Below are 71,901 nucleotides of genomic sequence, written 5' to 3' on the forward strand. Positions count from 1 at the left end.
CTGAACTCATTACCTGTCTATTATTTGAGGAACCATCAGGACTTGGTTCCCCTTCAGAGTCCTCATTATCTTCATTTTCTTCTCTAGGCACTTCATCATTATCATCTGGTGGAGTATTTGGTAGACCTAGATCTGCTTGCACTTCATCCGTGGGACCAGTATACTGGTTCCCCGTGAAATCCATCAATCCAATCACTTCATCAGGTTGTACCTGCGCAATCTCAGAAGACATGTTAAATTCATCAAAAATGACATGGACACTCTCCTCAACACAAAGAGTCCTTTTATTGAAGACTCTATATGCTTTGCTGTGAGAAGAGTATCCAAGAAAGATTCCCTCATCACTTCTAGGATCAAACTTATCAAGTTGATTCTTCCCATTATTATGCACATAACATTTACATCCAAAGACACGAAAGTATGTGATGTTGGGCTTTCGACCTTTAAGAAGTTCATAGGGAGTCTTATTTAACTTTGGTCTAATGAGACCTCTATTCAATATATAGCAAGCAGTGTCAACAGCTTCTCCCCAAAAACTCTTTGGGAGACCACTCTCAATGAGCATCGTCCTCGCCATCTCCTCAAGAGTTCTATTCTTCCTTTCTACAACACCATTTTGTTGAGGTGTTCTAGGGGCTGAGAAGTTGTGATTAACTCCATGTTCCCTACAATAATCAATAAAGTTAGCATTATCAAATTCAGTACCATGGTCTGATCTTACCGAGACCAGCTTGTGGGTGAGCTGGTTCTCCACTTGTTTCACCAATGTTACCCATTCTTCAAACGTTTCATCCTTTGTGTGTAACATCATTACCCAAGTGTACCTAGAATAATAATCAACCATAACACAGACATATCTATGACCTCTTCGACTTTGTACTCTCATGGGACCACACAAGTCAATATGTACAAGTTCGAAGGGTCTGCTGGTACTCATAATAGTTTTAGGCTTAAAAGAAATTTTGACCTGTTTCCCCCTTACACATTCAGAACAAACTTTATCAGCTTCATACTTAATGTTAGGAAGGCCTACAACTAAGTCACGTATTTTAAGTTTGTTTAGAAGTGTTAGGCTAGCATGTCCAAACCTCTTATGCCAAATCCATTGATTATTGTCAGAAACAGCTCTCAAACAGATGGACTTGTCTTGAGGGATTTTATCTAAGAAGGTGATGTAAACATCATGCTTCCTGGTTCCCTCACATACAAGTTCTCCTGTTTGTGAGTTAACTATGTGACATAGGTTGGCTTGAAACTCAACTCTATTACCTTTGTCACATAATTGAGAAATACTCAAGAGATTATGTTGCAAGCCTTCAACATAATAAACATCATCTATTGCGTTAGAAAGTGTCTTACCAACCTTACCTAAACCAGTGATGGTTCCCTTGCTGTTATCCCCAAAGGTGACACTTCCTCCATCAAAGGCCACTAGTGAAAGGAATTGATCTTTATCCCCGGACATGTGTCTTGAGCAACCACTGTCCAAATACCAATAGGTGTCTCCCTTCACTCTAGCCTGCAAGAGCAAATCAAACATTAGATTTAGGAACCCAAACATACTTGGGTCCCTTTTCAACAATATTAACAACTTGTTGATCCTTTCTTCTCCAAACACACTTTGCACCCTTGCTGTTCTTATTAGCACTAATTTTCTTAGCTGGACATTCATGTATCTTATGTCCATTTTTACCACAATGAAAACACACATGCATCTCTTTAGTCATGACATACTTGCCTCGTTGATATTCTTTGATCCAGGTGGTTTCTCTGGGAGACCAGTTAGTCCTGGTTCTCTGTCTAGTATAACCGAGACCAACTTTTCCTCTGTTTCCTCTTGATGAAGTCAGGTAATTTAAGGATTTTTGAGCATTCAATAATTTGTCCACATGTCTATGACTATCATTAAGTTCTTTTTCTCTGGTTTCAAGTGTCTTAGTCAACAATTCGTTTTTCTCTTTAAGAAAATCAAAGTTACTTTTTAAAGCTTCGAATTGTAGATTAAGCTTTGAAACCATACGGTCAATAGACATGTCAACAACCACTGGTTGCTTGTCCTTTTTCAGTTGATTGATTTCCGCATGCAAATCACAAATATTACTTTCATACTTATCAATCATATTACTGACATCTACACTGGTACCTGTAGGGGAAACAGTGAACTGTGCAGCTTTAAGTGAAGCAATTTCCTTGTGAGAATTTTCCAGGTTGTAAGCCAATGTTTCAAAGGCCTTCAACAAGGAAGTTCTAGTACATGAATTTGCTTTACTTATAGCTACTGAAAAATCAAGAGTATCACTAGTGGTTGATAAGTCTCTAGGGAACCAGGAGGTCAGATCCTCTTCACCATCAATTGGTTCAAACGATCTTTCCTTTTCTAGTTCCACTTTACACTTGTCCAATTCAACCTCTAGTTCTTCTACTTGATTTTTTAGTTCATAACAGACTCCTTCTAGATGATCACAGCTAGCAATAGCAATATTACATTCACCACTTTTTTCTTTTAATTCTCTTTTGCAAATTATGTATGTTTCACTTAATTTATAGCATTCATCTAGTAAGGAATCAATACAAGCAAGCATATTTTCTCTATCATATTCATGCATATCTTCTCTAATTTGCTCTAAGCTTACCTTGCGTTCATGTAGTACATCCTTCTTTGCCATAAAGCATTTGTTGAATGTACTGGTTCCCCCTCTGGTTCCTGGACCAGTGTTGTTTTCCTTGATGTTTGTAAAGGCAGTTAGGCAAACATCTGAGTTGGGTGATCCTTCTTCTTCATCTGACCCTGAGTCAGAGTCTCCCCACATGGAAGCTATCATGGCATTCTTGTATGCTTGTTTATCTCCGGATTTAGACTGTTTGTCATTCCACTTAGGACAATCTCGAATAAGATGTCCTTTTTCTCCACACTTGAAACATCCTGTAGAAGAAGAATTAGAGTTAGATTTTTTATAGTTTTTAAAATGCTTACCTTTGAAATTCTTTCTTTGATCTCGAAGAGATCTCTCAAATCTTTTTGCAATCATGCTAATTTCATCTTCATCATCTTCTACTGTTCCCTTAAGCGCCATGCCTCTTGCTGGTTCCTTCTCAGACTTAGAGTCAATCAGCATCTCATGAGTCATAAGGGAACCAATCAGCTGTTCCAGAGACAAGGTAGACAGATCCTTTGCTTCGTATACTGCTCTTACCTTGGCTGTCCATGCATCTGTTAAACTACGCAATAATTTTCTCACAAGATCCTCGTCAGATAAATTTTTACCAAGAGATCTAAGATCATTTACAATAGTCATAAACCTACGAAAGCAATCATTGATTTTTTCATTTTTATTCATGGCAAACAATTCATATTTAGACATGATTAAATCAATTTTAGACAGTTTTACCTCACTGGTTCCCTCAAACGCAAGTTCAAGGGTGTCCCATATCTCCTTAGCACTACTGCAGCCAGATATACGATTTGTTTCGGTCTCACCTATTGCTTGTTGTAGTATTGACATTGCCTTAGCATTCTTCTCCAGCAACTTGTGATCAGCAGTGACCAATTCGCTATCTTTCTTGGGAACCTGGTTCCCCTCAACATCTGTCTTGAGAATGATATTAGGACCATTTTTAACTACGAGCCAGCATTCATAATCAATACCCATAATAACATTCTGGATCCTGTTCTTCCACCAAGCATAATTATTTCCATTAAACTTGGGTGACTTGTTGTCATAACCGATTGCACTTAATTCTTGAGTACTCATTCTTAACTCCTCTAGATGTTACTCTTTCGAGAAGCTTAGGCTCTGATACCAATTGAAGGTTCAATGGGCACTCAAGAGGGGGGGGTGAATTGAGTGTTAAGTAATCGTTAGCGATTTTTGCTTCTTTTCGGATTATGTGTAAGGAACCAGTTGTGCTGGTTCCCTTATGCAGCGGAATAAAACAAAGCAATAAAGAACACAACAAATTTAACGAGGTTCAGCCAACTCAGGCCTACGTCCTCCTATCCTAAGTCCTTTATTAATCTACTCCGAAAAACAAAGACAAAGAACACTCTACTGTTTCCCTACTCCGGGAACCAGTCTACCCCACACTCTACTCCGAGTGTGCTCTCGACTTACACTCGTAAGCCCAATGTGTTTGAACTCACAAACACTCACCCAGCCTTTAACCCCTTTGTTAAAGACTCAATACAAGAATCAAGAACTCTCCTTTGATCTCACTTCTACGAAGCTAATTAAGAGAAAATGTTTTTTGTACTAGAATGCTCTTGTATATGACTTGATGAATGGGATTAGTGCTTAAGTATATGCTCTCAAATAATTGCTCTTTTTAATTTCTGGAGAGGCACACAAAATATGTGAAATAAGATGAGTTTATATAAGCTTAGATTCCTAAAACCTAGTTTCCTTAAATCACACAATCTTAGAGAATAAGATATATTGTAATTTTAGGAAAGTATTTATCTTATTTGATTTAATCACAAAGATAGAATCAATTAAGATAAATACTCCTAGTTTTTAGGTAACCAAGAATATTTCATCTTATTTCCAGCTGTACAAAATATTTTCAAAATAATCTTTTCGAAAAAATCTTTTTGTAAAATCTTTTTCCAAAACGGCAGCTCGAATATTTCGTACAGTGAACCTGGTTCCCCAACCTGGTTCCCTGAATTGAAACATGTTATGAAACCTGTTCCAACTTTGTACCAGATTTCATATCATACTTCAATATACTTTTAAGCACTTATATAACCCAAACATGCAAGCATACTACGGAGCATATTACATGAAAACCTAGATAACATATTAAAGCATAAATCGTCTTTTCTTCATGTAATCTTCAAGACTTGAATCTTCCTTGAATACTTCTATTATGAGCAAACAATCTTTCTTCGAAATATCTTCGAAAGGCTTCTATGCTCCAAGTCTTGGAATCAACTCAACTACTGCACATGTAACATGGTTAATGCACAATAAAGAGTATGTGACTGCTTTTCCGCATAGCAGTCAAGGAAACGGTTCATACTGGTTCCCCACCAGTACATAGCACATTTATCATCTAACTGTTTCCTGTATATAGATAAGTTAGTTCAATAGATAACTCATATAATCAATAACTTATCTAGGAAAACAGTGTTCTATTTTAGTTGGTTCCCCCAACTGTATTGAACACTTTCAAAGACCTGTTTCCCTTAGCTGTTTGTCATCATTCAAAACTATCAATCAAAACCTAAGGGACTCAACAATATACAACTCAAACAAAAAAAAGTATTCTATTATTTTGTTTTATTTATCATGTGCACAATGAGCACTGTGCATCAACTAATTTGCAAAATTTCGTTATCAAAAGGAAGAGGGTTATGTATGAAACAACAACGTTCATCATTGGAAGCTATAGACGAGGTGATAATACAAAAGAGATCAATATATACAATATAATGAACAATCTTCTTATTATACTGGCTAATTTCAATTTACATGTAACAAGATTGTATGTAGCTAATATATTGTAAACGTTACTGTGTTATATACTTTGTTCACTTTTAGTTGCAACAATCTGACTAAAAGTGTTAAGGTTGCATCATGGTCTCGAGTTTTGTAAACTAATAACCTGCTTCTTGTAGCTTAGCATGCGTATGATCTCAAAATTAATGTGCGTGCACGGATGTACGTTAATCTACTGTTCTACTGTTCTAATTCTCCCATGCTATAGTGAGAGTGAGACATTTCTAAATTTCTATGAAAATTGGGCAAGAAAAGTATTCCTTTTGAACTCCAATAATTGATCGATACTTCATGTTCAAGATTAATAAATACTTGTTTGGGTGCCAAAATGGTTTCCTATTTTGGGCCCTTAATGTCAATTGGGCCATCAAGCCCAATAGTCATAAGTCAAGTTTCTAAATCCACATAATTAGTCCAAAGGCATGTCAAAGTCCATAGAAGAGGCCCATGTACTCACGACTTGACACATGTCCGACTGTCCGAGGGCCCCACATTATTTACTACCCCATGATATAAATAGCCCCAAATTCAACCATAATAAAATATCTACTACCTCCGTTAACAGTTATTTGCAACAAAGGGGGATAACACGGACTTCTAGGCAAAAGTTTTTAAACATGATTATTGAAATATAAGGGCATGTAATTAAGCACTAATCCAATTAAAAAAAACCCACAAGTAATCAGAACCACTAAACAACCAAACCCAGAACCTAAAATCACCACCACCACCACCACCGAACCCACTGAAAACTAGAACCCATCGAAAACCACCAACACCCATGAACCCATTGGAAACCACCATTAAAACCCACTAAAAACTACCAAAACTCACCGGAAACCACCAAAACGCACCAAATAACACTAACCCACCAAATCCCAGCGAAAACCACCAAAACCCACCGAAAACAACCCACTACACGAAAAGAGAAAATTGGCAACGGTTCAAACCCCCCCCCCAAAGGCAACGGTTTTGAACCGTTGGGTATTAGAGGGTTGCCAAATCCCAAAATAATTGGTAACGGTTCAAAACCGTTGCCAACTCAATGGCGCCTTTTTTTTAATTAAATTTAATGCAGTTGGCACCGGTTAACCGGTGTCATTGACTTGTTTATTTTTTTTTTTACACTTCAAAATCAGCAGAAACATACACAATAATCGTTATTCTAAAAAAAAAGAAAAAACACCAGAATCGTATCAGCAGTAATCACTAATGAACAACAATGAACACCATAATATACATGAATATATTATATTAAATAAATTGTTATTTTACAATTTATAAAAAAATTATATAAATAAAAACGTAACAATGAACAACAAAACACCAAATCCTTGAATCTTGAATCCTTCGTCTATGAGCAATCGCTGTAGTTGTAATACTACCTGCATCAATTAAATTAAAACCCCAAAAATCAGTAAAAATTTCGAACCAATAACCTGGAAACTAATAAACCCAGAACTTTAAACAAAGAAAAAACCATCAAAAATCTAGAACCTAATAAACCCAGAAAAAACTAACAAAAAAACTAGAAACAAAAAACCCAAAAAAACCAAAGGAATTCGAACCTACAAAACCCAAAAAATTCGAAAAAAATCCGAACCCAGAAACCCAGAAATTCAAACCCAAAAAAACCCAAAAAATTCAATAAACTAAGAAACAGAGAAAAAATCGAGAAAAAAAAAAAACAGGAACCCAATTCGAACCTAGAAAAACCCAAAAAAATCGAAAAAATTCGAACCCAGACATTTAAACAGAAAAAACCAAAAAAATTCAGGAAACTAAGAAACCGAGAAAAAACAAAAAAAACCAGGTATTCGAACCTAGAAAAACCCCAAAAAAACGAAAAAATTTCGAACCCAGAAATTAAAACACGGAAAAAAACCAAAAAAATTCAAGAAAATACCTTGCTTAGTAGCTATAATTGAAGAAGAAAGTGCGAATATCTGAGAAACAAGAAGAAAGAGTGATTTGAGAGATTAGAGAGATATGAGGTGCATGCGGATTTTGGAGATAATTAAGCTAAGGGAGATGAGAGAGAAGGAGCTTTGAATGAATTGGAAAGAGAATGAATTTGAGAGAGAGATAGAGGGGCTGAGGGAAAGAATAAAAGGAGCCCGATTTTTTTTATTAACTGGCAACGGTTAACCGTTGCCAACTCTAATCCTTTTAATTTTTTTTTTAAATAATCAGTTGGCAACGGTTAACCGGTGCCAACTCTAACCCTTTTATTTTTTTTTCTTTTAAAAAAAAAATAATCATTTGGCAACGGTTAACCGTTGCCAACTCTGAAATTTTAATTGGCGCTCATTTTAGTTGGCACCGGTTTTCATGAACCGCTGCCATAGGGGGGTTGCCTATTTAGTTTTTTCTACTAGTGACCACCAAAACCCCGAAAGCCCCAATTAAACCACCACCACCACGAATTGAATTAATTACAATTAAACCACCACCACCACGAAACCGAACACCACACCACCCACTACCCTACGAAACCCAACACCACGCCACCTACCACTCTTGGAAATCAACCACCACAAAACCTAGACCTAAACCCATACCCACAACCATCGACACCTAGATCCACCCTCGAAACCCACAAAACCTAGACCACCATCCATGAAACTCGTGCCGCCCACAACCACCACACCCACGAAACCCACGGGAGACTACCTCCGGATCTGGACAGAAGATGGGGAAGATGAAGTAGGAGTGAAATTTTGATGATGAAGGAGGAAAGAGAAATTTGATGAACAAGATGAATGTTGAGATATTTGATTTTTTTTTTTGAAGATCTGGTTTTTTTTTTTTTTATTGTTTTTATTTTTTTTAAGATTAGATGAGCTAAGAGGGTTATAATAGAGTATGGTTAGTAAAATGATCAAGGGAGTAAGTTGGTTAAGTGAGGGTAGTTTGGTCATTTCATACAAAAAAACTTACTAAAAGAGGAAAAAAAACATTTGTTGCAAATAATAGGTAGCATCCGTTTATGGCAAATGTTACAAATAACTGTTAACGGAGGAAGTAATTTATTAACGTCAGCCCTCAAGCACTATTTCTTGCACAAGCTCTATTACTCTCTCCATTAAAGTAATTTAGTACTGACTTAGGCATCGGAGAGAAGATCCTCGGACACCTTTGAGGCTAGTTTACATGCTCTTCTTCTGCAGGAAATCCTTGGTCCGAGTTCATGGCCCAAGTAGTTGTTAACTGATATGATACTAAAAGCAATAAAACAGTAAACTTATTTCTTGAAGCGTGAACCAGAAAACAGTAGCCTTGTCGTGGTGAACCACTGACCTAAAAGACGATTCCGCGCTACCTCCTGGTGCAGTAGACAAGAAGCGGTCGTCCTCCAGGATAAGCACGGCGCCGGAGTTTATGTGCACTCACAAACCCGATTGGAATTCAGAATACTTGCCCAGAAATATAAGAACAGTGTTTAGTTATTTTTAAGAGAGAAGAGAGAGGAATGTTTTCTGTGTCTTTTGCTGAAGTGGGACTGGGTTTATATAGGCAGCAAGGAGGAAGATGGCCAGCAACGACCAACAAGAAAAAAGGAAGAAACGACCATATGATTAAGGCCAAAAATCAAGCAAAACGGCTGACCAAAAAAACTATCCAGATTCACCTGGTCAGTCAAAAACTACAATCAATGAGTGTAACGGTTTAGCCGTAATCAAGGACCCACGCCCGCGCATCGCATTTCCCAAATAAAATTCCTCCAAAAATAAAAAGACCCATGCCCGCACATCGCATTCCCCAAGTACGGAGCGCGCGCGCATGTGTGTGTGGTACAACACCCACCTCCAAGTCACTCAATTAAGAAGTACCAACATAGTACAATATAAATAAGGAGAAAACCTTTCTCTCCACCAATGTGGAATTTTTCCCTTTTCATTTGTGACTCTCACTTTCTCTTGTTTTCGTTCCTTCATTCAACATTCTTATTTTTATATCAAGAACTTTCAACAGTAGTGTCTTCAACTCATTCGACGAAGGATCGATTAAGGTCCACAATGTCGATCTTACCCGAAACAATACTTAATGATATTTTGTGTTAGACAATTATCGACGAACGAATCATTCTCCTCGAACAAATCACTTTTGCTAGTCTTACATTATACTACTATATCTTAATATTGTAAAGATAATCAATTGACTGCTTTTTATATATCTTACATTATTCTTTTCTAATTTTTTATATTATCATCTTAAATCTCCATGACTTCATCTATTACGCACAAGCAACTTTGCCTAGATTTTATGTACATTATTATTACACTATAAATAACACGATAAATCCCTCTAAGAAATAAATCAAACAAGTAATATATAACTTATCTAAGAATCTCAAAAAAATAACATAAGAAATGGCAGGTGTTGTTAGGAAGATTAAGTTAGGTTCTCAAGGTTTAGAAGTTTCAGCTCAAGGTCTAGGATGTATGGGGATGTCTGCTTTTTATGGACCTCCAAAGCCCGAGGAAGAAATGATTGAAGTTATCCACCATGCTATCAACTCCGGCATTACCTTCCTTGATACTTCCGACGTGTATGGACCACATACAAATGAGATTCTCCTTGGCAAGGTAAGTACTAGTAGGCATAAATTAATCTTGTATTATGTGATTGTAGACTACCTTAAATAATCTTGTGGATTGAGCAGGCATTAAAAGAAGAATGGAGAGAAAAAGTGGAATTGGCTACGAAATTTGGCCTTAACAACGTTGGTGATCCAATTCATACAAAGATAGAAGTTCGAGGTGATCCCGCATATGTAAGGGCTGCCTGTGAAGGAAGCTTGAAGCGGCTTGGTGTTGATTGTATCGACCTCTATTATCAACATCGTGTTGATACCAGTGTTCCTATTGAAATCACGGTTAGTTCAATTGCACTACGTGCTATGTTAGCATTTCATAATATGAGGCCTATATGTACACATAATTTTCGAGGTTGATGTGTTCATGTATACTAACTCGATCATTGTAAAAGGTATTTTACTTTCTTATCATTTCTTCATAAATAATTTCAGATGGGAGAACTAAAAAAGTTAGTTGAAGAAGGTAAAATTAAGTACATCGGTTTGTCTGAGGTAACTGCTTCGACTATCAGAAGAGCGCATGCAGTCCACCCGATTACAGCAATTCAGCTGGAATGGTCATTGTGGACTAGAGATGTGGAAGAAGAAATTATTCCTACTTGCAGGTGAGAATTTGTCATAATTTTCCCTTAAAAAATGAAATGCCCTTAATATTTTGAAATCTAACTTAATCTTAACATTACTATATAGAGAACTTGGGATTGGAATTGTATGTTTCAGTCCTCTAGGAAGAGGCTTTCTCTCTTCAGGGCCTAATATGGTTGATAGCCTTTCGAAGGAGGACTCCCGGCTGCAGGTATGATCGCGTAATTCCATGTTAATTTCATTAGTCGTTCTAACTTCATATGAATTTCCATCTAAAATGTAATTTTATTATGTCTGTTAGATGCAATTTTGCACAAGATAGTCCTGCAGACCTGCAGCACATTTGCTCTTCTCCTGTATCGCGTAATATTTAGCAGTATATCAGTTTGTACGTTGATCTGTTTTATTATATCCTCTGTTTCAGTTATATCCAAGATTCCACCCAGAAAATCTTGAGCATAACAAACACATCTTTGAACGGGTTACTGATATGGCGGCGAAAAAAGGATGTACCCCTGCACAACTAGCACTTGCTTGGATTCATCACCAGGGAGATGATGTGTGTCCAATCCCCGGAACCACTAAGATTGAGAACCTCAAACAGAACATTGGCGCGTTGTCTGTGAAGCTAAGCCCTGAGGATATGGCTGAGCTCGAACACCTTGCCTCTGAGGATAGTGTTAAGGGTGATCGATATGTAGCTGGGATTGCTACTTGGAAGACGTATGATACTCCACCTTTGTCTTCATGGAAATTGGAAAACTGAAAAAATTGAAGATGGTGCATATTGTGCTTGGATTGATTGAGACTTCAGAGTGTTGCTTTGGTTTTAATTAAATTCCTTTTTAATGTGTTGTGTGCCGATTTTATTTTACACAATTGTGTATCGAATTTGTGTAATGTTAAGAGCGATATTTGTAAGCGAGTTAGAATATATAAATGACAAATATGTTAGTCAGTTGATAATACGATTATTTATTAAAATTATTGAATCTTTTGTTTTAAAAAATATGTTACCTAAGAGATGGTATATATGTGGTAAACTGGTAACCCACGCCAACTCTTTTAAGTTGTGACCTTAACAAAGAGTAATTGATTTTCAGGAAAATTTCACTGGTTGATTTATTATTCTGCTACTGAACATTTATTTTGTTTTTATTTTATACTAAGACTGACTGATAAATATAAAATTATAAAACTAGTTCTATGCTATAATATATTGATACTCCTTAGTCCAAACCTAGTGAGATGTATCAAATTTTCAATGCAGGGGACATTTTTCTTTGAATTGCAATAACTGATTACTTTATACAAGTATGTTCAAGAATATATTATTAATGATTGATAATTTTTTTTGTTAATTAATTTATTACTCGTATCAACTAATCATTCTTCTCTCAAGCTTTTTTTACATGTTTGTAGGGGTGTTTGCAGTGCTGCTTAGTGCGGTATGGATTCTAAATCGCACCAAACCGCAACATTGCGGTTTGTAATTTTTTTCAAATCGCACCAAACCGCACCGCAAAATGCGATTTGGTGCAGTGCGATTTGCGGTTTAACCATACTTTTTTAAATAGTATTTTTTAAAACAAAACTTTTATTTTATTTTGTAATTATTAATTTATAATTCAAATATTAAACTCTTATTTTAACCTGTAATTAACTAATAGTCAAAGATTAGCTCATATATTTTAGTTCTTTTATTTTTTTTTAATAAAATTATGGTATAAAGACCGCAAATCGCATTAAAGTGCGGTTTGCGGTACAGTTAGGTCTAAATTTTTTTGAAACCGCACTAAATCGCAAACCGTAGTTTGGTCATTTTCAAAAACCGCATTGTAATTTTCAAACCGCAAACCGCACCAAAGTTTTGGTTTGCGGTTTAATGCGGTCTAAATCGCACTCTATACAACCCTACAGACGAGTGAATTACAAATGTGGGTACTAAACTATCCCATTTGTTGCAGATTGCGCATTCACCTTTCACTTGTTGTAGTTAGGGTACTAAACTTTGTACTCCCACGTATGTCGTTCCTCAACCACCATTGAAATTCGCCATCATCTCAGCGAATCATTGCAAAAAGAATTTCTAATTCTCAGCCCACTTCCTTCTCTTTTCCATCTCCTCTTTCGGCTTTAATTCGTTTTTTTTTCTTTTTTTTTTTTCTGGCTCTTCAACTTATCACCTCAATTAATCAACAATTGAATAGATCTTCAAATTCGGCGGCTTACAGGTCCATTAATTTGAAATTTTTACTAGGTTTACTGATTTTTTTTTTTTGTTTTTTGTTTTTTGCATTTTGCATTTTGCATTTTGATTTATTTTATATAATTTTATTTTATTTTTTGGCTAATTAAACCGGTTATAACAGGTAAAGTGGCCGAAATATTCTTTTCGACATATACTCTGCTATAGTTTAGTACCCATTTTGCTACTTTTGAAAGGTGAGTACCTCATTTGCAACAAGTTTGATAGTTTAGTACTAGGTTTGTAGTTCACTCCATGTTTGATTGACAATTATCAGCACCGTTCCCACTTCCCATTGAAGTCACGGTGTGTCCATTTAGTCCAATGAACATGTATTTTGTTCTTTTATCCTTAACTTTACATTTTCATGAATCATAGTTGCTGCTATACTAAGATTGTCTCCCTTCCAAAAAAAAAAAAAAAACTAAGATTGTCTGATTTTTTAGTGATACTTTTTTCTGTTAATTAATTTATTATTATCAACTAATCATTCTCCTTTCAAGCTTCTTTGTACATGTTTGACTGACCATTTCAACGAATAAATTAACTTTTGCTTACTATAGGTGAAAATATACTTGTATATACCAAATTAAATCACCAAATTTGACATCTCAACCATGGTAAATTGATTACATTGTAAAGTTAATTAATTAATTGTTATTGTCTTCTTTTTTTCCTTACATTATAATTAATTATTTCAATGACATCATGTATTACGCACAACTTTCCCTAGATGTGTTCTTGTATATTTTTACAACCACCTACTAATTGATGAATTTTATAAATATCGTGGATTAACCCTTTCTAGAATTAAAACAAGAAATTCAAACTCGAAAAACAATAAGAAATGGAAGGTGTAGTTAGGAGGATAAAGTTAGGTTCTCAGGGTTTGGAAGTTTCAGCACAAGGTCTAGGATGTTTGGGAATGTGTTTTTATTTTAGACCTCGAAACTCCGATGAAGACATGATTGAAGTTATCCACCATGCTATCAACTCTGGCATCACCTTCCTTGATACTTCTGATACGTATGGACCTCATACCAACGAGATTCTCCTAGGCAAGGTATGTACTCGTACGTAGTTGCATAAGTACTTGTTTTTTATATGATATACTTATTTAATTTATTAAACATAAAATGAGAGTTTGTGTTAGCTTAATATAGTGTATTGATTGAGCAGGCACTAAAAGGAGAATGGAGAGAAAAAGTGGAATTGGCCACAAAATTTGGCATCAACAGCGCTGTTGGTGCAGACATGGAGATTCGGGGTGATCCTGCATATGTAAGGGCTGCCTGTGAAGGAAGCTTGAAGCGGCTTGATGTTGATTGTATTGATCTCTATTATCAACACCGTGTTGATACCAATGTTCCCATTGAAATCACGGTTAGTTACTTCATTTATATTAGATACTCAATCTCCTCCCTTTCATACTATAAGGCATACATAGTTTTCGAGGTTAAACATATATAGGCCATTAGGCCATACCTTATCCGAACTTAATTGATGTATATTGATGTGATCACTTGGTTAAACAAGAGCTAATTTGTTTTTCTTATGTTTTTGTCACATATAATTTCAGATGAGAGAGCTAAAGAAATTGGTTGAAGAGGGCAAAATCAAATACATTGGTTTATCTGAGGCATCTGCTTCGACTATCAGAAGAGCGCATGCAGTCCACCCGATTACAGCAGTTCAGTTGGAATGGTCGCTTTGGAGCAGAGATGTGGAGGAAGAAATAGTTCCTACCTGCAGGTGAGACCACGAGACTTTTCAGATAGTAACATTCTTAAAAATTTGAGTGTTCTAACATTGTTGTTACATTAACTTAGGGAACTTGGGATCGGAATTGTATCATACAGTCCTCTAGGAAGGGGCTTTCTCTCTTCAGGGCCTAAGATGGTAGATAACCTTTCAAAAAATAAGGATTACTGGCAGCAGGTATATATGAACGCATAATTTCATGTGACCAACTTGTGAATAATCGTTCTAACTTCTAACATCAAATGAATTTTCCATGTAAAATGTAACTGTATTAAGCCTGTTAGATGTATAACTTTGCATAGATAATAGTCCTGCAGCATGTTTATTATTCTTCTCCTGTATCGCGTAGTGTTTAGGTATGTATCAGTTTTGGTATATCAACTAGCCTGTTAGGATGTGACTACATGCTGATCTGCTTATTTATCATTTCTTTCAGTTATTTCCAAGATTCCATCCTGAAAATCTTGAGCATAACAAGCATATCTTTGATCGGGTTACTGAAATTGCGACCAAAAAAGGATGTACCCCTGCACAACTAGCACTGGCTTGGGTCCATCACCAAGGAGACGATGTGTGTCCAATCCCGGGAACCACTAAGATTGAGAACCTGAAACAGAACATTGGCGCGCTATCAGTGAAACTAACACCCGAGGATATGATTGAGCTAGAGCACCTTGCCTCTGAGGATAGTGTTAAGGGTGATCGATATGAAACTGGAATGGCTACTTGGAACACCTGTGATACTCCACCTTTATCCTCATGGAAATTGGAGAACTAAAAAAAGATGGAACATCCTGTGCTTAGGTGCTCATTTTGCTTGAATTGAGACTTGAGAGTGATGAATTTTTTATTTTTCTTAGTTTTAATTCCAACTAAGAGTGTAAATAAAAGTTAAGACAATATTACCTTTTCCGTTTTCATGTTCTTTGAACTTAATTAGGCGAGCTTTATTTTGATCTTTCAATCCATCTCGAAGATAAATTTTATCTTGTTTCATCCCATAGTTTATAGTTTTTGTATATTTCATGAATGACTTGTTTATGTGTTAATCTAGTGAAATATAAAAACAACAAATTCTCAGAGATAACCTTTGTGCTTTCGACAATATGAATACTGAATATATCAAAATCAAATGTAAGAGTGTAAGAATCAAATCCATACTTTAAATACAGAGCTATAACTTTGAAGTGAACTGTTTAATTCTAGAATATTTAATTTCAATGATAAGCTAAATAATTTAAATTAAGATCATGAATAATATTCAATTAGAACATTAAAAACTAATTACTTAATATCAAAATGTCAAATAAGCTTTGAAATGAACAACACAAGCTTTTGTCAATGAAATTAAATAAATTTGTTAGCATATAAACGATAACAGTGCAAATGAGTCGTTAAGATAGCACCAACTTTTGCAGTTGATGGAACATTTGTCATAAATGTTTATTTTTAGTAGCCATAATGACACCAATTATGAAAAATTCTACAATATCATTCTTTAAAAATGACACCACAATTTGCTAATGTGGCGAAATCTGGTTGGCCTGTATTTAGTATTTTTATTTTTATTTTGCATAATTTTTAATGTCCATAATGTATTAAAATGGTATTTTTATGTATTCTTTTTGATACATGTATTTTTTTTAAGAAATACATAATTATATATTATGAAAATCTATTTTTATAATATTAATTAATTTTTGAATTTATAATTATAATTAAAAATCAAAAAAATTAAAATTGTTCATATTGTTCATCAATCATGTCATAGATTAGCCCCCCATTCCTAAAATTAATGTTAGTTGCTGATAAATTTGTAAATCCAGACTAAAATTAGGATAAAAATTCGAATGATTTTAGGTTTTTGTTCATAAAAAAATCTCAACAACAATCTATGTGGACTCAAATTAGCAAAGGACGAATTCCACTTCCAATGGTTCGAAGATATGATTTATGTGGACTCAAATTGTGCAATTTTGTCAAAGAACAAGGAGTAACAAGGTAAGTTTGTAGAAGATGAAGTGGTCGCATTTATTTTTTGTTCACAACCTCTGTTTGATCCGATAAATTTAATTAAGTTTTCTCGAACTTGTTTGTGGGTTAGGTAATGACCTAACTAAATACAAGTAATTACCTAACTAAATACAGGTAATTACCTAACCACAAACAATTAAAATAAATCGCAGATCTCGATTCTAGATCAAACAGGTTTGCGAAAATAAAAAATCGAACTCTAAATCGCAGAGCACACCCTCGTTATCCATTGATCGTTAAAAACACTTGAAAGGTTTGTGTCTTAGATCATCATAATACACGCTCCTAAGGCTATTTTCATCCTCAAAACTATTAAACAACTTGATTTTAACATAAATCAAAATTATCAATCGAACCCTAAAACAAAATTTGTATACAGATCATGGAAGCATATTCGAAACCTAATAAATCTGTTCTTAGGACGGAATTTTGGTCTGAGTTCCGAGTTGATTATACAAGATTTTGGGGTGGTTATTAATTAAGATCATAAATGATGAACAATGATGATTTTATTTTATTTTATTTTTATTTTCTAAATTTTAATTATAATTTAATTTCGAAAATGATTTTAAAAAGAAAAAAAAATAGATTTTAAAAAACTATAATTACATATTCTTTTTAAAAAAATACATGTATTTACAATGATACATACATGTATAGTACATTTAGGCTTTTAAAAATAAATAAAAAATTGACCAATTATAACATGACACATCATCATGTTATGGTGTCATTTTTTGAAAAATGACATAGTAAACCTCCCCTACCAACTATGTCTATATTTAGAGTCATCGATGTCATTTATGACATCTGTTACACCCATTGTAAAAGATAGTGTTATTTTGACTACCTTCAGTCATATTAGTGTTGTTGAGATTTAAATTTTACCTAATATTATGAGTTAGTGTAAATATTGTACTTATATTTATTAAGGAGTATATCATATTACTCTGTTTCATTATGTTCTTAGTTCTTACTTCATTTTTAATCCACTTTTTTTTTTTCATCATTACCTCTCTTACCCCCACTATGTTCATTCTTTCTTTCACTCATTATTCTTACTACTCATACAAGTAATATTTTGTTTTCAAAAAGTACAAGTAATATTTTTTTATACCACCTACCATTGTATACTTTACCTCTTTTGTCGTAATTTTTATACAAATTGTAATTTTTTTTTGTGAAGTAAATTGTATTCTCTCTGTTTTTAAATACTTGTTTCATTTCTCTAAGACACGTATATCGATGCAAATCTTTAATCAATTAGATTTTTAATTATTAATAAGTATAAATTCTAACAATTGAAAGTTAATAATCTATTTATTGAGACGGTTCCAGTAAGTACCCATAAGATAGAGAATAATTTTCTTATGCACAAGGTATTTATACAACCTAAGAGAAGAGAATAGGCCTCATACATTGGCCCATTAGCTAAAGTACGATATTAGGGCTTAATACTATATTTTTTCTTATGTATAAATCAAAAATATTTGTCAAAATAAGATAAATGAAAAGTGCAAAAAGTAAAAATGGAGCAAGTATTTAAAAATGGAGGGAGCAAAGGTTAAGAAAATGGTGACTTCATGGATTACACTACATAACGATGTGATACAAGTACTATAATTAATTTAGTACTACGTATTTCTCTACCTTTTAAAAAGTATGACTAAACTCTTTATGAATATTGTGAGACGATTAAGTCCTTAAAAATGTTTATTTACATATCTTCCGTTATTAATGCTACCAACAATTAAAATTATAGCATAAAGTCAACATGAATAAAGTTCTCGGACATGACTAGATATGACACGCCACGTTAACCGGCTTAGTGAGGTTCTGGCTTAGTGAGGTTAAAAATCCCAATTACACATACACCATGACTTCATCAATTACGCAAATCTCTTCATCAAAAAGTCAACTTATCTATCACTACAAATACTCCCCACACTCAACACACTCAAATCACTCATTATTCTCTCTTCTCTCACCAACTCTCACAAAAGAGAAGAAACTATAAACCCCAAAAAACACAGAGGAAAACAGAGAGGTTTCATACAATGGCAGAATCAAATGGTGTTAGGAGAATGAAGCTGGGATCACAAGGTCTAGAAGTTTCTGCTCAAGGTCTAGGATGTATGGGTATGTCTGCTTTTTATGGACCACCTAAACCAGAAGAAGATATGATCAAGCTTATTCATCATGCTATTAACTCTGGCATCACTTTCCTTGATACTTCTGACATTTATGGACCTCATACCAATGAAGTTCTTCTTGGGAAGGTAATTTAATCAATACCCTTTTCTATTTATGGCATAATTTGAGCTTTGGTTGTTTATTTTGGTCTTAATTTTGATGGGTATTTGTTCCATTTTTAGGGTATTTAGGCGTGTTCTTGATTTCTGATATTCTTATGATGATGTTCTGATCTGGGATTCTGGGGTTTTGACTAATGTTTGTAAAATTGGAAATGGTTAATTGGTTTGTTAATTGGATAATATATAATAATGTTTTGTTCGAAATATTGCGAATTTCTGAACACATTGATAATTTGACTAAAATTGGGACTTTATTGATGAATATTGATGATGCAATTTTGGGGTTTGATAGCGTATGATTGAATTGGCCGTTTTTGGGTTTTGATCTTGTAAATTGGGCAGGCATTGAAAGAAGGATGGAGAGAGAAAGTGGAATTGGCTTCAAAATTTGGCATTAGATATGTGGATGGAAAAGGAGAAATTCGCGGTGATCCTGCATATGTAAGGGCTGCCTGTGAGGGAAGCTTGAAGCGGCTTGATATCGATTGCATCGATCTCTATTATCAACATCGTATTGATACTAACACTCCGATTGAAGTCACGGTTCGTCCATTTGCTCCATCAGTTATCTCTATTAGTATTCATTATTGCTTATGATTCTCTAACATGTCTCATTTAATTACGAAATATTCATGTTTGTTCTATGTCTTGTCTATTATTGGGTAAGGGACTAAGGGATTAGGTTTATGGAGAGATTGGGAAAATGAAGCCTTTGTCTCTTCTTTTAAAATGTTGTCACATCACAATTGAGCACACACTCTTCAATACACCAGTAAAACTATCATCATAATCATAGTATGGAAAATTGGGAATGGGATGGTGGTGTATTAAATACAACTAAGCACTTTATTCTGAAACTGTCATTTTGAGGTGTTAAGCAGTTAAGCTATCATAAATCTTAGGGAAAAGGTGGTGTGTCAAATACCACTATATAAGAGAAATTGGAGCACTTTGTTCTTGAACTCTCATTATTGAAGTGTTATGCCAATTGCCAAAATGACACCTACCACATGGTCACTGGATGGGGTGTGATAGTCGCTTAAATTTCAAGCTGTCCTTGTATGAAAGCTACTGGTAAATTTTAAGCATGTTTAGGCAGTTTAGCAATACTCCTTAAGAGTAGGAGTTAGCAGTAGCAATTGTGAAAAACTAACTATTAGATAGATGTCGTGTTTCATAATTTTTATACTAACATACCCATTATTTTATGCCCCAACCCCATTGTATCAAGTCCTTAATTTTTATACAAATACTATTGCATACAAATACTATTGCAGCAAATAGTTTGCCAATAATACTATTGAAAATCTGCTTATAAAGGGACCACTAGCACGATAACTGAGCCACCGATCACAAACCTTTTCTATATGGTTTGGTAGAATGATGTGCACCTGAATGGTATACCGCATGCTCACAATAATTTGCTAGAACTAATATGCAGCATGTTCAATTTAATTTTAGAACACAGTAATTGCTTTTTTTATCTTGATAGAAAACAGTAATTGCTGCTATGATTTTAACCAGTTCAAAATCTATTGCTTTGTCCTCTTATATGGTTCTACGCTACATCAGATGGGAGAACTAAAGAAACTAGTTGAGGAGGGGAAAATCAAGTACATAGGTCTATCTGAAGCATCAGCATCCACCATCAGAAGAGCACATGCAGTTCATCCCATAACAGCAGTCCAGATTGAATGGTCCTTGTGGACGCGAGATGTGGAGGAAGACATAGTTCCCACCTGCAGGTGAGATATCTCTGATTCTTGGTAAGTGAATGTGAAAAGTTGAAAACTTGACACTGTGTCTTCAGAGTTCTGACTTTGTTGTATCTTGACATAGGGAGCTTGGGATTGGAATTGTGGCTTACAGTCCTTTAGGAAGGGGCTTTTTGTCTTCTGGGCCCAAGATGACAGAGAACTTTGCAAAAGAGGACTACCGGCAGGTTTGTCAAAATTCCTATGACATACCATAGTTAATTGTCTCGTTTTTCTGAGATTCCTCATAAAAGCAAAAAAAATAAAGCTTCTTTATCTAGTTTATTAATCCTGTACTCCATATTTGTTAAGTAGAATCTTATATTAATGGTATTACTCAAAACAAAGCTCCTTTTTCTGCTTCATATGTACCTTAATTGACCTATAATCTTCTTGCTATAATCCCCCCCTCCTTTTTTTTAATCAAAGATGATAATTCTAGTTTGGGTCCTTTTACATTATAAGTATACAGCATTACTTTTGCCATTCAGGCAAAGGTTCCTTTATTGCATTTGAAATCTTTCTTGGTGTACCCTCACCCAAAAGCGCCAAATTTATGGCCTGTCATTTCGTTAACTAACATTATAAACACCGTTGTTAGTTTTTTGCCGAGTTTGACCCCTTGATCTTTATTGGAAACAGAGCAATTTAAAGCTACTAGTTCTAGATTAAGTATTACTAAGAGTTGCTTCTCTATATCTTCCATGATTTACAAACTTGGAAAAGTTGTGCTTAATAAAAAGAAGTAAATTTGAGGGCTTATTGAAGTAATCCCTTTCATAGTATGAGCAGTTGTGGAAAGATTATTGATCTCTAGCACCATGTTCATCAACTTATTTCTTTGCCTTTCAGCACTTACCAAGGTTCAAACCGGAGAATCTAGAGCATAACAAACATTTATTTGAGCGGGTCAGTGAAATAGCTGCTCAAAAAGGATGCACCCCAGGACAATTAGCGCTTGCGTGGGTCCATCACCAGGGAGATGATGTATGTCCCATCCCCGGAACCACTAAGATTGAAAACCTCAACCAGAACATTGGAGCCTTGTCTGTAAAGCTAACTCCAGAAGAAATGGCTGAGCTAGAATCCCTTGCCTCGGAGGGAAGTGTCAAGGGAGATCGATATGGAGGTTTATCTTCTACCTGGAAGAATTCAGACACCCCACCTTTGTCCTCATGGAAATCTGAATGAAAATGGTTCATCCTATGTTGTGAACATTATTAATTTTCCGCTTGTTACAGCTAGCTCAGATATTGAACAATTTACCTCTTTCTTGTACACTACTGGGATCTTTATGTGCCAGTTAGTTTCTTTTTCTAATTTGTATCAATATCTTTTGCCTTAATAAAGATGAGTTGATTTTCATGAAAATTTCATGGGTTGATTTCCATGACTCTGCTTTTATCAGCTATCACATAATAACATAACTATCTGACGCATGACAATCAAAGGATAAGTGTCACCAGGAGAATAGTCAAATGTGCACAAGGCCACATCCAGCCCCCCTTGTTGAAACTCCTGTCACTGAGATTTGAGCTTAACTCTAGGAAGGGGCTTTCTCTCTTCAGGGCCTAAGATGGTAAAGAACATCACAAATAAGGACTCCTGGCAGAGTGGCAGCAGGTATGAATGCGTAATTTCATGTGACCAACCCATGAATCGTTCTAACATCAAATGAATTTTCCATGTAAAATGTAACTGTAATAAGCCTGTTAGATGTAACTTTGCATAGATAATAGTCCTGCAGCATGTTTGTTCTTCTCCTGTATCGTGTATTGTTTGGCTAAAATAGCCTGTTAGGCTGTTATTTCATGCTAATCTGCTTATCTATCATTTGTTTCACCATCTTATTTCCAAGCAAAATGTATTAAATTGAAAGTTTTTGTGCTTGAAAGTGAGACGGTCAAAGTATTGAGTTTTTAGATTTTTTTTTTTGAAGAAAAGATTGTTTATTCTTAATCATTAGGAAATTATATTATTAACTTAATTTTTTTTATTTTTTTATTTTTTTATTATTTTTTATTAATGCATGGGCAAAACCGTAAAACTAGTTGTATATCTATGTGCTTTCTAGATTTAAATTTCCCATTTAAATTTGAGTTTGTCTTGTGCTTTAGGCCCTTTGGCTGAGCTGTTTTACAAAGAAGTTTAACACCTATGTTTGGCCAATGCCTAGCACGTTAGGTCCTCTAAAAATTTGGAGCCCTGTTCTTTGAGTTTGTTTTATCAAAGTTCCCAAATTTAGATATACTTGTATTAACAAAGACAAAACTCAATAGATATACCAATCAGACCATGACTTCATCAATTTTGCAACTTCTCCCCTTTTCTTCGTTTAAATACTCAAATTAGCTCCATCACTTAATACACTTAAATTGCTCATTATGTTTTCTTCTTTCACCAACACTCGCAAAAGAGAAGAAACAAAATAAACCCCAAAAAACAGAGGAAAACAGGGGAAAACAGAGAGAGTTCACACAATGGCAGAATCAAATGGTGTTAGGAGAATGAAGCTGGGTTCACAGGGTCTAGAAGTTTCTGCTCAAGGTCTAGGGTGTATGGGTATGTCTTCTTTTTATGGACCTCCTAAACCTGAACAAGATATGATCAAACTTATTCATCATGCTATTAGCTCTGGCATCACTTTTCTTGATACTTCTGATGTTTATGGACCTCATACTAATGAAATTCTTCTTGGGAAGGTAGTTTAAACAATACCCTTTTCTACTTGTGACATTTTTTGAGCTTTGATTGTTTAATTTGATGTTATTTTGGTCTTGATTTTGATGGGTATTGTTCAATTTTAGGGTAATTCGGAATTTCATTTTTTTTTTCTTCTGTGATATGGATATTGATTTAGGAGTGTTCTAGTTTTATCAGGGTAATTCGGAATTTCATTTTTTTTGTTCAATCTCATGATAATTTTTTGATCAGGGGTTTTGACAAACTTTAGCAACTTTTAGGTCATTTGGATTGTCCAATGTTGGTAATTGTTAATTGGTGTGTTGATTGGATAGATATATGATAATGTTTTGTTAGCAATATATTGAATTTCTAAACATATTGATGGTTTGATTTTTATTAGGACTTAATTGGTGATGTGATTTTGGGGTTAGATAGCTTATGATTGATATTTATTTATTTATTTTTTTTCTTTTTGGGTTTTGATCTTGTAAATTGGGCAGGCGTTGAAAGGAGGATGGAGAGAGAAGGTGGAATTGGCTACAAAATTTGGCCTTCGATATGTGGAAGGAAAAGGAGAAATTCATGGTGATCCTGCATATGCAAGGGCTGCCTGTGAGGGAAGCTTAAAGCGGCTGGATATCGATTGCATCGACCTCTATTACCAGCATCGTATTGATACCAAAACCCCAATTGAAGTCACGGTTTGTACAATTGCTTCTTCAGAAATCTCTATTAGTATTCATTTCTGAAATATTCATATTTGTTTTTTTTTTCAAAGAAACATTCATTAATTTGTTCTATCTCTTGTCTATATTTGGTTTAGAAATTAGTTGTATGGAGTGGACGGGAAAATTGAAGGTTCACCTTTTCTCTTGTTTTGAATTGTTGTCCCATCACAATGGAGCACATACTATTGAATACGCCGGACAATTTATCATAAGCTATGTAGGGGAAAGGGATGGACCGATGGTGTATTAAATACAACTATACAAGAAAGTTTAGCTCTTTCTACTAAAATTGTCATTATTCAGGTGTTATGCAAATTTAAACTAACCCCATGGACGTTGGTTGGAAAATAGCTAGAGAATTGGTCATACATCAAGCAGTCCTTACATGAAAGATAATCACAGAGTCAAAGCAGCGAAAGCAATAGCTTTTAGATTGTGGAATAATATTCACTGTGCTATTAGAGCTAGTGTTTCTAAAACTCTTTACTCAACATAATCATTATCTTATTGCCCAACCTCTTTGTATTTATGTCCTTAATATTCATACAAATTCTACTGCAACAAATGGTCTTGCCAAACGCACTAATTTCAATCAATTGAACAAGCTGTCCGCAGGACATAAAATATCATCCAATTCCTGTTTATAAACTCACCACTAGTACAACAATTAATCGCTAGACAAACTTCAAAGTTTATTGAATTGCTCCTTTTGCTACTAGTGATTTTTGAGCCACCGACCACTAGCCTTTTCTACATGGTTTGGTAGAATGATGTGCAGCTGAAAGGTATAAGCATTCTAGTTGCTAGGAGCCTAGGACTATATGCAGCATGCTCACTTTAATTTTATAACATAGTAATTGCTGCTAAGATTGCCTGACATACGACCAGTTCAAAATCTATTTCTTTGTCCTCTTATATGTTGATATGCAACATCAGATGGGAGAACTGAAGAAACTGGTCGAGGAGGGGAAAATCAAGTACATAGGCCTATCTGAAGCATCGGCATCAACCATCAGAAGAGCACATGCAGTTCATCCCATAACAGTAGTCCAGATTGAATGGTCATTGTGGACGAGAGATGTGGAGGAAGACATAGTTCCTACCTGCAGGTGAGTTAATCTGATACTTGGTAAGTGAATGTGAAAACTTGGGACTGTGTCTCAGAGTTCTGACTTTGTTGTATCTTGACATAGGGAGCTTGGGATTGGAATTGTGGCATACAGTCCTTTAGGAAGAGGCTTTTTCTCTTCAGGGCCTAACATGCAGTAGCGCTTTTTCAATTCATGCAAAGGTTCCTTGTTGCATTTGAAGCCTTTCTTGGTGTACTCCCACTCAAAATTAACCAACAAGTTCATTGCCCGTCATTTTGTCAATTAACATTTATAAATATCGTTGTTATTTGCTTCTAGAATTTGACCCCTTGATCTTTATTGGTAACAGGGCACTTCAAAGCTAGTAATTCTAGGTTACTTATTTCTAAGGGTTTTTTCTCTATATCTTCCATGATTCACAAACATAATAAAGTTGTACTTAATGAATGGAAGTAAATATGAGGGCTTATCTCGATTATTAAACTAATCCCTGTCATAGTACAAATAGCTGTGTGAAGATTATTGATCTCTAGATTCATCTTGATCTACTCATTTCTTTTCCTTTCAGCTCTTACCAAGGTTCAAACCAGAGAAGCTAGAGCATAACAAACATTTATTTGAGCGGGTCAGTGAAATAGCTGCTCAAAAAGGATGCACCCCAGGACAATTAGCGCTTGCGTGGGTTCATCACCAGGGAGATGATGTATGTCCCATCCCCGGAACCACTATAATTGAGAACCTCAACCAGAACATTGGAGCCTTGTCTGTAAATCTAACTCCATGAGAAATGGCTGAGTTAGAATCTCTTGCCTCAGAGGGCAGTGTTAAGGGTGATCGATATGGAGGTTTATCTTCTACCTGGAAGACTTCAGACACCCCACCTTTGTCTTCATGGACACCTGAATGAAGGGTTCATCATATATTGTACAACAGTATCCCAAAGGATAATGTTTTGTTGTGAACATCAGTAGTTTTTTAATCAATTTACTTTTTTTTGTACTGCTGGAGTTGTTTTTGCTAGTTAAGTGTGCTTTTGTTTCTTTTTGTATCAATATCTTTTGCCTTAATAAGAAGATTTACTTTTCATGTAATTTTCATGGGTTGATTTCCTTGACTCAGCTGTTATTACATAATTACATAACTATCTGACACACGGAAATTAAAGGATAAGTGATACCATGAGAATAGTCAAATTTAGCAGAAGGCCACATCCAGCCCCTCTTATTGAAACTCCAGTCCCTGAGATTTGAGCTTGGCCAAAGGTTTCTCTCGCCTATTTAACATTCACTTTACACACAGTTACATACACCCAGAAAGCAGAAACAGGAAAAGATGGCATCAGCTGTTAAGAGGGTAAAGCTGGGTTCTCAGGGTTTGGAAGTATCAGCTCAAGGTCTTGGATGCATGGGGATGTCTGCCTTTTATGGCCCTCCTAAATCCGAGGAAGACATGATTCAACTGATCCACTATGCTATTGACTCTGGTATCACCTTCCTCGACACCTCTGATGTTTATGGACCTCATACTAATGAGTATCTCCTTGGCAAGGTAATTTAAGATATGCCACCTTTTATATATGATGATTCTATATGCTCTTTGTTTATTTATTTATTTATTTTTAAGCTTTGATTTAATGGTTGTGTGCTTAGTTTTGGTAAAAAAAATTCCCGAGGTATTTTGATTTATTTTTATGATGCCGTTTTGTGTGTAGCTATTTATTTCAACAAGATATAGTTTTTATGCTGATTTTTTGTGTTACTGAATCTGGGTGTTGGGTTGTTAACTTTAATTGTTAAGTGATATCAACTTAGCAGTCAGGTTTTGGGAACAAGATCACTCGTTAATTGGACTTGGTACCAATTGGAACTTCAAGTATGATGCAGCTTTGGGGTTTTTTAGGATATGATTAAGCTAGCTTTCTTTTTCTTTTCTTATTATTTGGCTTGTGGATTTGTGTTGGGCAGGCATTGAGAGGAGGTTGGAGAGAGAAAGTGGAGTTGGCTACAAAATTTGGCCTCAAATTTACTGATGGAAAAGGAGAGATTTGTGGTGATCCGGCATATGTAAGGGCTTGCTGTGAGGGAAGCTTGAAGCGGCTTAATGTTGATTGCATCGACCTCTATTATCAGCACCGTGTTGATACCAGAATTCCCATTGAAGTCACGGTGTGTTCATTTACTTCATTTTATTTTCTTATTCACCCTGAAATGGAATCTGCTGCTGGACACACTATTCATTATTTAACTTGAATTATCAGTTTTCTTGTTATTTCTAGTAACATTTGGACTATCACTTAATATTATGGAGAGAATAGACCAAGATGGACAGTCAGGGTGAAGATAATTCAATATTTCATTTTCTGTGTGTGGAGATGTTGGAAAAAAAAGCGGGGGGGGGGGGGGGGGGGGGGGGGGGGGGGGGGGGGGAGGGAGAGGAGGATTTGGAGCATCATGTGATTTGACGACAATTTCAGTGGCAATAATTATAGGTTGATAATTGTTTCTATCACAAGGGTGTGCCGTATACTCTCAGATGCACCTAATGGGTTATCAATAATGGGAGGGGTTAGTGGTTAAATTAATTCTGTAAGATAAAGCACTTGCATCTTTTCCAGTCCTTATTGAGGTGTTGTACAATTTAAATCAATCCATTCCGTACTACATGAAAGTTGGCTATCTAGACCCGAGATAGTAGGATAAATTTCCAGTAATCCTTGGAGGAAAGTAATTTATAAAGTTGTAAGCCACTTTAGACATCTTAGAGCAACCTATCTCAAGCATTTTCCCATACACAAATTCGAAGTACTATACATTGTTAGGTTGGGTGTTATGCTACTAAAGGGTGCAGGGGATTTTTTTTTTTAATTTTTTTTTATAGTTTATATTCATGAAATAGTTGCTGGCCTTGCTGCTATACTAAGATTGATTGAAAACCAGTTCTGTCTTTTGTTTGTTGACATGCTGCATTAGATGGGAGAGCTGAAAAAACTAGTAGAGGAGGGACAAATCAAGTACATAGGTCTATCTGAAGCTTCAGCTTCAACCATCAAAAGAGCGCATGCAGTTCACCCTGTAACAGCCGTTCAGCTAGAATGGTCCTTGTGGACAAGAGATGTGGAGGATGAAATAATTCCTACCTGCAGGTGACATGTTTCTGATGCTCGAAATTATAATGAGAACATAAATTGTTGTGTTCAGATTTCTGACTTTAATTATCTTTAGGGAACTTGGAATTGGAATTGTGGCATATAGTCCTCTTGGAAGGGGGTTCCTCTCTTCAGGGCCTAAGATAGTGGAGAGCTTCTCAAAGGAGGACCTTCGGCGGGTTTGTCCAATTACTGACTTATTTGTATATACAATGTATATATGTATTGCATGTGTGCCAAATAAGTTCTCGTTTTGTACAGTGTGAATCACTTTTGACTTGGTTCAAGAGCTATAACTATAACCAATTTGTATCCTCATCGTGATTGAATATATTATTAACAGCGGCAAATTAAGATTTTTCAGTCTTTGCAGAATGATACCTTTGTACTTAGTTTCATAGTCTATTCCCCTTTGTAAAATCTAGCCTTTTTCGGTTGATATTGCTTACCGACTCTAGTCATTATCCTCTGTGCTCCCGATTCTAATCAACGTCAGCTGTTAATTTCCTAATTGCACTGTTTAATAAGTGATGTATATAGCTGATAGAGTTGAGTAAAAATCATCTTCAGTGTAACTGTATGTTGCATGGAAGATAAGAAGATACTATACGTCTGCTGCCTCCTTGTATTATCGTTCTGTCACTTTTGCGTGAAATTTACCTTGCTTGTTTCAATATTAATCTCTAGCTACATGTTACTCTTATTGGCTTTCAGAACTTGTCAAGGTTCCAACCAGAGAATATTGAGCACAATAAACACATGTTTGAGCGGGTCAGTGAAATAGCAGCCCGAAAAAGATGCACCACAGCACAACTAGCGCTTGCATGGGTCCATCACCAGGGAGCTGATGTGTGTTCCATCCCTGGAACCACTAAGATTGATAACCTCAACCAGAACATTGGAGCCTTATCTGTGAAGCTTACTCCTGAAGAGATTGCTGAGCTAGAACCCTTTGCCTCTGCAGACAGCGTTAAGGGCCATCGATATGGGGGTCTTACTAGTACTTGGGAAAATTCAGAGACTCCATCTTTGTCCTCCTGGTCACCTGAATGAGGATGGTGCATATACTGAATCCTATGTTCTTAAATGTTGCCGCCTTTGTGTGATGATCATCTTGTTGTAGGTAATTATACTTTCTTGTCATAACAATAATCAATTTTTTTCGTTTTTGGGTTTTACATCAAGTTTAGGGAGTTCGTGATCTTGAATTGAAGCTGTATTAATAAGTTTTGCGACAATACAGAAATCTCTTCATGAAAGTTTTTTTAGATCAGCTATTGCACACACAAATGCAAGTTCATATCTAGCGATTCTATCCTGTTCAATTAAGGGATTTTGCCCTTCTTTCTAATTTTTTTTTTTTTTTCGTGTATCATAATGGTTTCACAATTGGATTACAGTACAAAGGTTTAGAGTATACAACAAAATCTTGTAAAATAATACTAATAAATAACAAAATCATTAGCTAATGAAAAGTTCAAAAATAACAGCTTAAACAAATTTTATACACAACCCCTAAAACAAGATAAAAAATAATGGAATAGTATATATAATCTTTATAGGCAAAATAATTTTTCTAAAAAGATAAATTCAATAATTTCCATACTTCCTGACAAAAAATAAAATAAAAATAAAAATCCTATTTTCTTAACTGAATTGAGAATAAGCAATTTAGATCAAGTAAAACTCCAAAGATTAGGTACCTATTATTCAGCTATTATTGTTGCGCAAATTCAAGGTAAGACCACAAAAAAATCTTCCTTCCTCTCGAAAGCAATATTAACAGAAAAATCTTAGTATTAGAATCAATGGTTTTCTGCCATTGTCATAAGTATATATGGTGTATAATCAGTGCAACCTTCATACTGTTCTGTCTTTCATTGCATACCTATCATTACTTATCATCCTATTCAAACACAGCGAAACAAACAATCCGTCTCATACCGGTAATGAATCAGGAAAGAGCAGAGAAGAGATTAATCAATGTACAAGAAGATCCGTGCTCGGGCCGTTACATTTACATGCATGATCTTCCTGCAAGGTTCAACCATGACTTAGTAACAAAATGTCATACACTTAGTCAATGGTTTGATTTCTGCCCTTATGTGAAAAATGAAGGTTTTGGCCCTCGGCTTAATGAGACAAGTTGGTATGCTACTAATCAGTTTATGTTATCAGTGATATTCTATAATAGGATGAAGAAGTATGAATGCTTAACTACTAGTTCTTTTATAGCATCAGCAATCTATGCCCCGTTTTTTCCTGGCTTAGAAGTAGGTCGGTTTCTTTGGGGTGGGTTTAACTCATCAGTTAAGGATGCGGCAGCCCTTAATTTTTCTACATGGCTAAGGAGAAAACCTGAGTGGAGCCGGATGTTTGGTAAGGATCATTTCTTTGTAGCTGGAAGAATCACTTGGGACTTCAGGAGGCTAAGAAACGCGAACTCTAAGTCATGGGGTAATGCACTCTTAAACTTGCCTGAAGCGAAAAACATGACAATGCTAACCATTGAGTCAAGCCCTTATGGCAGCAATGACTTTGCGATCCCATATCCGACCTTTTTTCATCCTTCGAGTGACAGAGAGGTGATTGAGTGGCAGCAACGCGTGAGGAAATCAACAAGAAGAAGATACCTCTTTGCATTTGGTGGGGCTCCTCGCCCCAATATGACAGGATCAGTCAGAGGAGAGTTGATTAGTCAGTGTAAAAACGCGATAGGCAATAGTTGCAGGTTACTTAATTGTTTGCATAAAGATGATCTGTGTAACAGTCCAAAGAATATTATCAAGACATACATGAAGTCTGATTTCTGCCTGCAACCTCCTGGGGATTCATACACGAGAAAGTCTACTTTTGATTCGATCTTAGCTGGCTGTATCCCGGTATTTTTCCACCCTGGATCGGCTTACATTCAGTACTTGTGGCATTTTCCTAAGAATTACACAAAGTATTCTGTGTTTATACCAATGGACGGGATTAAAAATGGGAGTGTAAATGTTAGGGAGTTACTGTCAAAAATTCCTGACAGTAAAGTTTTTGCTTTAAGAGAAGAGGTAATAAGGTTGATCCCAAGAATTATTTACGCGCAAAATAAGTTGGAAACATTTGAGGACGCATTTGATGTATCTGTTAAAATGGTTCTCAGGAGGATTGAGGAAGCTAGGATAAGGTTTCGACAATGGAAAGAGGAGTCAAGAAGGAAGTATTACTTCACAGGAAAAGGCGAAGATCATGAATGGGATTCTTATTTCTGAAGCAAGCAGAATTTGCAGAAATAATGCCAAATTTTAAAGTTATAATTGTGGAAATGAATTGATAGTAAAAGTTGTAGTTAGGTATACTGTAATATCTGACTTCATGATAGTTTTTTACTGCTTAGCTTTAGATTTAGATTTTGACATATAATCTTAGGGAGAAACATAACAAAACTAGTCATCTTTAATCAATTGTCTAATGATCAGAATGCATGATTTTATTTCTATTCTGTTTAGTTTGAAATAAATATTGTATGATGAGCTGATGATAGCTTACTTGATGGCAACTTGTTTGATCAGAATATATGATTATACATTTATACTCATAAACAGTTATAATGTTAGAATGTCTTACTAATAACATCGTTAAAATATGAAAGATCAGTATAGCCCTGACTCAACTTGATCAGCGACTAACGCGGGCAGACACCTAGGTAGGGTGGGTAATGCCAGAGATTCTAGTCACTAACACATGCATTCATCTCTAGCAACTTCAACTTGCTTAAATTGCTGCAAGGAGACCTGAAATTTCTGTAATAAAAAGTTTGACAAAACTTGCAGAAGTACTCATTGAGAAATAATGAGGTTCATTCCAAACCTCTCAAAGGAGATCTAACTGTGTAAAACTTGTGAAAAATTGTACCACAACAATTCAGTCATACAGTATATACATAAGTTAATGATTATGCATACATTACAAAATTCATAATTTGGTCGAAATGTCAGAAGAAAGAACTCCACTCCTTTAATTTACCTTCTGAGAAATACTCTCTGCTTAAATTTCCAGAGGAATTGTTGCTTGGTTCTGTTCCTTCTTGAATTAGTCTCCTGGCATCTTCAATCCTTTTGAGAATTTTTCTGACAGCAACATCAAACGCGTCTTCTACCATATCCAATTTTTTCTGTGCATATAATATTCTCGGTATCAATCTTATTACCTCTTTTCTCATGGAAGACACTTCTTCCTCTGAAATCTGTGACAGCAACTCCTGAACTCTGACAGTCCCATTTTTAACCCCATCTTCTGGTATAAATACTGAATATTTGGTGTAATTTTTCGGAAGATGCCACAAGTACTGAATGTAAGCTGATCCAGGGTGGAAGAAAACCGGGATACAGCCAGCCAAGATCGAATCAAAAGTGGACCGCCTTGTGTATGAATCCCCTGAGGGCTGCAGGCAGAAAACCGACTTCATGAACATCTCGATGATATGTGTTGGACTATTGCACTGATAGTTGTTTGGCATACAGTTAACTAAGTTGCAACGATTGTTCAGAGCATCTTTACACTGACTGATCAGCTCCCCTCTGATTGACTGTTTCTGATTGGGGCGCGAGGCCCCAGCAAATGAGAAGAGGTATGCTCGCTTTTTCGTTGCTCTCCTCACTATTTTCTGCCACTCAAGCACTTCACTCATGTTCCAGGGATGGAAATAGGTAGGATATGGGATCGCGAATTCATTACTTTCATAAGGACTTGATTCTATTGTTAGTACTGTCATGTTCTTGACTTCAGGCAAATTCAAGAGCTTGCTACCCCAACCGTCGTTACTATCACTTGTTCTCTTAAAATCCCAATTAATTCTCCCTGCTACAAAAAAATGGTCTTTACCAAACATTCGATTCCACTCGTGCCTTTTCTTTAGCCACACGACGAAATCTAAGGCTTCTGCATCCTTGACTGAGGAGTTTACCTCGCTCCAAAGGTATCGTCTTATTTCTAGGCCAGGGTAAAATGGAGCATAAATCGCCAAGGCCAAGGAAGAGTTCCTAGTCAAGCACTCATATTGCTTCATTCTATTGTGAAATATCACAGATAACATAAACTGGTCAGTATGATACCAACTGTTCTTGTTAATTCGAGGGCCTAAACCGTCATTTTTCACATAAGGGCAGAAATTATACCATTTAACAAGAGTATGACAATTTTTAAGCAAGTTTTGGTTGAACCTTGGAGGCAGATCATGCATGTAAATGTAACGGCCCGAGCAAGGATCTTGCTTAACATGAATGTCTAGTGATTTCGGATCATATTTTTGCTTCCTTGTTGCTTCTTGATCAACTCTTGGAGTGATTTTTCCCGGCGTCTGCCTACTAACATTGCAATTGGTAACAATTATAGTACTTTCATATGTGAATGAGTTGTAGTAGTAGGCAGGCAATACAAGGCACAACAATAAAAGTGTTACAATAACCATATTCAATCGAATTTTGTGACAATTTTTGGAGAATTGCATCAAGCTTAATGTTGGCTTCCTAGAGAATATCAAGGGGGACATCATTTTTCTTGTATATGCTTGAAATTACACAAGTTTCTACTATATACAAACCTTCGAATGACCATACATTTTCACATACAACCGTTGTATGAGAAAACTTTTATCGAATGGCTAAGCTAATGGGGTGTGGTTTAAATTGTTGTGAACTATTATTATGAGGAATCAAGACTATATGGTATACATTTTTTTCATGTCACAATATGAATGATTCTGATGAACTTTAAAATCAAATTGAATAATATTCTTTCCATACTTAAAAAATATTCATATAATCATATGATTTTCTTCCATTTATATTATTTTTCTTGTGGTATTCCAACTCATATATCCAATGCCATAAGATATTGTAGGATTCTTACTGAAACAATGATTAAAAATACTCTATATATGAAGGAAAGAAAAGATTAAGTATTAAAGTGTATTACCAAAGTATTTAATTGGATTGGATTGGACTGTATTTATTATTATAACCATTTCTTTTTACCTTAAATATATAATACAATGTATTCATTCAAAATTAGTTTTAATAAATAATTTTGATCAGCTTCAAGTGGTAAAAAAATAATTTGAATAGGTAAAATTCGATTTCAATAAAATCTATATCAATTTCAATTATGAAAATTATCAATTAATAATTAGATGTAAGCCTTCAGCTTTTAGCTTATATATTGACCCTTATTAGAGGTTTGATCATTTAAAAAAGCTAATTTGGGAGTTTGGCAAATTAGCTTATTGAAAATGTTTTTAGGGTTCAAACAACCCGTTTAAAAAACCCTCATATTAGAAGGTTTTTGATTAAATTTAGCTTATTCAATTAGCTTTAAAAAAAATTAAAAATTAATTTATTATATACATTGAAACAGCTAATAATAATTAAAGTTATTCCATATTTACCAAACGCTTTTACAAAAATTGTTATTACTAACTAGTCAAATTTACTAATATAGCAAGTTAGTTAAATTAGTCTGCTCTGCTAACCTCTGGTCTGCTCTGCCCAAAAGCTCAAAAGAACATGACCTTAATACAACCAACTATCAATCAGTAATTAGCTACCGGTTCAAAAGTCCAAGTCCTCCAATCTATTACAATACATAATATATTATGCGCCTGATTTACTCATACTCATTTAAATATACAAAATTCAACCATGGGTTATAGTGTTATGCTACCCTTCACTTCTTTCTCATTTGTTTCACCAACTTCATTTTCTTTGTTTTCAATACACATATTTGATCATTATTATCTTCAGCTATGTATTTAAAATATCTATAGAGTTAATGTTAAAATTGTTCAATTTATGTTAAAATTTAATTAAAGGTGTCATTTTGAATGTTCAGGATCGGATTCGATGAGGTGGTCGAGTCTACTAGCATCCAACATTTCTATTATGGGTCCACTGCGAGTTTACTCAAAAACCACGCTCCCCTTTTATCAAGTAACGCTCCCCTTTTGATATGTATGTACGAACTTACCCTCCTTCTAAAATGGTCTCCTATGGTCCCATTTCACTTTAACTTTATTATTGAATTCCCTTATACTTTACCACATGCAATCGTACCTCCCCGACCCCACCACAAAGACGTCGTAATTCAAAATATTTTAAAAAATTCTGTAATATCTCTTTACGACTGTCGGCCGATGGATGACAACAACCTTGCAACACCGGAGCATTCGTCGAAGCATATGGCGCATCATCTGAAGTTTCGTTTTTCTTTATTTTTATATTTTTAAGGAAACGCCTGGAAATTATAGAACTCCAAGGGAGAAACACCTGGAAATTATAGAACTCCAAGGGAGAAACGCCTGTAAATTCCTGATCCCCTTGGAAGAAACGCCTGGAATTTCGAATCTTCCAAGGGGATTCAGAAATTTTAGGTATATCCCCCCTTGGAGTTCCAAAATTTTTAGGCGTTTCTCCCTTGGAGTTCCAAAATAATAATAATAATAATTATTATTATTATTATCCCTTCCCCTTTCGACCAAACACAATATTTCGTCTAGGTGGTTGTTAGTATAGATCTAGTGGTGTGTGGATGTGTTCGTTCTAGGGTTTTTTTTTTTTTTTTAAATCTGAATTTTATTAATTGTAGAAGAGAAAAGTGTGTGAATGTTATGTTTTTATCAAAAAAAAAAAAAGTAATGAAAGAGTGGAGTAAAAAGTGAAAGATAAAAGAAGATTAATATATTTAAAAAAAAAGGGTAATTAAGTCCATCCAAATTAAAATGAGAGCGTTACTAGGTAAAAAGGGAGCGATATTTAGTACAACCCAAACTCAAACATAAACCAAAAATAGAAAGCCCACTAAAACGCCATTAAATCTCCCTCTTATCAAAACATCATCCACACTCTTCTCCCTCCTTTCCTCTTTCTCTCTCCTCTTTCAACAAACAACGAACAAGAAGAAAGCTCTGAAACCTCAAAAAATGGCGACCATTACAGCTTCTTCTCAATCTCTCTTTCTCCTACACCCTAAAACCCCTTTTCTCTCCTTATCAAAACCCACCAGAAAAACCCTCTTCTTCGCAACCTGCGCCGCAACAACCACCAATCTCTCTCTTCAAATTAGGGCTTCTTCTTCATCTTCAACTCCAGCACCTTCAATTTCATCAATTCCAACTTTACCCTTCAACAATTCCCCACTTTCCACTTCCATGCGCCCAATCACCACCTTGATCACCACCATTTTCTCCGTTTCGAAACTCTTCGCTACTAAAATCGCTTCGATTTTACCCTCACCAACCCCTAATGAGCTCCAGAATCTCAGCAATTTGAGGAAGAATTTGCTCTGTTCAGTGGGTCCTTTGTTCTTCGCCGCATTGAAAGACCGTCCAAGTGGTTCACTTAACACTCCATTGACAGTTGTTGCTGCTGGAATGGCGAAATGGCTTGATATTTATAGTGGGGTTTTAATGGTTAGGGTTTTGCTCAGTTGGTTCCCTAATATTCCGTGGGATAGGCAGCCATTATCGGCAATTAGGGATTTGTGTGATCCTTATTTGAATTTGTTTCGGAATATTATTCCTCCAATTTTCGATACATTGGATGTTAGCCCGTTGTTGGCGTTCGCGGTGTTGGGACTTCTTGGCTCGATTTTGAACAGCAGTCTTGGGAGTTATTGATGGAGAAGATGAAGGTGGGAGATTGAGTAAGCTGTTTATGTATGGTATTGTTAAATTTTGTTTTTATAAAATTTTGTTATAAGAGTGAATTTTGAGTTAGAACAATGGATTATACTGATTTAGTAAGCTGTTAGTTCTACTTTAGACGAAGAAATGGAATCATCAAATTATTGAGGAAATATTAACCTATAATTATTTATATATATATATGCTATTTTCAATTTTGTTATCTTGTTGATGATGAATTGATGAGGATGATTTCTTTTTGCTCTGTTGATATCAAATTTGAGTGAGTTGGGTATCAGCGTATGGTGTAGTATAATGTTTTGTGGGATTTTGTTGATGCACTGTGAAGTATGGTTATTTAGCAAGTTGTTAGTTACATAGATTTATTTTTGGTAAGGAAAAGAAAACCATCAAAATCTTGAGAAATTCGAGTTCATACAAGATTTTATTGATTGCATTGATATTGGTGATGTAAAGCTCCAAACTATATGAGCTTGTATATAATGGTGTGTAATGAGATTTGATATTGTTGGAGTAGTGTGAGATACTGTTATTTAAAAGATATTGTTGAGGTGTAGAAGAGTTATATTACTAGGCCATATTGTCGATCTTTTGAAAAAGACTTGGGGAGTATGAGAACTGTAAAGTAATATACGTAACTTAAATTAGAGGTTTCAAATTTTCAATCCCCTTGTTGATTATATTAAGTTGTCTTGTGGTGCTTAGATCTTTTAGTACCTTGCTTAGAAAGGGTTTAAGAAAAGGGTAAAGAGACTAACTTTAGGTGCCTTTTCTTTTTTACTCTGTTTTGTTGCATTGTCTTGAGATAATTTTGCAATTGGTATTAAGGGTTACAGAGTAGTTTTATAACATCTTTAATCAGAGCATTTAAAGTTTGTGCCAATAGTAAAATTGTTGAACTCTTTCTGTTAGCGCCTTAATCTTTGCCCTGTCACCATTCTCCTGTAATCTTTTCAAGCATTTAAACAGGGTGGATATTCATAAGTTGGATGGTTTTCTTTAATTCTTAAGAACCCAAAGATAACCTTTTTGTTTGCTTTAGGTTTAATTGGGAGATCCTTTTGTTCCTTTCCTATCAACTTGAATTGTCCTTAGCACCAACTGTTTCATGTTGAATTGGCTTGGAAATAGAAAATATGAGTGAAATGAAAAAATATTAAATAAAAAAATGTGGGGTGATTGAGGTATATAAATGTTCTGGTATATCTCATCTGATTGGTTACTTTGTCGATATCCGCTATATCAGTTTTCCGAGGGTAACATAGGGTGTGTCAGAAAGTCTATAGGTCTCCAATTAATAAAATTGGAGCAGCTCTTCTTTTAAAATCTTATTGTAGAAGAAGCTGAATCGAAACCTAGCTTAATTGATAGCAGGAGGTTGTATGCTTGTGATTGGAAATGTAGGAGGGGCAATGTCACATTAGTGGATGCTAAAAATTGCTGAGCACTATTTTAGTATTTTATCAGCGGCTTAATCTTTATCCTGTTTCCATTCTCTAGCTTTTTAAACATCCAAAGATCCCAAACAGGCTGGATTTCATGAATTGGAAACTCTGATTTCCTAACTTTTAACGACCAAAGTTGTTTACTTTAGGTTTAATTGGGAGTTCCTTTTGTGTCTGACATACTTGTGAAATGTCTCATTTAAGATTGTCGCAGCTGCTCTTACACTAAGAGTCTTATTGTAATTTTTTTTTTTCTTTTTTTGACAAGATATTGTAGATGAAGCTCAATCAGAACCTACCTTTATTTATGGTAGGGGGGTTGTATGCTTGTGATTGGAAATGTAGGAAGGCAATGTCATATTAGCCCCAGTAAAGATGAGTTACTTGAGCTTAAAGAACCCAATTACCGGCTTTTCTAGTTTAGTTTTGTGCAGAATTGAAGGTGGAAGGTTTGAGCAAGCTGTTAATGTATGGTATTGTTAAATTTTGATTTTATAAATTTTTTGCTAAATGTGGGTTAGAACAATGGAATATACAGATTTTGTAAGCTGTTAGTTCTACTTTAGATGAACAAATGAAATCATTAAATTATTGAGGAAATTATCAACTTATAATTACTTATATACAAGTATATGCTATTTTGAGTTTCGTTATTCAGCTGATGAACGTATAATTATTTATATGCATATTATTTTGAGTTTTATTATTCAATTGATAGTTGATGATGATGATGATGATTTCTGTTTCTTTTGCTCTTTTGATATCGAATTCAAGTGAGTTTTGATATTTAATTGACAATGATTAGTATGGTTTCTTTTTTGGGATTTTTTAGGCACTGAAGTATGGTGAGTTTGCATAGTTATATTTTTGGTAATGAAAAGAAAACCATCAATTGTTCGGAGAAATTTGAACTCATACAAGTGTTATATCGACTGCATTGATATTGATGATGTAAAATCTCAACCTTGATGAGCTTGTTTTATAAATTGAAGTAATTTGAAATTTTAAATTGTAGTGGTAGTGTGAGATAATGTTGTTTAAATGGTATCGTTGAGGAGTGAAAGAGTTAATTTACTTGGCCTTGTTGTTGGTCTTTCAAAAAGACTTGGGAATACGAGACTGTAAAGTACTATACTTAACTTAATCAGAGGTTTTAGTCCTCTTTTTGATTGTCTTAAGTTATCTTGTGGTGATTAGATCTTTTTCAGTACCTCACTTAGAAAGAGGGGGGGGGGGGGTAAGGAAAGGGTAAAGAGACTAAATATAGGTGCCTTTTCTTCTTTACCCCATTTGGTGCAAAATTTCAGACAATTTTGCAATTTGTATGAAGGATTATGGAGTAGTTCTGACAAACCCTTAACCAGAGGTTATAAAATTTCTGCCATTGGTTAAAATTATCAATCACTATCTATTAGCAGCTTAGTGCCCTGATCCTATTCCCCTGTAATCTTTTCAAGCATCCAAACTGAGTGGAATTACATGAACTAAGAGCTCTGTTTTCCTAACTCTTAAGGACTCAAAGAGATACTTTTTTTTTGCTTTAGGTTTGATTGGGAGATCCTTTTGTTCCTTTCCTATTGACTTGAATGCTCCTTGGCACTTATATTTCGTGATGACTAGACTTGGAACAGGAAAATGTGAGTGAAATGAGAAGAAAAAAAAATATCAGTTGCTTGAGATGTATAAATGCTCTGGTTCATTTCATCTGACTGGTTTACTTTGTAGAAGCACTGAAGCAGGTTCCCGAAACACACCTGCTATATTAATGTTCTGAGGGTAACCAAAGGTGTGTCTGATATACTTGTGTATTTGTCTCAGTTAAGAGAGTTGCAGCTGCTCTTTCACTTAGTCTTTTTGTAGAAGAAGCTCAATCAAAACCTGTTTCACTTATGGTAGGAGGCTGTAATTGGAATGTAGGAAGCCAATGCCACTTTGACCCCTTTAAGGATGAGTTACTTGAGATAAAAGAGTTGAATAGCCTGCTTCTTGGTTTAGTTTTGAGCAGAATTGATTGTTATCATTTAAAATTGGTCTATTTTCTGACCATCTTGTAGAACTGTAAGCTTGTTTATTTGGGTTACCTGATTGTGTTTTGAGTCACTTTAACATAAGATGGATGTACAGTAAAATTCAGGTCACTTTTGGAGCAACTTTACTGTTTTATTGGAAGTCAATACTAGATGGGTGACTTAATAACTATTAATTGTTTAGGGGTGACTTTTCTGGGACAGTGGGACATGAGGTTTCCCTTTTTGTAACCCCAACTATTTCTGTGCTAATGTTTCTGAAACGTATCCTTTCCTGAAACATAGCTTATAACTTTGTAGCATTATGTAACATCTTTGGGCAATTTTTTTTTAACACCTATCTCCTATGAGAATTGGCCTTATAGAGTGCATAGTATGACGTATTAGACATAATCCAGCTTATTTATTTAGATAAGTCCAAATGGCAGTTCATAGAGATGAAGATAATTTATGTGAATATTTCTGTGAAAAACTCTTTGCTGCTAGCTTGGGTACTTAGCAATCAATTTGTTTCTACATCGACCAAATGTCATTATATCACATTTTACTCTAAATGGGAAACACATGGACCTTGGCCCAAAGCAAGGTGTATAAATAGCTAGGATTTTACTTGATTGGTTACTTGGTTTCCTGATATTTCGTGGGATAGGCTACCATTATCAGTGTTTAGGGATTTCAATATGGTATCTTGTGTTGCTCGTCTTTTTAGTACCTTGCTTAAAAAGTTGATGAGGAATGGGTTTAGATAGTAAGTTTCGGTGCTTATATTGTTTTACTCGGTTCAGGGCCAAGGGTTACGAAGCATTATTACTCTCTTAATTAGAGTCGTAAAAGCATTGTGCCAATGTAGGGTGGTTGAAGTAGAATGAATGAGAAGAAACCATGATCTATCAAGCTGTTTTGTACAACTTCAATCGCTAGCCATTAATCTAGCCTAACAGAGTGAAGCTAGGAATTGTGAAAATGTTTGATGAGTAAGATTTAGTGGCCTAATCTTTTCACCTTTTCTCATTCACCTGCGATTATATTAGACAGGGTAGAATTGCTCGAGTTGGGGACCTTTGTTTTAATAACCTTGAGAGAACCCTTCTTGTATGATTTAGATTTGATTAGGAATTCCTTTTGTTCCTTTCCTCATAACTTGAGTTTCCCTTTGCACTCACTGGGTTATGTAACTCATGTTGGATGAACTTGTAAAACGAAAATGTTAGTGATATAAACGAATGAACTTATGAGAAGTTTAGTGGTCTGGTATATCTCATCTGACTGCCTTCTTTGTAGAAGCAGGGGCCAGCAACATACCCGATTAAGACCTGAATATTAAGTAGCTCTTAATTGAGATAGTTGCAGGTGTGCTTTTGCTTGGAGTCTTATTGTAGAAGAAGCTCGATCAGAACCTAGCTTTATTTATGGTAAGAAGTTTTTAGTCTCTGATTGGATATGTAGGAGGGCAATGTCTACTTTAGCCCTGCACGATTACCTGAGACAAAATAACTTAATGTTTATTTTCTGGTTTAATTTGAGATGAACGCTCCAGAGATTTGAAGATATTAAGAAATAGAGTGGCATTTGTGTGAGGCCGTGGGCACTAAGAAAGGCAAATTAATAACAATGTAGTGCCCGCTGAGTTCCCACTTTTGAGAAACTCACTAGCATTGACTCATTTCTAGAGCATCCTTTATTACTTAGATTGGATTATTTTTCTGAGTTTTTGACTGTAAGTTGACATGAACTATAGCTTGCTGAATTGAGCTTCCTAATTAAATTATGAGCAGTCCTAGCATAAGATGTGTGTAAAGGGGTTATTTTTATAGTTTAATGGGTAGTTGATCAAGGATTGGTGACTGTTGATGATTGAATAGGGCCAATAGGGGTGAACTTTGTCTTGGTAGCATTGTTCAATGACTTATGCACAATTCTCCTGTGACTGTATGGGAGTGTCTTACAGAGTTCATTTAAATTACTTTAGTTCAAATGGTAATGCTTGCCATCCATAGAAAATGATGTTTATAGATATGAATGCTTCTGACTTTCTGAGCTTTGAGGTAGAATATTTGCTGGTAACTTGGAGTTTTAAAGCACGAGATTTGTTTGAACAAACATTGACTAATTGTCATGAGACCATGTATACCGTACAAGGGAAGTAGATTTGCATTGACATAGACCCCGAAAAAGGTGTATTCAAGTTTGTGTTGATTGTTGAACATTTAGGTTGAGATCTTTCAGGGATTTGGTTTAGAGTTCAGGTTTTGTATAGTACAAGGTCCAGATGCAACAGGGCTGACTATGGACTCTCTATTCTTGTTGTTCTTTTAAAGATCAATAGTCGCTTACTTGTTTCTTACTGGTTTTGCTCATTTGAGCCATCTGATAAAGCAAGTAAACAAGTATTGGGTACACCTAGCTCTAGCATTTGGAACACCAAGGATTTGCTGGTTTCCCTCTATTCTGTTTGGATAACTTGCTTCGTCCAAGTGCTTAATGGAATTGACTGTCAGCTTTTGATTCTCGACTGTCATGTTGAAATTCTGATAGCTTCTGCTTTTATAATGTACTGTCTCTAGGAAACAAAAGCAGGCAATAAAAATATTGTTGCAAAATTGGCCTATATGTGCCATTCTGAGACCCTATTTGTTTGGTTTAGGTTTCATTGGGAACTCATTATGTTCCTTTTCTATAAACTTGAGTTGCCCTAAGAATTCATTGATTCATATTAGATGAACTTGTAGAATGAAAATGTGAGTGAAATAAAAGAATGAACTCATGACGAGTTTAGTATTCTGGTAAAAATCATTCGACTGGCGTTTTGGTAGAAGCAGGGCCCAAAAACATAACTGATAAAGACATGTATATTAACTAGGTTTCGGTTGTGAAAATTGCAGCTGCTCTTGATTGACTAGCAGTCTTTTTTGTAGAAGAAGCCTCGATTATTACCTTTCTGGTATTAGGTTGTCGATCTGCTTGTGATTGAAAATGTAGGAGGGCCGTGTCACTTTATCCCCTGTAAGATAAGTTACATGAGACAAAAGAAGTTTAGAAGTTAAGACTATGCTAAAGCCTGCTTACTCTGCTACTGCCAATCAAAAGTTATGTGAGAGCCTGAGTTTTACTGTGATTTCTTTTCTTTTCTTTTCAAACTTTGTTGGGGGTACTTTGGAAATATGTAAATTATGCAGTTAGATTTGTATGTAAATAATGTAATGATGATGGTGATTTGAATGAAAATATTCTTAAGCAAAAGAAAAAAAATTGGTGCACACAATTTATTCAAAAGGATTACAGTACAGAAATCAATGGTTATCCTTAGTAATTACAACCCAGTAACCACCGCAATATGCATACAAGAAAGTATTCTTGCTGCACTTTTTTTTAATACCTTGCAACGGGCAGTTAGGCGATTTGCAAATGCATAAGAGGGGCTCTATTGGCATGTACCAAGGAACCAATTACTGCACGTACCAAGGCAACACCAATTCAGTACCAATATTCCACAGGTATCGTCTGCATCTGAGCACGAACCACCTGGAGGGGTACCGGTAGCCACCATTACGAAGATGGCAAGGATAAGCAAGAGAGCCATATAATATTTTTCTGTCTTCATCATGAGTATTGAATAATACGGACTACTGTTTTCTTTCTTATACGTAGTATTTTTTTTAGGTAGTACTCTTTGTCTCTTTGCCTTTTGGTGCACTGATGATCAATTAGGTCCCTTTTTATAACGTTCCAATTCAATGCATCCACGTGTCTAGCATGGATACAAGCTGGCAAAGACTTCGACCATTATAATAGGCAAATGCTAATAAGCACCCCGAGTACAATTATCGCTCCTCCATATATACTTATACTATACTAAAAATTCTAGAAAACACCCATGATCTTGCAATAATCGTAACTATTGATTAGTAATAGCCAACGCATATTGATGAGTTCAACATCTATGATTAAGCTGGCAACGTTATTAAAGCACTTCTTCTAAGTTTATTCTATAGAAATTTGATAGTTATTATTAATGACTTTGTTAATTAATTATTGGCTAGGGTCAAATTTATTAAGTCTGTCGCTTTAAGTTCCAATTTTTAAGGAAATATCTTATGGTAATATGGAGTAAAATAGAGTGAAGACAAAAATTTACATCAACATATATACATGTATCTACGTTTTAAATTAATTGCAACATTACCTCTGTTATAATATAACACTCGCTTTATGACAATGTATATTTTTAACATTATCTCTGCAACACTTGCTTGACAACGTACATTTCTATCATCATATATATTTTTTTTCTAATTAATTAATATGAAATTCACACGCACACCTGCTAAAAATTAACACAATTTCTTATATGTGCTTAGCCAAAGGGTATGATCACTTCACTTATAAGAAATTATTAAGTAATAGAAGTTACGATGATGATGAAATGGAATTACCTTGATGCATTAAGGGGGTACTGCAATGGAAAAAAAAAACGGGTTACTCTTATAAATAAGTGGAATTATTCAATTAATCGTCAAAATAACAGAAGTAGGGTTACTTGAATGAACAAATGAGGTTACCTGTATAAATAATTAAGGTTACTCATACTAACAAATAATAATTACTCTTATAAATTAAATAAATATGGTCACACCATGTGACTAGCCACATATAATAAAACTTACTAGAAAATTAAATATTAGCACAATAATATTTGATCTCCCGAATTAACAGGAGAAGTAATTTTATTTAGGTACTACACTTGACATACAAATAGAGCAACCAAGTAGATCCACATGCTGTAGATGGTTAAATCTAGCGGCATGTACCCGAAAATAGCCGTCGAAGGAGAAGGCAGAGCAACACGGAGTGAATAATTCACTGCAAGATGCTCCAAGTCCGGGGCAACGTTTGGCAACTATGAGCTGGGAGCCTGAATGCTCTACATTAGCTTCCCGGGCAACACTTGTTAGGAGAATAGCAAAGGTAGCCTAAAGGAGTGCATTGATCCTGCGCAACCACATTAGTGGCTACCAAAAGAATGATTACGGCAAGAACAAAGATATAAATGTTTGATGACTTCATCATGTATTTATTTGTTTTCTTTGTTTTTTTTTTTTGGTGCTGTCATCTATGTATTCTTAGCTATTTAATAGCCTTCAAAGTCGTCCATGTTTAATTTTATAATCAAACCCGACGCACGCATACCCATGCATTTAACTTCTACACATGGCATTGGCACCGTTTTCAGAGCTATTTGAATCCTGAGTTCATCGATCATATTCTCAACATTATCACATAAACCGAGACATTTTTTAGCATGAAAGATGAGCCATTATTAGTAATATTTGTATCAATTTTGGCCTCAAATCACACCTTTAAGAACCAAAACGAACCCAAAAATCTAACTGAGTCGGTTTAAGGATATTTTCACACAAACCAAGGCATTTCTTAACACACAAAACAAGACATCTTCGATAATTTATGTTAGTTTTGACTTCAAGTCATACTTTTGAGGGATAAAATGGCGACACCAGAAATCATAATAAAGCAAATTTTTTGGCATAAAAATTGTGTGTATTTTTTTTTTTTTAAGACTGATGAGTGGAATTAATGATTTCCTTGACAAAAGTGATTATTGGAGGATGTTTATGTAATATGTTCGTTGTAATCAGATGTAGAAGGAAAGTACTTAACATATACTACTCCTTCCATTTCATATAGATGCGTGCTCCATTTTGAATTTGACATTGCTCACCTACATCACTATGATCAATGTTTGTGCGGTATACATAAAATTAAATGAGTTATATAGCTTTTGTTCAAACGGCGTCTCAATCTTTCAATGTAATGTTTGTAACTATCAACTTTTTATCATTTGTACTTATTGATAACTACATAATTTATTTGTAAAGTTTCACATTATTGACAAACATGCCAGTCACTGCACCATGGGGTATTTATTTTGAAACAAAAGGAGTATAAAATGAACATCACAGGATAGTATTAGTACGTAACAGTACATTATTACATACGTACTCGATCACCCATAGAAACAAGAATAGTACACTAGTACTTAGACAGACAATGCAATAGATAGATCAGCTAGCAATAGCATGCTATTGATGGTTTGATCTAGTGGCATGTACCCCAAAAATACCCGTCGCATGAGTAGTTCTTGCAACAAGAAGTGAAGAAACCGCAAGATTCTCCAGGCCCAGGGCACGGCTTGCAATTACCCGTAAAAAAACCATCGCACATGAATTCAGACTTTTGAGAGCAACATTTGGTGAAAAACCCGCAAGATTCTCCAAGCCCCGGGCATGTTTGGCAAGTATGAGCCTCTTGCTCGTATGGTCTACATTCAAATTCCGAGCAACACTCAGTAGGTGAGTAGCAAAGGTTGCCTTGAGGAGTGCATTGATCCTGCGCAACTACATTATTATTCGTCGCTACCATTACAATAATGGTCATGGCAAGAACCAAGATATAACTGATTGATTTCATCATATATACGATGTATATGTATTTATTCTTTGTTTAAATTTTTGGTGCTTTCATGTATGTATTCTTAGCCATTTTATAACCTTCAAATTAAAGTCGTCGTCCTTGTTTAATTTTATTTGTAATCAAAGCCAACGCATACCCTTGCGTTCAACATCTACATAAGCTGGCAAAGTTATATCTTACACTCTAATTCTGAGTTTATTCTTTAGGAATTGGATAATTATCATAAATGACTTTAATTTGCTAACTATTAGGATCAACTTAATTATGTCTTTCATTTTAAGTTCCAATTCTTAAGGAAAAATCTTACAAAAATGAAATAGATTGAGGACAAAAACTTACAATAATACACAAGCAACTACGTTCCAATTGGAGTACTTAGTTGCAGTGCTTTAATTTTCATGCCTGACAACATAATGTTATATCAATATTTTTATTTTATTTTTTTTGGTTCAATTTTTATAAAATTGTAATTGTAGTTTGCTTCTTATAATATTGCTTTGACAAATGATGTAGATCTGTCTTTAAATAAAATTAGAAAATTTGTAAATAAAAATTTGATAATTTATGGCCATTTACTTGTAAATAATCCCATTATGCAAGTGAAGAAAATGGATCATGGATGATTAATTAATTTTGATAAAGGTATAATGGGACCATGAAAGAGATAACATATATGAGAGAGTAATCCCAGCCTATTTTGAGTAAAGACCATATAAAGAGCAATAATAAAATATTTTGAATAGGGAAATAAATTATAGTATAAAGTTGCCAAATTCAGAAAAAATGCATTCTTTATTTTTTATTTTTTTAAAAGGGCTCAATAAAACAAGTGATGAATTTTATAAAAATGAAAAAAGTATTATTTATACACTCTTCTTTGTCTGCCTTGTGATTTATAAGTCATGAAAAATATAATATTCTATGTGGAGTCTTGTTAGATTTATAATGATGATAAATGATTAAAATCATTTAGTTTACTTCATCCGTTTCGTAATAATCACATCACAACTTTGGCTTTTGCACTATTCATATGTTAACTTTGATTATACTTTTTATCAATATATAAAAAATATATATTGTCATGTAAAATATTTTAGGATTAGTCTTTATGTATATTTTCATTAGATTAAACTTTTTATAGTTCTTATAAATATATAATTACAAATATTAATGGTCAAAGTTATGCATTAGCATGTGTGTTAATCAAAGTGTTTTGATTATTATGAAACGGAGGGATTAAATTTTTATAATTTTTGCATATCAATATTTAGAGAATTTTTTTTATTTTTATTTTATTTTTATTTTATTTTTTTTTTTTTTTTTGTGAATACCTAGAGATATTAAAGATTGAGTTACTTTATTGGAAAGCATGATTAAAGAAACATCTCAGCTACATATGCGCGTACTCTATAAAAAACGGAGGAAATATATACCAATCAAGATGGATTGAATGAAACATAAAATAAACAAAAGACAAATCAAACATATATAAAGGTACAATAATTTGACAATTGACATCATATATGAACCAGCTCAGGCAGCTAGGCAGATGCAACAGTACGTAGTACAGGTTGGTGGTTCTTATCATAGCCGCATGTACCGGAAAACAAATTGTCGAAGGAGCCGGAGCAACACGAAGTCAGCTTGAGGATTCCGCAAGGTTCCTTGAAGCCGAGCACGCCCGTTCATAGCGACATGCTGGTGCACCACTAGCTTCCATGACAATGGTGGCAAGAATTAGCAAGAGAACCGCAAGGCAGTAGATGTCATTGATCTTCATAACCTTAATTGTTTGCTATGTATTATTGAATAATACGTACTCTTGTTTTTCTTTACTTTATTTTTAGAAATATACTTTCGATTTGTTCCTTGATTTGTTCGTCTTATAACACTTTCAAAGTCAATGCATCCACATATTATACTAACTATACGACGTAATAAGGATGTACATGTTAATCCATTAATTAAGCGGCTTTAATGAATATTAATGGCATTTACCACTTAAATACTTCATTGAATTGCATTAATGACTTTCTACATAAAGTTGATGCCTTTTGTCATCTAATATCCTAGTAAGAAATTAAATTCATAATTATAAAAATACACTATATACTAGAGCTGTAAAAAACTGACCCGATCCGATCGAGAACCAGACCTGAACCGACAATGATCTGAACCTGACATATACCCGAAAAATGGGGTGAAACTAGTGACCTATACCCCGACCTAAACCGAACCTGATGTTAACCGACAACCGGTTTGATCTAATACTTTATGACCTAAACTCGAACCTGCACCCGACCTGATAGTAACCGTCAACCGATTTAATCCGACCCGACAACAATCCGAACCCGAACTAGTACCCGACCCAATTAGAACCTGAAGTCGGTTATAACCCAACACAACCTGTTATTGACCCGAGTCATGGAAGGTTTAATAAAATTTTATATACCTTTTGTTCAGCTTATATATTGGTACAATTCAATAAACCCTCAATTCTAATGAAATTTTCTTTGTGGAGGCAGATGTACCAAGTATGGTACATCCAGATTTTTGAAAAAAGGCGAAATGAACATATAAACATATAGTTGTTTTGTAAAGAACATATAGTTGTTTGACAAAGAACATCCAACTTTATGTTCTTTTTGTATATCTAAAGAATATCCATAATATTAATAAAGAAAATGATAATATTATGTAATGAACATTATTTATATTCACCCACCATAATCTAAAGACAAAATTTAAAGAACATTTCACAGTAAATAATGAATATTATGTCACAAATAAAAATACATTACACTAACAATCAAATAACACGAAGATAAAGAATATTATTTAACAGTGTGTTCTTTATAAAATAGTGGCAGTCATTGTTATTAATAGCTTTATGTTCTTTTTTTATATCTCTTATGTTCTTTTATCACGTTCATTACATTTTAACAATATGTTCTTTTCACTTTAAATATATGTTCTTTACAATTATATACCATGCTCTTTTCACTTAATTAAATGTTCTTTACATTTCTATACAATGTTCTTTCCGCTTTTTATTTTTGAACGGATGTACCATGCGCATGGTACATCCGCCTCCATGAACCACTGATTGCAATCCTAACAACATATTGGTACAATTTGTTCACCTTATATACCATTTGTTCTCTATTACTTCGTATATAGGTTTAATAAAATCTTGATAATGTTTGATCAAATTATGGAAAGCATAATTATTTAGGTTCAACTTGACCACATCAATATTTATTCGAATTGAACTTGAACCAAAACAAAAAATGATCCAACTTTAAGATTATCCGGCCAAATAATTATTTGACCCTACCCTAACCTGTACCCAAATGTATCATCTATTAACCCGCCCAAACCTGACTCAACACAACCCGAACCTGAAATTGAACCCGATCTGAATTCGACTTGAATCGAATCCAACCTACACCCGAAAGGGTGAATGACCCGGAATAACCTGAACCGAAATTAATCCGACCCGGACCTAAACATGATTTGAGGCTAGATTGACCCGACATAACCTGATCCTGATTTGACCAGAGACCTGATTTGACCCGACCCAAACCCGACTTGAATACCCGAATTGACAGCTCTACTATATACCCTACCTCGAGGTTTGATAAAAATTAATTAAATTAATTTAGATTTTCACTAATCTAAGAAGATGAGAGATCATACAGGGCTACATTGTCGATGTTGTAAAAAGTTTAGCTCGCATTTTGATCTATAAACATGGTGCAAAAGGTCACTCACTCTCACACATGCTTTGCTCACATATTATTCAATAGAAAACTTAATCCAATTAGTTGACAAGATACATAAAAAAGGAAATTGAGATCAACATTTTAGTAGACTCAAAAACACATAGGTACGACACCGTACATAAGTGAAATTGAAAACCATTTTGAAATAAACGTATGTTATAGTGTTGCCAAGACTATCAATGCGATCATTGGTCGGCAAGGCGACTAATGGCATGTACCACTAAACCAATGATCGCATTGATAGTCTTGGCAACACGAACTGAATTCCCAGACTCCGCAAGATTCCCTGGCTCCTGAGCACCACCCTCCAAACGGATCACGCTCACCGGTAGCCACCAACACAATGAAAGCTAGGATAAGAATCAGAACTACAACATATTCGTTGGTCTTCATGATTTTGGTCTACCACGCTTTTATTTATTTATTTATTTATTTATTTATTTATTATCATCTATATGTACTATATCACAATAACATACGGAGAATAATTTTGATAGAATTAGTAATCTTTCTTCTTTTCCAAAAAAAAAAAAAAAAAAACGAAGAAGAAAAAGTAATCTTTCTTTTTTTGCACTTTATTATCACTTCTCATTTTCTAAAGTCAATGGACCAGTACACGAATGGGCATGGTTATGATTGAGATGACAAGATTGACAACGAACGAATTATTATTATTATTATTATTATTATTATTATTATTATTATTATTATTATTATTATTATTATTATTATCTCAAAAACAGACAACATCATACAACCTACAATAAATTAGTGGGAAGCCGAGATACAATCTGGGCCCCACTCCTCTAGCTATAGCAAAGCCTACCCTAGTGAAGATATGAGCTGCAACACGAGCCCAAATGTCTTGCGTCGTCGAGAACCTCTGAACCCGTTTCAGCAACACAACAGCCTCCTTCTCTAATTCCCCAATCGAAGAAAAAGAGAAGGGAATGAAACCATATCCAATCAGCCGACAACTAACTTCATGCTTCACCCGTTCCGATGAATCGCATCAGCCACAACTCGTCCAGGAACAAAGTCAGATAGCCCTGTCTGTGTCAAAGGAGAAGATCCTGTTAAGTCCACACAAACATCGCGACCACGATCCCAGGAATAAAGTAATACATCAGCAAGTCTGAGGGGCCCATCATTCCCTCCAGACAACCCTATGTCAACCTCCTTTCTTGCTGAAATCCCAGATCTGTAGCAGATTTTAACAAGGGTATCCCGAACAACATTATGCCGATGTTTAATACCCACAATACTAGCACACGACACCACGTGATCACCGAAAATATCCCCAGTAAAAACCCGAGAACAAGCAGAGCACGGCGTCGAGATAAAGAACAATGGAACATCCATCCTGTAGCACAACACACATCGTTAGGTCTTTGCGTTCATCGTCTGACCCAACCCAGAAATAGGGATTGCCCGAAGCCAAGCAGAGGTGAGATCTCCCTGCTGCGATTTCCACAATGCTGATTGCCGAGGAGACAAAGAATAGGCGGATTCTGCAGAACGGTAACCTTTGTGAAATATATATCTGCCAATTTCTTCATGAGTTTAGGAGCAGCGACCTCACTAGGATTACTCATAATGTCAGACTCCATTATTCCATTAAACAGACTCAACGCATCTTCAAAGACTCGTCCAAGACCAACAACGCCAACATGTCGTAGAAGCTGTGTTTGCAACCCAGCAGACTGTAACCGAGAAGTAAGAAAAGCATAATGACAAACATCACTTGCGGAATATACCCCAAGCGCTCCAAATGCAAATGGTAAGGTAGCAAGCCTCCATTGCCAATCGCCAAATCCAGGCCCCGAAGCAGTAACAATACGCTCCAAGGAAGATTGAAGAGCCCCGTCGAATGTATGCTGAGCCGCCTCAAAAGTACTATGGGGACAAGTACGCAATGCAAAGTAGAGTTTAAAAACTCCGGTACAAGCCCTAAGTAACAATAGCTCACACTGAAGATCATCAAGCATGACAACCTTATCCATAAGCGCAATGGTCTTGGTCACCCTCTGCATCACAAGCTCGCCCCACTAAAATCGGAATCGGAACTAGCGGGACCACCAAGCAACTTAACACCACACAAAGGTCGAGCAATATTAGGTGGAAAGACACCCACAAGCTTGCTTCGAGGGTCTTCTGTAGGCCAGAAAACTTCAGTTTTTTCCACGTTGAGATGTAACCCAAAACGAGGCCCTTCCTCCATAATCAACTGCAGAACCTTCCCCACCACCAACGTGTCACCAATAACAGTGCCGTCATCCAAATACCAGGCCTGAAGACATACATCAACATTGTCCCTGATTTTACACACCAAGGGTTGTAAAACCAAAGCAAAAAGAAGAGGACCAAGGGGATCACCCTACTGCACCCCTGAGACGGCCATAAGGTGTGGTCCCCATAATACAATCTAGCTGGATTAGAATAGCAGAATTCAACCCACCGCAAAAGGCCCGGACAACGACGACAAACTTCACGTAACATGACCGCACTATTAGCTACATTGAAGGCGTTTTGAAAATCTACCAATAACATAGAAAGACCAACATCGGAACCGCGATCCTCAATCAACCGATTTATAGCATGAAGAATCGCCTCACCTCCCGAAGAAACCCCAACACCAAATTGGAGACCATCAAAGTAACTTCCTAAAGACTGGCCAACCATAACAACACCGACCTTCGAAACCAGACGGCGCCAAACAGTACCTGTTTCGGGGTTTTCTGATGTCCTGCGGGAGAGTTACAATTCCGAGACTGGAACCGGACGCCTGTACCTGCAAAACAAACGGATGCTCCGGATGATTGGAGATCCGCCTCCGACGGTCAGGTTAGTACTTGATTAAGGAGTAATTAATGCGGAAATTAAAGTGATTGGGTCTCTCTAGGTGAGAGTGTTTAATGTGTGTAATCTGCGTAATCCCCCTTAATGAGGATTAAGGGAGGTATTTATAACCTCGGGAAACGTGCCAATCCTAGGTTTAGGTTAACCTTGGGCTGATTGGGCTTCCCTCGGAAGTTGGGCCTAGGTGGCCGACTTCTCCATTAGGCATGGAGTATGCCACGTGTCATGACATAATAGGTCCAGGGTGGACGAATAAGCGTGTGCCACGTGGCAAGCCCTGAGAGGTCCAACTGGGGGACACTTGGCAGGACCTGATTGGCCCACGTGGCGCATTCCGATTGGTGGGAGCAAAATCCCCTAATCATTTGCCCCTCACAGGTGGCACGTGACTGGTCACGTGTTACCTGTGACAGGTGTCGCCCTGTAACAGGCGACGGCCTGCTATAGGTGTCACTCGGCGAAAGGCCGAGATATTCTCCCGCCCAAATTTTGAATTCCGGAAGTGACCCTTCGCCTATAAGGGAGTGTTGCCTTCGGTCATTTTCACACTTGGGAACTTTGTGAGAGAACATTCGGACCCCTGAACTTGCTCTGACATTTTGGACCCTTTCTGCCTACCGCCTGCTCTGACAAGCCGACTACAAAGGATTTTCAGAACTCCATCAACGTCACTCGTTCAGGTAACCTCGCCTATAAGGGACCCTTCGCCTATAAGGGACTGCAAAGCCGCTTGACAGGAAGAACAAAGAGGTAAAGGCTGCAAAAGCTATGGCTGCCTCTGACTGTGATAAGGCAATGTTTCAAATTGCCCAAAATGAGGTTCTGACAATTGATATTCTTTATTATCAGGCGCAGGCTACCTCCGCTATCCGGGCTCAGTTAGAGGCGGCCCAGAAGAGGAATAGCGAGCTGGAGGCGACCATCAACAATCTCAAGGCCGAGCTGAGACCTCTTCGCCAAAAGATGTCCTCATACGACACCTTGGAGAAATCCTTGGCGGCTGTTAAGGAACGCCTGGTGACCCAGGAGAAGAGTCTTACTCAGGAGCTCTCGGAAAAGGCCGAGCAAGAAAAGAAAGAGCTGGTCCGGGAGATGATGGAAGACTCTGCTCAAATCCAGCGCATGACTTGGGGCCGCCTCTTCCCCAATGCCGACTTTGCCTCTTGGGAAAAAACGTACCGCCAGTGTTCTGATAGATATAATCAAGAGATCCTGGCGGCTGCTGAGGACGAGGCGTTGGAGGAGGAGGAGCAGCCGGTAGTGGCGCTTGTGCCGCTAGGGGGTAATGCATCGAAGAAGGATGCAGCTGAAGCCGAGTCCAGCAAAAAGAGTGCTGACCAGGTGGCAGCTGCTAATATTGAAGATCTGCCCCCTTCTTAAGCTTTATGTCTTCTTTCCACGGCCTGCGTGCCGTTTGTTTGTATTTACCCGGCCAGGGGGCCGGGGATCTGAATATTTGGCCGGTCTTTAATGACCGGCTTCCTTTTAATGAATATTTTTGTTTTGCTTCAAATTTGTTTAAGTATTGAATATTCTGATATCCAATTGCACACTATACCGACTGTTTTACATGGCCGATAGTTGCAGATAGGTACGGATAGTTAGTCACGCCGCCTATGCCCCTGGACGACCGGTTGTCTGTTTCCAGGCTAGGCGATCAGTCGTCCATTTATCCAATCGGTATTCGACCCATTTTAAAGACTGGATCCCCTTTAGGCAGGCGGTCCTGTCATTTGTAAAATTAACCAAGTAGGAAAGTGGTTTCCTACCTGTCATGTTTTTAGGCTAGAGACTTTAGGCAATCTAGGCCGATTATTCCCCGCCACATTTAATCTAGTGTGAACAGGTGCTGTATGAACACCTTTTTAGTTTCATACTAAATTTTTAAGGAGTGACCAAGTAAACATGAATGTTATCTAGTCGCCGAGTGACTGAGTAGTAGAGGTTTCAAGCGGTGGGTACCGGTTGTTCCCCTTTATTCGCCAATGTTTGTTGGCTATTAACTCATAAGATACCGACTGTTCTTATCCCAAGTAGTCCAGTCGGTTGGTTGGCACGGAGGTTACTGCAAACACTTGTTTGACCTGATTAGTCAGTTAAGTGAGAGGTATCCTTGTCCGGGAAACAGCTACGTGGTTGTCTTGTTTAGACAGTCGTATAGGTGCTGTGTAATGATTTTATAGAACAATGTTCCACCCAAAAGGGAGCTGCCTTCTGCGACGAATTTCATCCGGATGGATGCCGTCGGACGCCTGCTATAACGTTGGGACAGGTCGAATTGAATTTTTATATTTTGATCAGTTGGCTTGATGCCTGGTCTGATCATTTTAGCCATGAGCCTTTTATAGTTCTTGGTGAACTGTATTATGGGAGAGTAGCCGGTTGAGTGAAACAAGCGGCGTGCCCCTCTTAAGTAAGAATAAAAATTAAACATGGAGAGTAGCCGACTGTTTGTCAGTAGGCATGCCCCTCTTAGGTAACAATGAAAACTAAATATGGAGAGTAGCCGACTGTTTGTTAGTAGGCGTGCCCCTCTTAGTACAAAATTGAATGAAATAACAAGCTTTTATTAAGTAGCCCTTGACTATTTACATCATTCAAAAGAAATATTTCTTAAGATTATCTACATTCCAAGTTCGAGGCAACGGTTAGCCGTCTGGTGTTTCCAGACGGTAGGTACCGTCCCTGACCTCTTCATAGATTCGGTAGGGTCCTTCCCAGTTGGGAGTTAGTTTGCCAGACTCATTAGCCCTACCAACTGCTTCCATTTTTCTAAGTACAAAGTCCCCTACTTTGAGTGGACGCCTGTGTACTTTTTTGTTGTATGATCTAGTCATTCTCAGGCGGTAAATTTCATGGCGCAAGACAGCATTGCCCCTCCTTTCAGGAAGTGAGTCTAATGCCAGGCGCATGGCTTCCCAGTTTACCTCTTCGTCATATAGCATTACTCGAAGAGTCGGCTCGTAGTGTTCTATTGGAAGAACAGCTTCCGCACCATAAGTTAGGAGGAATGGAGTTTCTCTAGTCGCCCCTTTTTCAGTCGTCCTAATGGCCCAGAGAACATGTGGTAATTCATCCGCCCATAGGCCACCTGCTCGTTCAATCTTTTTCTTGAGACCGTCTGAGATGATTTTATTAAAGGCTTCTACCTGGCCGTTTGCTTGTGGACGGCCGACAGATGCAAAGTAGTGTGCAATTCCTTGGTCACCCAACCAGCTTTTGAGAACAGGCGTCTCAAATTAGGGGCCATTATCAAAAACCATAGACATGGGAACCCCGAACCGAGTGATGACATTTTTCCAAATGAATGAAATTACATCCTTCGTCTTGATTCCCTTTACAGCCTCCGCCTCTACCCATTTAGTGAAGTAGTCGACTGCAACAAGTATGTACCTCCTTCCGCCTGTAGCAGGAGTATATGGACCCAGAATATCCATGCCCCACCTAGCAAACGGTAGTGGGCTATGAATGGTAGTGAGGTCAGTAGCCGGACGGTGAATTAGTTTGCCAAACCTTTGGCACTTGTCACATTTTTTCACCATCCCCATTGCATCTGCTTCTAAAGTAGGCCAAAAGTAGCCCTGCCGCCTTGCCCGTTGAGCAAGCGTCCTACCGCCTATATGGGAAGCACAGTAACCAGAGTGAAGATCGTCTAGTATCTCTCGCCCCTTTTCTGGAGTAACACACTTCAAGAAGGGTTGAAGGTACCCCCTTTTGTGAAGTTCTCCCTTTATCATTTCAAAACTGGTTGCTCGTTTTTTCAGTGCTGCCGCCTGTTGATGATCATCCGGCAGGGTACCGTTTGTCAGATATGCCCTGATTGGATCCATCCAGGTTGAGCTTCTGTCTAGGATTCCAATAGGGTCTTCCTCGATGCTTCTCTTCTCCATTACTTCCCAAAAAACAGTTCGAGGAGTATCACAAGAAGCGGATGATGCTAATTTTGAAAGTGCATCCGCCTGGTTGTTTTCTGATCTCGGCACTTAAGTTAGACGAAAATCTTCAAGGGATCCGATCGCCTGTCGTACCGCCTGTAAATACTTGATCATGGCCGGATGGGTTGCTTCGTATTCGCCATTATACTGACTCACTATCAATTGTGAATCGGAACAGGCGTCTATCTTTCGTGCCCCTGCCGCCTTGCACATGCGGATTCCAGCTAGTAAAGCTTCATATTCTGCCTCATTGTTTGAGGCCTGAAAACTGAAGCGTAGAGCATACTCGTACCTGTCGCCCTCTGGCGACTGACATATGACGCCTGCTCCACAACCATTTGATGTAGAGCTTCCATCCACATATACCTTCCAGACTTGGTCTGGATCTCGAGAATCAGGGGGACGAGTCATCTCAACAATAAAGTCAGCAAAGGCTTGCCCCTTCACTGCTTTTCTAGGCTCGAAAGTAACTTCGAGGCTCTGTATTTCTATGGCCCATTTGATCATTCGGCCTGACGACTCCATGGTGGTCAGTGGCCGCTTGATAGGTTGATCTGTATACATGACGACTGCATGTGCCAAAAAGTAGGGCTTCAATTTTTTAACAGCCATGAAGAGTGCAAGACCAAATTTCTCCACTAAGGGATACCTCAACTCGGCATTTTTCAGTACATGACTGACAAAGTAGACTGGGAGCTGACATCCGTCTCTTTCAGCAAGAAGAACAACGCTTAGCGCATGATCAGAGACGGCCAGGTACATGTAAAGTACTTCTTTGGGTAAAGGGCTGACCAGCCTCGGCAAGGAATGCAAGTGAACTTTCAATTTCTGGAAGGCCGCCTCAGCATCCGGCCCCCATTCAAACCTTGCCTTCTTCTTAATTGCCTGGAAAAAGTATAGGCATTTGTCGCCTGATCGGCTTAGAAATCTTCCCAAGGCCGCCAGACAACCTGTTAACTTCTGAACCTCTCGGATGGTACGAGGCGACTGCATGTCGATGACCGCCTGCACCTTCTCAGGGTTCGCCTCTATTCCTCTCTGATTGATAAGGAATCCGAGAAATTTCCCAGACTCAACTCCAAAGACACATTTCTTGGGATTGAGCATGACATGGTGCCGCCTGAGTGTGGCGAAAGTTTCTCGGAGGTCCGACAGATGATCTTTCTGAAGTTTAGACTTGACAATCATATCATCAATATATGCCTCGACATTTCTCCCAATCTGGTCAAAGAACACAATGTTTATCATTCGCTAGAAAGTGGCCGGGGCATTCTTAAGACCAAACGGCATGACCGTGTAACAGTATAACCCTTGATCAGTGACGAAGGGCGTCTTCTCCTGATCTTTCTTCCATAAAGGAATTTGATGGAAACCAGAGTAGGCGTCCATAAAGCTCATCAAAGCATGGCCGGCTGTTGAGTCGACCAGGTTATCAATTTTAGGCAGAGGGTAACTGTCTTTGGGGCACGCCTTGTTTAAGTCTGTGTAGTCTACACACATTCGCCAGGTGCCATTCGGCTTTTTAACAAGCACCACATTTGCAACCCAGTCTGGGAAGTAACATTGCCGGATGAACCCTGCATCAAGTAATTTTAACTTCGGCGGCTGCCGCCTGACTTCTTTCTTCGCCATGGTTCCGCTTCTTCTGCCTTACCGGTTGCTTTTTCGGATCCACGACCAGTTTATGTACCGCCAGATCAGGACTGATGCCTGGCATTTCATGGACTTCCAATGCAAAGATGTCCTTGTATTCTTTCAATAGTTTGTGAAAGTCGTCACCCAGGACCCTTAGAGCAGTCGTCCCAACTTTGACTGTTCTGTCAGGACGCGAGTCATCTAAGAGCAGGTCCGTATGCTCACCAGCCGGCTGAGGGCGGAATTCATCCGACCGCTCCTCTGCCAATGATTGCTATTTTCTGTCTTTTCTTGCGGCCCCCATCTGGGATGCCTTTCTCTTCTTGCCGCCTGCTTCTTGAACAGGCGCACTCTCCTTGACATTGTCAAGGTCTATTTTTCCACCACTCGACCCAGCGGCCATAACAGTGGGCTTGACATCCGAGAGATAGCACTCTCGGGCCATCCTCTGATCTCCCCTTAGGGACCCGACTGTTCCATTATCCCTCTCAAACTTGAGCAACATAAGAGATGGGATTATAACAGCCTTGGAATTATTCAGGGTTGGTCGTCCCAAAATCATGTTGTAGGCCGAGAGTTCTTCTACTACCAGGAACCGGACTACCATGTGTCATCCTTCCCCTTTTTCACCCAGGCGGATAGGTAAATCCACTCGTCCCACTGGGTGGACGACTCCTCCTCCAAACCCTACTAAAGGGTGGGATGCCGGATGTATGCAATCAGTCTGATATTTTAGTTTCGACAGACATTTGCTACTGATGAGATCTGAGGAGCTTCCGGTATCTATGAGGATTCGGCCAACTCTCTGGTTGGCCACTTTACATTCAATAACGATAGGGTCGTCATGCGGCCCTCTTACCCCTCCTAGATCTTCTTCAGTGATGACAATCTCAGGAAATGAATATTTGGAGGGTCGTTCTTGGTGAACGGAATTTACGTCTAGCCGTCTGATATTGTCTTTGTTGCCCCTAATAGTGGGGCCGCCTCCTGAGAAGCCGCCTGCAATGGTGTAGACGACTGCATCATCTGTATCGGAGCTGTCGGCCTGTTGATTCTTTTTGGCCGACTGCTTTTTCGAGGAAGTGTTCCCCGTAGATTTCTTGACATAAGTGTCAAGATCGCCTTGCTCAGCCAGGCGGTCCAGATACCGCATGAGACTGTTGCATTCATTGGTGTGATGACCAACATCTTCATGATAATCACAGAATTTTTCTTGGTTCCGGTTGCTTGAAGAACCCTTCATGGGGACCGGCTTCTCAATTGAGATCCGTCCCTTGATTTCCTTTAGGATAAATTGGTTATCCTTGTTAAACACATACTTTAGGGAGTATGGTTTGAATTCTTTTCTCTTCTTCTGGGCCGACTGTTTAGAGGAATCAGCCGCCCAGACCTCTTTTCTCTTCGCATCTTTGTTTGACGACTGTTTCTGTCGTCCTTCTCTTTTGTCGGACCTTTTCCCGTCCGACTGTTTTACCGTACTACAAAGATCAGTCGCCTGTATATAGGCTTCCGCTTCAATCAAGGCCTCTTGAAGAGTCGCCACCCTCTTTCGGACCAAATCAAATTTGAAGGTCGACCCGTCTTTGAGACCTCTAAAAAGGTCAGTATAGGCTACCTCATCCGGTAACCCTTGAATCTGTATTCTCATCAGGTTAAACCGCCTGATGTAAGAACGAAGCCCCTCCTTCTCGCCCTGCTGAATCGTTCCTAAATCAAGGGTCGTCTTCTTCACAGGGATGTTCATGGCGAAGTTGGAGGTGAATAAGTAAGTAAGCGTCCTGAAGTTATTTACACAACCAGTCGGCAGGTTGCCGAACCATTGTTGTGCGATTCCTTTGAGAGTCGCTGGGAAACACTTGCACCAAGTGGGATCATCCAACCCTTGAAGGTACATCAGGTTGGTGAATGCCATCAAATGGTCTTCTGGGTTAGTAGTGCCGTCATAGGCGCCTACTAATACATTTTTCACTTTGGCCGGCTGAGCGGCTTCAGTAATTTCCTTGGAGAAGGCCGACGGCTGTTCGCCAAGTCTAAGCAACCGTAGCTGCCAGCCCATAGGTTGGACATTTTTTGCTGCATGCCCACCAAACGGAGGTGGCTGCAAAAAATACTGTTGTTGCGGTACAAACGGTAAGTTTGGTACCGCCTGGTCGCTATGAAAGCCGGACTGACGGGAGGTGCCGCCTGACTGACTCTCATGATACGACTGAGTATGCCTCATCGAGGTATTGCGCAGGCTGTCTTGGAAGTTTGAAGTAGAGGCCGACTCTGACAATCGGTCACTCTTCTTCTGCTCTAGCAGTAGCCGAGCATCTGTGTATGTTTTTCTCGACCCGTCCGCCTGAATATGACGAACAGGTTTCCTCTTTCCTGGAGTAGGAAAACGGTATTTTGTGAAATCAAGGGCAGACGGCTCCCACTTCCTAGATTTAGGATGAGGGGTCGCCTCTCGCCCTTGAACTGGCTTCCTCTTCCGTGAAGTGGAGGGTTTCTTAGCCGACTGCTCCTTGTCCAGAGCCGGCGGCTTCTTGTTGATCAACTCTTGAATTTCTCCCTTTAAGTCCCTCATGAAGGTCATGAGTTCGTTCCTTGTGATGGGAGCAGACCCATCAGTCGGCTGCTGCCGAACAGGCGGTGCGCCTGCTGGCTCACTTCCAGTTTGAAGATGTTCCCGTTCCTGACAAGGGTTAAATCGGTCGCTACAATATAACTCTCAATCAAACAATACTTATACGAACACCCTATAACCAAGTACAATGGCAAATAAAGGTTCGGTCCACGAGGAACGAGAGTAATTGCAAATCAATCTTAAACCTAAGCTAATTCGAAATCAATGGAAAATGGTGTTCTAAAATAATACTAATAAGATGGAATAAATCAATAAACTAAGACACTAGGGAGAACGGGAATTCACCAAACCATCGGTAACTACGCAACAAGGAATCACAGAGACAAACGGGATATGCAAAGACTATATGTCTGATCAATATCATGTGATAGGAAGACAACGGGCAATACTAAGCTTGGATTTCTCATGCACTTAACATTACTCGATACATAATCAAACCACATTCAATAATGAAATTCTCAATTCACAATCTCTTGTTCAAATCAAGGATATCATGCAATCAAATTCAAGATTCTAGGTTAGCTACTCCTATTATAATGAATTAACATGCAATCGCATATAATCAATTTAATCACAATCCGTTTATCAAAATCAATCCTCAATTACATAGATTACCTAGGCCGGGTTTCATCCCGAAACCCTAGCTAGGAGACTACTCACACATATTCATAATCAAAGCAATAATGAATTCCAAAAGCATAATAGATATAAACATGAATTCTGATTAAGGAAATAATAAAGCTTGATTAATAAACAAGAATGAATAATACCAATTGTATTGATGCGAATCAATGGAAAAGTTCAGAACTTTGATATCCGTCGTCAATGAATAATACAAAGAACCTTCGCAAATCTTGCTTCAAATCAATCCAAGAAAACTAAAATCTCTAGGAAATTCTCTAAGAAAACTAATGAATCTCTAATACTAAGAACGTTCTCCAATAACTCTCTACAAAGGCTCTCAAAACTATCTCTAAAACTGTCTCTGAATCCTCTTAAAGTCGGGCCTTATATACGTCTTCTAATTCAGAGAAGTCAAGCGCGCAGTTAACCCTGGATCAGCACGGCCGTGCTGTATTTGGCACGACCGTGCTAGCTTGTCAGTAAGTAAACCGGGTTTCTTCTTCAAATTGGCACGGCCGTGCAGCTTCCTGGCACGGCCGTGCTAAAAATGACACGGCCGTGCTGAATATGCTCTAGCACGGGGCTCATACTGAAGCTGACACGGGCACGGGCAACATCTGGCACGGTCGTGCTAATGGCCTGCACGGCCGTGCGGGTGCGTGGATACTGACACGGCCGTGCTATTGGCTTGCACGGTCGTGCTGCCTTGCCTGGGGTTGCTTGCTTATAGGCCAGCACGGGTGTGCCTATGGTAACACGGTCGTGCTGCCTGTGCTATGTAATCAATGCACGACACTTGAACTTCCTTAACTCCTCGGACTCCGGTCAAGGCTAGCTCGGTTACGCATCAAGGGCTCGGGATCCGATTAAACTCGGTTGATATTACCTGAAAACACATCAAAAGCAAACCGAAAACCCGTGAAGCACGTAATATGGGGAACGTAAGCATAACAAGGTAATAATCGGCCAAAGCGGCCCCAAATACATCCAAAATCATCCTAAAATATGCTCTAAAGCGCGCCCTAAAGTGCGCTTGTCAAAACCCCCCAAGCTACACTTTTGCTAGTCCTCGAGCAAAAACCAAGGGATACACACACACACAGGATCAAATAAACTATTGCCATTACATATAAATCCAATTTAGCACGGAATGAAGTCAATGGATCCTACTTAGAACAACCATGCACGGAATGAAAACTCACTCAAACAAGCAACGAGACACACAATCCAAGGTATCGTTGATCAAAATGCAAACAAAACCTAAACCAAGCATAGAGAACAAAGAAGTCATGCTTCCCTCTAAACCCAACCAAACCGGCCACGTCCTCCCCTTTTGCTTCAAATCACCACCCTAATTGGCCCCTCGTGATTCCTCGAAGGAACCGGAAAAAGTGATATTTTGAGGAAATAACAAAGGTATCCCGACATCTCGATTACGCATAATCTTTCCATAGGGTTGAAAGGTATCTCCCTCCACCGTTTGAGAACCGAACACCTCTAAAGTCTAAGGGTCTTAAAAGGGTTGTAATGTATTGGCAATGGGTAAGGTAGGTGAAAACAATTTTAAAAAGTGGGGTTAATTCCTAAATGAAGCGCAAGAATCACAATTCTCAAAAACAATAGTTCAAAAGATGTAATTCACTTTCCACAATCTCATTGATTCACATTCTTACACATCCCGAATTATCCATATAATACACACTCAAATGACCTCTTTCAAACTTCAAAACTTTATTTATGTGTCCTTGCCTTTTTCACAATTCGGACGGCTTTTCTCCTTTTTTTTTTATTTTGATTTTCTTTTCCTTTTTTTTTTTCTTTTTTTTTTTCAAAAACAAATTTTCATATTACATCTTTACAATTAAGCTCACTTTCAAACTTGCTCAAACCAACTATCGATCATTATTCTTGATTTATACACAATAAGCTCAAACAAACCTTGCGAGGTAAACGCTTCACAACTAAGGGTTGGTAAAACATCGGCCATCGGGTTTGTAACATGGGTAACCAAGAATGGAATTAAAGGCTCAACATGGTTAGCAAGTAAGATGATGTAAAAAGAAAATTAATTTGTAACAAAACAAAAGGAACAAAATAAGAAAAATGAAAAAGGTGCCCTCTTCCTCCCTTAAAAGTGTCAAGTCGGTCTCGGGAGCTACTAGTCAACACAAAGATCGAAAAATGCGTAATCAAGGATCCAAATATGCCACTCATTAAGAATGATGAAGGCTAGAACAAATAAACCTCACGGGATCTAAAAAACAAAGCAACTACCAATTAAGGGGATCAAATCCACAAATGGGAAGCGACTCCATCTTACCACAGCCCAAAGGCATAGAGTTTCACATGACAAAAGTGTTCTAACCAACTACCTTTGCCTAGACTCGTCTACATTGATCAACAATAGACTCAAACTGTGCATTCATTACTGGCTTAAGTAGAAGTAGATATTCCACACACATTCATTCACGTTTCGAATCCAAATATGAGCATTATTCCAAAAGTTTATGCAATTAGACAAGTTTATCACGATCCAAAAATATAGGAAACGACTATGAGGCAAATCATATAAACTAGACTACACATTCTCATAACAGAAGCTTTTCCTATATTGCACACATATATAAACAACTAAGTAATCTAAACAAGCTAAATGGCTCATAAAGAGGCATGAAAATCACATAATAATCCCAATCGACAAACAAGTGATCGAATGATATCAACATCAACGATCCCAGGTTCCTTAGAACCGATCAAACATCCTCGAACCATTCAACTTCTTCCTAAACTAAACTATCCTAAGCACACAAAAAAAAGAAAAGATCTCACCAAATTTGCTTCCCGGGAGCTCCAATTAACGGCCATAGCATCGTTCTTCAAACTCATGCCGCGTCTCGAATGTTCCCAATCTGCAAAAAGGAAAGACATACTAGCAAACAAGTTAAGGTTAGTCTAGGAAAGCAGTAAATCTTTTTGTTTTTGTTTTTGTTTTTCTATTTTTTTTTTTTCGAAAGCAAATAAAAACTAAACTACCAAAAATCCAAATCCCTAAATACAAGTAAGACCCCCCCAAGCTAGAATCAAACATTGTCCTCAATGTTTACACATCAAGGACTTACAATAGTAAGGAGAGGGAGGTAACTAAAGGGAAAGGGAAAGGGATCACGAGCTAGGCCCGCCCGGGCCATAAGGGAAACGGGAGGCCATATCATCAACACTCCTCTTCAGGTCTCTGAAGGCGGAGGTCATATCCTCGTTCGACCGGCGCAAATCCGCTACCTCGAGCTTCAAATCTTCCATTCCTTGGCGGAGCCAAGCGAAGTCTTGCGCCGGGATCTGCTGGGCCGCATCCGGGCCACCCTCCTCGTCATCATCATCATCATCAACATCTTCACCTCCTTGGCCCCCGTGGGCCTGCTCATCCCCCTGGTGAGGCTGGGGATTGCGGTCTACATACTCCGTGCCTCCGTCCTCGTGCCAGGCGAAGTCGGGGTCGAAGATCCAGTTGTCTTTGTTGTAAACCACCGTCCTCTCCGGATCGGGCAAGTAGGCGTATGGCTTGCCTGCTACGAGCCACAAATAGCGATCCGACTGGGATGTCCCTTCAAGCCACTGCATGGCTCTCAAGGTGCGCATATCAAGCCTCGTAGTGCCTGGGATAGCCTGCAATTCAGAAAAATCAATCCCATTATATTGCGCAAGAATGGTGATCATGCCACCGATATTAATATCACCCCTACCCCGGGCTACACCGTCGAGGTGGTCTAGTAACCACGCTCCCATGTCTAGACGCCCGTCCCCACGGGTGAGGTGCCAAATAAACTGTAACTCCCTAATGGAGACTACACCCGAACTATCTCCTCTAGCAAAGATAGTAGAGGAGAAGGTCCTGTGGGACAACCGAAAGGCGGGATTGACGATGGAAGTCGCCTTATCCTTACGGGGATCACTATCCATTTTCCCCGTGATTTGCCGCCAAAACAACCCGGAGTTGTAGTGTTTTGAGTGGCCATCCTTAGGACCATATTTCAGGTCGGATGTCCACCCAAAGGCGGCATTAACTTGGGCCACCGACATTTGAATGGTGCCCGAGTTCATTAGTTGAAAGGACAAGTACCGGGGTGAGTTATTCTCATCCCGATGCACGTACAAAGAAGACAAAAACTCGAGGGTAAGCCTCTTGTAAGTGAGAGCATGCATGGTAAGGAAAGAATCAAAATTGGTAAATGAAAATAGTTGAACCATGTCGCTTTCGATCCCTAGAGCCCTAGCGGCTAAAGGGTCGTAGAACTTGGTAGGCCGGATCGGTCGGTGGGATAATCCTACAAATTTGTCCAAAAAGGACGGGTTATTAAAAACAATACCCATGGTGTCCACCGTGGGTGGAACCATGGATGAGGATGCATCGTCCCGACCCGGTCTCCTAGTCGATGTCTTTGTTCTAGGCATGTTTGATTCAATAAATTAAGCACAATATACCAATTAACAAGCAAGAAGCTATCCTAGCATGCAATGTAGTACCCTAACACTACTAGTTCACCCAAACTTTCAACAATAAAGCACAATTCAACAACAAATATTCAATAAAACGAATGAAATTGGACAAAAATGCGAAAATCAATGAGTTTAAGAACGAATTCACCGAGGACTCCACGAAGTGGAGTTGTGGCGAGCTTAAAGAGGGCCGAATTTTGCGTCCAATCACTTGAAAAATGCTCCAATGCAAGGAGGGTGCCGAGATCTTGAAAGAAGAGTATGGGGAATTAGGGTTTGATTTGAGGAATTGAGGGAGGAGGTTGGGGGTTTGGGTTAGTTTAGAGAGAAAAAGGGTAGGAGAGTTGGAGAATAATGAGAGAGTGTGAGTGAAATCGTGTTTAAAAAACACGAAAAACTATCCGGAACCCGCGCTGCACGGCCGTGCTATAACTGGCACGGCCGTGCCGAATTTGGCACGGCCGTGTTGGCTTGGCAGACTTTTTGCGAAATTGAATTTCAGATGGCACGTCCGTGCTATAACTGGCACGGCCGTGCTGAGGTTTAGCACGGCCGTGCCGAATTTGGCACGGCCGTGTTGGCTTGGCAGGCTTTTTTGCGAAATTGAATTTCAGATGGCACGACCGTGTTAAAATTAGCACGGCCGTGCTAGTACTTGACACGGCCGTGCTGAAAATGGCACGGCCGTGCTAGAATGTCAGTGGGCTTTTGAGGTTTGGCACGGCCGTGCAGAATTTGGCACGGCCGTGCTGGATTCTGGCACGGCCGTGCTGTCTGCTGCAGTCTGCAGGTTTTCTTTTCCTTCAAGGCACTCATCACTCTCTTCATTCCGACTTCTAACCAATCTTCTACCTGCACAAAAACACACAAGAGCACACAAAACTCACACAAATTAGGAGCTAAACCAACTACAAAACAAAAGAAACTACTCTAGTAAAAGCAAGAAAATCGGGTTGCCTCCCGGAAGCGCTAAGTTTAACGTCGATAGCTTGACGTGGTCACATTCAACTCTTGTGACCGCATTCGAACACATCTATCACACCAACATGGGCTCCCTCATAGTATGTCTTCAACTTTTGCCCATTAACCACGAAGGATTGCAACCCACTAGAATCATAAAGCTCAACCGCACCGGAAGGGAAAACATCTTTGACAGTGAATGGACCCCTCCATATTGACATCAACTTACCGGGGAAGAGCTTCATCCTAGAGTTATATAAGAGGACTTTGTCACCAACATTGAACACCTTCCGCTCTATTTTCCGGTCATGGAACTCCTTAGATCGGGACTTGTATAGGTTCGCACTGTCATATGCGTCCATCCGAAGCTCCTCCAATTCATGAAGGTCCAACATCCGTTGCTCTCCCGCGCTTGCTAGATCAAAATTTATCTTCTTGATAGCCCATTGAGCGCGGTGCTCTAGTTCGACCGGGAGGTGACATGCTTTCCCGTAGATCAAGCGGTATGGGGTGGTGCCTATTGGGGTCTTGAAAGCAGTCCGGTATGCCCAAAGTGCATCATCAAGCTTATCGGACCAATCTTTCCTATTATTTGCCACTGTCTTCTCAAGGATGGAATTTATCTGTCGATTGGAGACTTCCGCTTGCCCACTAGATTGAGGGTGATAGGTTGTCCCGAACCTTTGATGTACACCATTCTTTCGAAGCATCCTTTGAAAGGCCCCATGCACAAAGTGTGACCCGTTGTCACTTATAACCGCCCTAGGAACCCCGAACCTTGGAAATATAATCTTCTTGAAGAGTTTCACCACCACCTTGTGATCATTTATAGGGGAGGCAATTGCTTCCACCCACTTAGACACGTAATCCACAGCCACAAGTATGTATTGGTTCCCACGGGAGGAAGGGAAGGGTCCCATAAAGTCAATGCCCCACACATCAAAGATCTCAAGTTCAAGTATGGGTTTTTGAGGCATTTCATTCTTCTTGGAAATGTTTCCACTCCGTTGGCAAGCATCGCAAGTCTTCACAAATGCCCACGCGTCCCTAAAGATATGGGGCCACCATAGCCCACATTGCAAAACCTTTTGGGCTGTCTTATTAGCCCCCATGTGACCTCCGCAAGGGTCGGAGTGGCACATTTTCAGCACACTATGAACTTCTTCCTCTGGAACGCACCTTCTTAGGAGACCATCTATACCTCTCTTGAACAAAATTGGATCATCCCATATGTAATGCCTTGCATCTCTCCTAATCTTCTTCCGTTGGTTCTTGGAGTAATCGGGGGGAAACTCCGCACAAGCTAAGTAGTTTACCAAATCCGCAAACCATGGTAGAATCTTCTCCTTGAGGAGGTATAAAACATCATCCTTCAACTCATCACAAATGGGCAGCCCATCATCTTCTTGTTGCTCCCTCTCCATGCGCAAAAGGTGATCCGCAACCACATTCTCGGCTCCTTTCTTGTCCCGGATCTCCACATGAAATTTTTGTAAAGAGAGGACCCATCGGAGGAGGCGTGGTTTGGATTCCTTCTTCGAAATTAGGTACTTAATGGCAGCATGGTTGGTATAAACAATCGTTTTGGAACCAATGAGGTAGTCCCAAAATTTCTCAAATGCATGAACAACGGCTAGGAACTCTTTCTCTGTAGTGGTGTAGTTCCTTTGTGCTTCATTTAAGGTCTTGGACATGTAATAGATCACGTGAACCCTCTTCTCAACTCGTTGCCCAAGAACACCTCCAATAGCCGTATCACTAGCATCGCACATCAACTCAAAAGGTAGATCCCACCGTGGTCCTTGCACAATCGGTGCCGAAATCAAAGCTTTCTTAAGTGTGTTAAAAGCTTGTAGGCACTCTTTGTCGAACTTGAAGTCGACTTCCTTTTGCAATAAGGCAGTCAAAGGCTTGGCTATAAGAGAGAAATCTTTTATGAATCGCCGGTAGAACCCCGCATGTCCTAGGAATTGTCTTACCCCTTTTGCATTGACCGGTGGTGGTAGCTTTGCTATAACTTCAACCTTTGCTTTGTCCACCTCTATGCCTGCATTTGAGATCTTGTGACCGAGGAAAATACCTTCTTCAACCATGAAGTGACACTTCTCCCAGTTCAGGACTAAATTCACTCTTTCACACCGTTGTAGGCACTTCCCCAAGTTCACTAGGCAATCATTAAAGGAGGCTCCCCCAACAGAAAAATCGTGCATGAAAACCTCCATCTCGGCCTCCAACATGTCCCCAAAAATGCTCATCATACACCGTTGAAAGGTGCCCGGTGCATTGCAAAGTCCAAAAGGCATTCTCCTGTAGGCAAAAGTACCATATGGACAAGTAAAAGTCGTCTTCTCTTGGTCATCCGGGTTTATAGGTATTTGGAAAAAACCCCGAATAACCGTCAAGAAAGCAATAATACTTGTGCCTAGTTAGTCTTTCGAGCATTTGATCAATAAAAGGGAGGGGAAAATGGTCCTTTTTGGTAGATGCGTTTAGACGTCTATAGTCTATGCACATCCGCCAGCCGGTCACTGTTCTAGTTGAGATGAGCTCACCATTCTCATTCTCAACTACAGTCATTCCCCCCTTCTTAGGGACAACATGCACAGGGGAAACCCATCTAGAGCTTGAAATGGGGAAGATGATATCTGCATCAAGAAGTTTGGTGATCTCTTTCTTCACCACCTCCCCCATTTGAGGATTGAGTTTCCTCTGCCTCTCAATAGAAGGCCTCGCACCATCCTCGAGAGTTATGTGATGCATACATATAGCGGGGCTAATACCCTTGAGGTTATCAATGGTATAGCCTATGGCACTTTGATGCTCTCTCAATACATCACACAACTTCCGAGTTTGATCCGCATCTAAAGAAGAATTCACAATGACAGGATAAGTTGAATCAGGGCCAAGAAATTCGTACCTTAGATGTAATGGTAGAGGTTTCAATTCTATTTTAGGGGCCTCGTTTACCTCTTTTGTGGTGGCCTCAGCAAGTGCATACATGGGTGTAATTTCCTTGAAACCGTTATCACCATCATCTTCCTCTAGCATTTGCTCCTCTATGTACCTGCTCTCATCGGTATCACTTGGCTCAAGATCATGGTTAGTAGAAAGCAATAGTGTATGCATACTAGAGACAATCGAATCAATAGTGTCAATCATCATGCAGTTTTCGGAAGTAGACAAAGGATATTGCATGCTTTTGTTCAGATCAAATTCAAGGACCTCCTCTCCTACCTTTAAAGAAATCTTGGCACTCTTCACATCAATGAGAGCACCAGAGGTAGCTAGGAAAGGTCGCCCAAGAATAATAGGTATATGATTATCTTCATCCATTTCCAAAACTACAAAATCCACGGGTATCACAAATTTCCCAACTCGTAGGGGAACATCTTCTACCTTACCCTTAGGAAATTTGATCGAACGATCAGCTAACTGTAGGGTAATGTTGGTAGGAAGAAGTTCTCCTACCCCTAATCTTTGATATACAGAATATGGCATAAGACTAACACTAGCCCCAAGATCACATAATGCATTATCAATTTTCATTTTATTAATAGCACAAGGGATTGAGAAATTACCTGGGTCTCCCAATTTGGGAGGCATCTTGTTCATGATGATTGCACTACAATTCGCGGTGAGGTTAACAGTTTCCACCCCATCACAATTCCTCCTGCCACTCAAAATATCTTTCAAAAACCTAGCATAGTTAGGCATTTGTTTTATAGCGTCGGTGAATGGTATGGAAAGGTGAATTTGCTTCAAAGTATCTAAAAACTTACCGAATTGAACATCCAACTTATGTCTCACAAACTTATGGGGGTAAGGAAGTTTTTGCAATAGATTGGGCTCTTTGACTTGTGTTAACTTCCTTTTCATTTAAGACCTCTACAGTTTT

At 37.9% G+C, this 71,901-nt stretch overlaps 6 protein-coding genes and 1 pseudogene across 7 annotated transcripts; 6 read left to right on the top strand and 1 right to left on the bottom strand.

The window, feature by feature from the left end:
• Nucleotides 1-9,808: 9,808 nt before the first annotated feature.
• LOC110711772 (probable aldo-keto reductase 4) lies at nt 9,809-11,670 on the top strand. Its single transcript, XM_021890190.1, has 5 exons — nt 9,809-10,087; nt 10,165-10,377; nt 10,531-10,703; nt 10,789-10,894; nt 11,108-11,670. Exons 1-5 carry the CDS (start codon nt 9,872-9,874, stop codon nt 11,447-11,449), a joined length of 1,050 nt encoding a protein of 349 aa, XP_021745882.1. The 5' UTR covers nt 9,809-9,871; the 3' UTR covers nt 11,450-11,670.
• Nucleotides 11,671-12,650: 980 nt separating this feature from the next.
• On the top strand, nt 12,651-15,688 carry LOC110711803 (probable aldo-keto reductase 3). Of its 2 annotated transcripts, XM_021890230.1 has the most exons (6): nt 12,651-12,917; nt 13,056-13,994; nt 14,111-14,314; nt 14,511-14,683; nt 14,761-14,869; nt 15,129-15,688. In XM_021890230.1, exons 2-6 carry the CDS (start codon nt 13,779-13,781, stop codon nt 15,468-15,470), a joined length of 1,044 nt encoding a protein of 347 aa, XP_021745922.1. In that variant the 5' UTR covers nt 12,651-12,917; nt 13,056-13,778; the 3' UTR covers nt 15,471-15,688. The 2 variants fall into 2 exon arrangements, with proteins under 2 accessions (XP_021745922.1, XP_021745923.1); XM_021890231.1 differs by having other exon boundaries at nt 12,651-13,994.
• A 2,981-nt stretch (nt 15,689-18,669) lies between these two features.
• LOC110711805 (probable aldo-keto reductase 4) lies at nt 18,670-22,171 on the top strand. The gene is made up of 5 exons (XM_021890232.1): nt 18,670-19,005; nt 19,384-19,584; nt 20,614-20,786; nt 20,881-20,983; nt 21,648-22,171. The coding sequence occupies exons 1-5, from the start codon at nt 18,784-18,786 to the stop codon at nt 21,984-21,986; spliced, it is 1,038 nt and encodes a 345-aa protein (XP_021745924.1). The 5' UTR covers nt 18,670-18,783; the 3' UTR covers nt 21,987-22,171.
• Nucleotides 22,172-22,711: 540 nt separating this feature from the next.
• On the top strand, nt 22,712-29,703 carry LOC110711806 (annotated as a pseudogene).
• Nucleotides 29,704-29,832: 129 nt separating this feature from the next.
• LOC110711802 (probable xyloglucan galactosyltransferase GT11) lies at nt 29,833-31,976 on the top strand. The gene has a single exon (XM_021890229.1). It carries the CDS (start codon nt 30,253-30,255, stop codon nt 31,696-31,698), a length of 1,446 nt encoding a protein of 481 aa, XP_021745921.1. The 5' UTR covers nt 29,833-30,252; the 3' UTR covers nt 31,699-31,976.
• A 444-nt stretch (nt 31,977-32,420) lies between these two features.
• Nucleotides 32,421-33,896, bottom strand: LOC110711578 (xyloglucan galactosyltransferase KATAMARI1 homolog). The gene has a single exon (XM_021889986.1). The coding sequence runs from the start codon at nt 33,894-33,896 to the stop codon at nt 32,421-32,423; it is 1,476 nt and encodes a 491-aa protein (XP_021745678.1).
• A 2,131-nt stretch (nt 33,897-36,027) lies between these two features.
• Nucleotides 36,028-37,318, top strand: LOC110711673 (ylmG homolog protein 1-2, chloroplastic-like). Its single transcript, XM_021890090.1, has one exon. The coding sequence runs from the start codon at nt 36,402-36,404 to the stop codon at nt 37,095-37,097; it is 696 nt and encodes a 231-aa protein (XP_021745782.1). The 5' UTR covers nt 36,028-36,401; the 3' UTR covers nt 37,098-37,318.
• Nucleotides 37,319-71,901: the final 34,583 nt, after the last annotated feature.

This window comes from Chenopodium quinoa, unplaced genomic scaffold (genome assembly GCF_001683475.1).
Source record: "Chenopodium quinoa cultivar QQ74 unplaced genomic scaffold, ASM168347v1, whole genome shotgun sequence".
Classification (NCBI taxonomy): Eukaryota; Viridiplantae; Streptophyta; class Magnoliopsida; order Caryophyllales; family Amaranthaceae; genus Chenopodium; species Chenopodium quinoa.

Excerpts from the sequence above, each read along its gene's own strand:
- LOC110711802 (XM_021890229.1), top strand. The coding sequence starts at position 30,253 with ATGGTTTTCTGCCATTGTCATAAGTATATATGGTGTATAATCAGTGCA.
- LOC110711772 (XM_021890190.1), top strand. The coding sequence starts at position 9,872 with ATGGCAGGTGTTGTTAGGAAGATTAAGTTAGGTTCTCAAGGTTTAGAA. Across the intron at positions 10,378-10,530 it reads GTGTTCCTATTGAAATCACG|ATGGGAGAACTAAAAAAGTT; the intron begins GTTAGTTCAATT and ends AAATAATTTCAG. Across the intron at positions 10,704-10,788 it reads GAAATTATTCCTACTTGCAG|AGAACTTGGGATTGGAATTG; the intron begins GTGAGAATTTGT and ends ATTACTATATAG.
- LOC110711578 (XM_021889986.1), bottom strand. The coding sequence starts at position 33,896 with ATGGTTATTGTAACACTTTTATTGTTGTGCCTTGTATTGCCTGCCTAC.
- LOC110711803 (XM_021890231.1), top strand. The coding sequence starts at position 13,779 with ATGGAAGGTGTAGTTAGGAGGATAAAGTTAGGTTCTCAGGGTTTGGAA. Across the intron at positions 13,995-14,110 it reads ACGAGATTCTCCTAGGCAAG|GCACTAAAAGGAGAATGGAG; the intron begins GTATGTACTCGT and ends TTGATTGAGCAG. Across the intron at positions 14,870-15,128 it reads ATAAGGATTACTGGCAGCAG|TTATTTCCAAGATTCCATCC; the intron begins GTATATATGAAC and ends CATTTCTTTCAG.
- LOC110711805 (XM_021890232.1), top strand. The coding sequence starts at position 18,784 with ATGGCAGAATCAAATGGTGTTAGGAGAATGAAGCTGGGATCACAAGGT. Across the intron at positions 19,006-19,383 it reads ATGAAGTTCTTCTTGGGAAG|GCATTGAAAGAAGGATGGAG; the intron begins GTAATTTAATCA and ends TAAATTGGGCAG. Across the intron at positions 20,984-21,647 it reads CAAAAGAGGACTACCGGCAG|CACTTACCAAGGTTCAAACC; the intron begins GTTTGTCAAAAT and ends TTTGCCTTTCAG.
- LOC110711673 (XM_021890090.1), top strand. The coding sequence starts at position 36,402 with ATGGCGACCATTACAGCTTCTTCTCAATCTCTCTTTCTCCTACACCCT.